The sequence below is a fragment of the Mesoplodon mirus genome (assembly GCF_964341445.2).
Source record: "Mesoplodon mirus genome assembly, chromosome: X".
NCBI classification, from domain to species: domain Eukaryota; kingdom Metazoa; phylum Chordata; class Mammalia; order Artiodactyla; family Ziphiidae; genus Mesoplodon; species Mesoplodon mirus.
In genome coordinates, this window is record NC_138981.1 from 141,293,019 (window position 1) to 141,365,107 (window position 72,089).

At 43.9% G+C, this 72,089-nt stretch overlaps 1 pseudogene across 1 annotated transcript; it reads right to left on the reverse strand.

Annotated features, from left to right (window-relative positions):
• Nucleotides 1–43,169: 43,169 nt before the first annotated feature.
• Nucleotides 43,170–46,096, reverse strand: LOC309796345 (dipeptidase 2-like; annotated as a pseudogene). Its single transcript has 6 exons — nt 46,076–46,096; nt 45,515–45,688; nt 45,063–45,147; nt 44,318–44,393; nt 43,528–43,663; nt 43,170–43,427 (listed from the first exon to the last, which is right to left on the reverse strand). The product of its transcript is annotated as a dipeptidase 2-like (transcript).
• Nucleotides 46,097–72,089: the final 25,993 nt, after the last annotated feature.

Here is a 72,089-nt window from a genome sequence, read left to right on the forward strand (position 1 = left end):
GGTATAACAAAGGGAACGTGAATAGGGACTTCAGTTAATAGTAAAGTATCAGTATTTGTTCATTATTTGTCATGATTCTGTAGAACATTAGACGGGAAAAATTAAATGTCAAACAAGAGAAACCTACTGTAACAAACTGGAAATGTAGAGGAAAAGGGGGATTTCTTTGTAAAAACACATGACCAAAAGGGACCCTAAATTAAGGAAAACACAAAAAGGCCAATTAATCACTGAGGAACCTCTTCCCCTACAGGTTATCCTATCAGTGTTCGAGGCTTTCCCTCTCCCGGGACAAGGAAGGAGCAGGGACAGAGCTGTCTGGCAGCTCCCCTAGTATATGACCCCACCCAGTGTCTTCACCTCCCCCAGCCACGCCTACCCAGTGAGGACACCTGAGGAAGGATCAGGGATTATAGACTCAGATGTATCAACCAGGAATTTTTCTTTTCCCAGCAAGTGGACACAATTACGGAAGTAAAATAAATTAGTATTTATTGTAAGGGTAGAAATACATTAATACTTGCAAGTGGCAAGTTGAAGAATGGGTTTGGGCCTGGCAGGTCCAGCGGCTCACACTGTCTCAGTGTGACCTTGCTTCTCTCCAAACCTTTGTCCCGCTCAGTGCCTTTGTGGGACCCCATTCACAGGCACAGGCTCTCTCCCTGCGCTTGGGCCAACAGTAGTTCTAGGCTGACAACCAATCACCATCCATTTTCCGAGAAAGAGTTTCTCCTTTTCATGGATTCCAAGCAAGTCATGGTTTTAAATGCCTTTGATCTGGCTTGCGTTGCACTCTCATCCTTGACCCATCACCAGAAGATGGAAAATGGGACAGGCTAGATGTGGGCTGTAAACACATCTTCGAGCTGAGTGAGACATGGCATCATCTTTCTGCAACTGTTTGGACTGGAAGCAGGTGAGATGTAATTCCCAAAGGAAAACTGAGACACTTGGGCCTGAGAACAGATGCTGGTTGGGGGAAAGCAACAGATTCTAAGTCAATGACAGCTCACTGCACAGCACAGAGTCTGACACAAAAGGAAGAAGGGGGTTCACTTGGGGTCAGGGGCTGCAGCTACTCATCCAGTGCTCTTACTGTCCCTCCCAAGACTGCAAGAAGTTCTTCCACTTGCTGAAAAGTCAGGATCATTGGTGGTGGTAAACTCAAGTCTCTTTCCTTGGGCATCAGGTCCTCACATCTCAGAGGCTGGCCCAGAACAGCCCATGTGCCCTCAGAAGACACACAGACCTCATTCCTGCCCCCTGAGAGGTGGGAGCCTGTGAGTTATGCCATCTCCCTGGCCATATTAATTGCCCATCCCTGAAAAACAATACTGCTCCTTTTGCAGTTTCTTCTCTCTCCTTTACTAAGAGGAAGAAACCAAATGCTAGGGTGGTAAGGAAACTCTTGTGCAATGAAGTAACGGGAGGCTCAAGAATTATTCCATGCCCTGGAACCCATAATTGGCAGGCTTCCAGAGGCCACATGGATGCATATGGCTCTCCAAGACAATGGCAGTGTCAGTGTATACCTCCCACTGGGAGGTCCTGTTGCTCCCATATCTTTGATTCTTAATGAATATGCATGTCAAAAGTTTCAAACGACTGAAAGGACAAAGGATTGCAGGGCCATGGTCTGCTGTATGGGTGTTGTGTCAGGGAAACACTCCAATGTTTAGAGGATTATTACTTCTCTTGGCAGCCTATGAGGCTGTGAGTGGGAGGCCTTTTTCTCAGCCACATGCATGTTGGTAGTTGAAACTTCTCAAAGGAATGTCTACACTGCCCAGGTAGCTCTTGAATTGCCCGGCATCATGGTCAGCTCCGTAACTGTACATGAGGGTCTGACAATGCCCAGGCTGGACTGAGCTAGAGGACCACAGATGCCTTCCTGGATAGTCAGAGGTCAAAGGCTGTCCTGCCTGAGACTTGATCATCTATTCATGCCCACTCAGATGGAACAAAGGGTGCCTCCAGTGCCAGGAGGGCCCCACCAGCCCTTAAGATGGCAGCATCTGGCGGCTGGCAGGTCACTGCACCCAGTCCTGTATAAATCCACACATGTCCACTGAGTGCCCTCCTGTCATGGCTGTGCTGGAACCTGGGGCTGCCCAGGCAGAGTAGGGCCAGCATCACTCTTCCCAGGTAGGAGGGCAGAAGGAAACCATGCATGACTTCGAACACCCTCCCCAACCCTTGACAGAGGTTGAGTTGGATAAGTAACAGTCCGAGACAAGAACAGACATTTTATTCTTCTCTCAGAGCCCAGGACTGGGGGAAGCAAGGCCAGAAAAACAGTTATTGCCCTCAGCTCCCTAATTCCTGTTTGACCCTGGGCAAGTCCTATCCATTCTGGAGGCTTCAGAGAGAAGGAGTGGGGAGGGCAATGAGGGCCAATTGTGCTGAAACCCAACTCTAACCTTCACCCTAAGAACCCTAACCTCTAACCGTAACCCCCTAATGACCCTAGCCCCAGACCCCTAGACCCTTGCCCCTGACTCCTAAACTCTAACCCCCGACCCTTTAACCACAACCCTCTACCAGGACTCTCCAACAATGACCCATAACCCTAAACCATGACCCCTGAACCCTCACACTGACTCAACCCCAGGCCTAAAGCCTGGCCTAGTGGGTACCGAGGGATGACTGTATGAACTCCCAAATAAACTAAGGAATTAAATCTTCCTGACCACGAATTTAGCAATGGTTTCTTAGATTTGACAGTAAAGCATAAGAAATGAAAGAAAAAAATAGATAAACTGGATTTCCTCAAAATTACAAACCTTTGTGCATCAAAAGAGGCTATCCAGAAAGTAAAAAAGACAGCCCACAGAATGGAAGACAATATTGGCACATTATATATCTGATAAGACTCTTTACCTAGAATATACCCAGGACTTTTCCAACTCATCAACAAAAAGACAAACAATAAAATTTTTGAAACAGACAAACGGCTGCATGGACTGCTCTCCAGGCAAGACATACAGACGGTCAACAAGGACATGGAAAGATGTCAAACATCAGTAGTCATGATGAAAATGCAAATTAAAGCCACAGTGTGATGCCCCTTCACACACACTAGAATAAAAATAAACTTTAAAATCAATTTTAAAATATATAAATAAAATAACAAATGTTGGCAACAATGCAGAGAAATTGGAACCCTTAAAAGTTATTTGTGGAGATGTACAATGGTGCAGTCTATCTGTACAAACCTTTAGCGTTTACTCAAAAATATAAAATTTAATTACCATGTGGTTCAACAACTCCACTCCTAGATATATACCAAAAAAATGGAAAACAGGCGTTCAAGCAAAAACTTGTACAGCAATTATTCATAGCAGCACTGTTCACAATAGCCCAGGGTAGAAAAGATTTAAATGTCCATCGGCAGGTAAACAGATAAGCAAAATAATGTAGATCCATAAGCTACATTATTGTGTCATATAAAGGAATAAAGTAAAATTATACAGCTGCTGTGGAAAACTGTATGGTGGCTCCTAAAAAACATTGAAAATGTGTGATCCCTTGATTCCACTCCAGGGTGTACACCCAGAATATTAGAAAGCAAGGACTGGAACAGACATTTGTACCCCATATTCACAGCAACGTTCTTCACAATATCCAAAAGGTGGAAGCAACACAACACATCCTTCAACAGATGAATGGATAAGTACAGTGTAGTATATACACAATGGAATATGACTCAACCTTTAAAACTAAGGTAATTCTCACACATGCTACAATGTGGATGAACCTTGAAGTCATTATGCTAAGTGAAACCAGCCAGACACAAAAAGGACAAATGTTCTATGATTCCACTAGTATGGGGTATCCAGATAAGTCAAACTCAAAAGACAAAGTAGAATAAGGTTGCCAGGGGTTGGGATGAGTTCGTGTTTAATGGTTACAGTTTCACATGGGGAAAATAAATCTCTGGAGATGGATGGTGAGGATATTTTTACAGCAATGTGAATGTAGTTAATGCCATAGAACTGTGTACTTACAAATGGTTTAAATGGGGCTTTCCTCATGGCACAGTGGTTAAGAATCCGCCTACCAATGCAGGGGACACGGGTTCAAGCACTGGTCCTGGAAGATCCCGCATGCTGCAGAACAACTAAGCCCGTGAGCCACAGCTACTGAGCCTTCGTGCCACAACTACTGAAATCTGTGCGCCTAGAGCCCGTGCTCCATAACAAGAGAAGCCACCACAATGAGAAGCCTGCACATGGCAACGAAGAGTAGCCCCGCTCGCCGCAACTAGAGAAAGCCTGCGTGCAGCAACAAAGACCCGACACAGCCAAAAAATGGAAAATAAAATAAAATAATTTTTAAAAAGCTGTTTAAAAATGGTTTAAATGGTAAAAGTTATGTGTTTTTAATCACAATGGGAAAAATGAATGAAATAATGATCAATGTTACAATGTGGATAAACACTGAAAACATCCTAAGTGAAAGAAGCCATACAGAAAAACCACCCAGATCATGCTCATCTTGTACACTTTAAACCCAGCAAGGTTTTTTTAAGTGAGGAAAAGCCCCAGTGATGGTTCCAAGAAAAGAAAACTGGATTCAAATGGAAAAATACATTTTCACAAAGCTGGGGCAGCTAGTGAAAGTTGAAGCAGGTCTGTAGATAGGATTATAATGTGGAAACTATAATTATTCCTCATTATGGGGTTATGTGCTGGTTCCCTGGGAGAGTGGCCCTCCCACTCTCCCAGGGTAAAACAAACTGGAGTATTTTGTGAATGTGGAAAACTTTATACTGCTATTTAAAGTTTTTTATACACATGAAATTTACTAGAAAATAAAGTACTTATCAAAACAGCCATGTCATACCACGCCAGAAATACAGACAGAGCTATAGGGACTTGCCTGGTGGCACAGTGGTTAAGAATCCAACTGCCAATGCAGAGGACATGGGTTCGAGTGCTGGTCCGGAAAGATAACACATGCTGCGGAGCAACTAAGCCCGTGCACCACAACTACTGAGCCTGTGCTCTAGAGCCCGTGAGCCACAACTACTGAAGCCCGACGCCTAGAGCCCATGCTCTGCAAGAAGAGAAGCCACTGCAATGAGAAGCCCACGCACTTCAACGAAGAGTAGCCCCAACTTTCTGCAACTACAGAAAGCCCACGTGCAATAACAAAGACCCAACACAGGCAAAAAAATCCTAATTAATTAAAAAAAATAAAGCTACAGAGCATACAGCACTTCCACTCCTGGGTGTATATCTCGGGATAAACATAAATCCATAGGACACAGGCACTTCAACTGTTAGTGCAGCCCTTCTGCAGGAGCCTCGACTTAGAAACAATATAAATGTCCTTGGAAGGAAAAAATGGATAAAGAAGATATGGTACTTATGTACAATGGAATATTACTCAGCCATGAAATCAATGAAATAAGGCCAGTTGCAGCAACTCAGGTGGACTTAGGTACAGTCATTCTAAGTGAGATAAGTCAGACACAAAAAGACACTTAGCATAAGATATCACTTATAGGTGGAATCTAAAAATGGCTACACATGAACTAAATTACAAAAGAGAGTCACACATTTAGAAAACAAACTTATGGCTGCTAAAGGGGAAAGGTGGGGTGGGGTGAGGCATAAACCAGAGGGTTGAAATTAGCACAGATAGGGTTCCAAAGACCAAATAGGTAATCGACAAGACCTACTCCATAGCTCAAAGAACTGGACTGGGCACACTGTAGTCACCATAAAAGAATATATACGACTGGTAAGAATCTGAAAAAGAATTTATGGATGTCTCTCTGTAAGTGAATCAAGTGGATGTGCAGCAGCATTGAAAATCAGCTATATCCCATTATAAAAATAAATTACAAAAAAAAAACAAGGAGAAACTGTTACAAAATTCGTTCAGGGGCTGTGATGAAACCTGCATTGACCCCATCTAGATCTACAGCTAAACGGGACAAGAGCAGAGGGCTCAATCTCTGTCTTTACGTTTACAGTCTAATGCGAGCTCAAGTCATTTTACCTCTGTTCATACACTGCTGATTATTTTCAACAAATCACAAAGATATCAGTGTTTTATATTTACTGTTTGGTGCTTGAGCTGGAGTAGCAGGCAGTGCCTTGAGTATATTAATCCTGGCTGAGCTATGCTAACCTGGAGCACTACGTGGGGATGCCCAAATCTTTAACGTAGTCATAACAGTCCCTGAACTTGTAATAATTTTCTTTATAGTTGTACCCATTATACTGCAGGGTGCAGAAACTGACTTGGGCCACTAATAACTGGGACACCTGAGGTAGCATTTCCCCAAATAAATCATGTCAACTTTTGGCTACTTCCCCCATCATTCTTACTCCTACTCATATCACCAACAGTAGAAGCTGGTTCTGGTAGAAGCGGAACTGTATATTCAGCTGTAGCCTGCAATCTGGCCCACGCAGGAGCCTCTGTCGACCTAACCATTTCCTCCTTACCTTTAGCAGGTGTCTCTTCAATTCTTCATGCTATTTCTTGTATTACTATAGTCTTTAATCCAAAACCAGCAGTCAAATCCCAATACCAAACACCATTATTTGTTTATTCTTCCCTAACTATAGCCATATTACTATAATTACCACTCTCACTCCGAGCAGCCAGAATTGCCACACTGTTAAGAGATAGAAATCTCAGCACTACATTCTTTGACCCTGCAGGAGGAAACCGAATCCTATAGCAACACCTATTTTGATTCTTTGGTCACCCTGAAGTGTGTATTCATGGCCTACCAGGGTTTGTTATAATTTCACATATCATTACATACGATTTAGGACAAAAACTGCCATCAGCTATTTGGGAATATTATGAGTCATGTCCACTGGCCTTTTAGGATTTCTCTTGTGGGCCCATCTTATATTTACCATAAGGATAGCTGTCGACTCAGTAGCATACTTTGCATCAGCTACCATAATTACCTCTATCCCTACAGGAGTAAAAGTATCTAGCTGATTAGAAACTCTTTATTTAATATTTTTTCATGGCTGCGTTGGGTCTTCGTTGCTGCGCACCAGCTTTCTCTCGTTGCGGTGAGTGGGAGCTACTCTTCGTCGCCATGCACAGGCTTCTCACGGCGGTGGCTTCTCTTGCTGCAGAGCACAGGCTCTAGGTGTGTGGCCTTCAGTAGTTGTGGCGCACGGGCTTCTTGCTCCGCGGCATGTGGAATCTTCCTGGACCGGGGATCAAACCCATTTCACCTGTATTGGCAGGCCAATTCTTTACCACTGCATCACCAGGGAAGTCCCTGATTAGCAACTCTTCACGGAGGTAATATTATATGAGCTCCCACTCTATTATGAGTTTTAGGCTTTATTTTCCTTTTTACAGTAGGTGGTTTGACAGGAATCATCTTAGCCAACTCATCCCTGGACATTGTCCTCCAGGATACATACTATGTAGTAGCACACTTCCATGACGTAGTGTCCATGGGAGCAGTCTTCACTATTATAGGAGGCTTCCTACACTGATTCACACTATTCTCAGGTTACACAGTTAACTCAGCAGTAGCAAAACTCACTTCACAGGTATATTTGTAGTAGTAAATATGACTTCCTGCAGCACTTTCTTGGCCTCTCAGGGAGGTTACTACATTCCTCTGAGGCACACACAACATGAAATATTTTGTCTTTAGGCTCATTCGTCTCAGTAGCAGCAGTAATGCTAATAATCTTCATACTGTGAAAACCATTTGTGTCCAAACGAGAAGTCTCAGCAGTGGAAACTGCAGCTCCTAACCTAGAATGGTTGCATGGATGCCCTCCGCCATATCTTATATTTGAAGATCCTACCTATGTAAATGTAAAATAAGGTAGGACTCAAGTCTTTTCAAGCAGTTTGAAGCCAACAGCATAACAATTATGTCTTTCTCAATAAATGAGATAGAAGTAAAAAGTGATGTGAAATTTTCAAAGTGCAATTATAGGCTAAAATAGTCTATATCACGAAGGCATATCAATTTCATCTAGGCTCTCAAGATACAACATCACCAATTATGGAAGAACTTTTACATTTTCATCACACATATTAATAGTGATTTTTAAAAGAAGTTCTCTAGTCCTCTATATTATTTCACTAATATTGACAACTAAACTAACTCATATATGTACAATAGATGCACAGGTAGAGAAAATTTGATCATTTTACCAGCCATTATTGTAATCTTAGCAGCTCTATCATCATTGTGAATCCTTTACATGATACATGAAATCAATAACTCTTCCCAAAGCATAAAAACTATGGGTCAGTAATGATACTGATGCTACACATACACAGATTATGAAGATTTAAATGTTGACTGCTCTGTAATCCCCACATCAGAGCTAAAACCAGGAGAATAGTGATTAATAGAAGTCAAAAACCTAGCAGTATAGAGATAGTCATTGAATATTAGTTTCATCTGAAATTGTTGTACACTCTTGAGCTGTTCCTTCTCAGGCCTAAAAAGAGCTGCTCTCCCAGGACGCCTAAATTAAAGAATCCTAATACCAACAGGACCAGGCCTATGTTGTGGACAATGATCAGTAGAGGTCGTTTTCCTGAGGTCAAAGACAGGACAGAGGGATATGGCTGAGATATGGGGTGAATCTGGAGCCCATGGGGATGCACCCTCTGAGCTCCGGGATTGGAATGGGGCCTCTGGGGTCCCAGGCCACCCACCACGCCCTCCCGAGCAGGATCTTGGCAACATTCCCTGTCAGTGATGAGGCAGCCCTAGCACTTGTCGTGCCCCAATGCTGTGTCCTATGTGGGTCCCATGCGCTTGGGCCCACACCCACACTCTGCAGGTCCATGCTGCAGGGTCCTTCGTGCCTCAGGAGTAGAGACCACACAGCAAGCAGTTTCCTCCCCAACCAGCAGGAGGAGGGTAGGAGAGCAGGGGCACCAGGGGAATCTCACTCAGACAACAACACCCCAGGGGTGCCAGCGGGGACACTGATGATGCAGATGAGGCACAGACCAAGAGACGGAACCAGAGGACCCAAAAGGCAGCTGGTCAGGTCCTGGCTCATCTGCACCCCGGACACCTTTGTCCCTCATACACCCCCTTCCTCATACACCCTCTCCTTAAATGCAGATTCTTCAGATGCAAACAGGCAGAGCTTCAGAATGAAAGTCAGCTCTTCCAAAGTGACCCATCAGCAAACGCTGCAGGATTCCACTCCAGTGGGTGCCCTGGAGTCCACAACTCAAGGACTGAAGTGGATATCGGTGCCAGGGGCAGTGGGAGGGAATGGGGAGTGAGACGTTCGTGATTGTGGAGTTTTGGTTTTGCAAGATGAAAAGTTCTAGGGATGGTGGTGATGGCTCCACGAGAAAGTGAATAGATCTGATGCCTCACAAACGTGCACTTAAAATGGTGATGATGGTAAAGGGTATGTGACATGTGTTTTATTTCACTTAAAATAAATTCTTAAAATAATGTCTTGTTAATTGAGATTCCATTGCGACTCCCCTTCATCACAAATGTCAGAGGCCCAGACACAGTACCCTACCATAGGGGCCATCATGGTACCCTCACAGAGCACGTGGGAGACCATTCTTGTGGGGGGGGCTAGTCTGTGCTCACCTGACCTCTGTCCAGGGGGACCCAGGCAGATTAGACATATGATATGTCATTAGATTAGACATATGATATGATATGTTATTAATATGATACCACCAAGCACTGTCACTCACCAGAACACAGAGAAGCAACCCACTCAAACATGCCTGACCTCACATGAATGTGAGAAGACTAAGAGAAGAAAAGGTACCACAGATTAATCAGGGCAACACCCTTAATGCAGAGGTTGGAAATCTCAAAGGGGAAAAGACACACTGCAGGCAAAGAGCACATATGGGGTCTCCACGTACATGTGATCCTGACCCATGCAGATGTGGTGAGACCCACACAGTCCCCACACCCTTTACCTGGGGTCGCACGTCCACACTCACCACGGTGACCCCACCTCCCTAGACCCTGCACCTAAAGTCACACGTTCTCTCTCAACAGGTGACCCCTCCTACCCAGACCCCTCCACCTGAGTCCCATGTCCACAATCCCAGGGTGAACCGCCCTCCCCAGACTCCCCCAACTGGGGCCACACGTGCACAGTCTCCAGGGTGACCTCACCTCCCCAGACCCTGCACCTGGGGTGACATGTCCCCTTGGTCAGGACACCATGGCTCTGCTGGTGGATCCCCTCATATGGAAACAAGCTGTGTTCCTGGGGCTTCCTGGGATGGGAAAAAGTGGCAGGTGGGTCTCCTCTCCCCACACTTGTACCAGAGAAGTCCTCTTTTCAGTTTGATTCTGTTGATTTTACCTGTTTTTAAAGCTTTCATGCTAAAGTTGAACACACTACTTGGTTCTGGCAGGCTCAGTCCTTTCTTGTCTCACATACTTGTTGAGATAATTCACAGGACAGCAGGGCTGAAAGCAGAGGGGCAGCTCTGGACGCTTCTGAGTAGGGACGGTAGACTGGAAGGAGAGCTCAGCAGCAGCCTCAGCTTTTACCCATCGGGCTTTTGCCCGATCTGCGTGCCCTGCAATCAATTCACCAGCTAAACCTGCCTCCCTACGCACCATGCACGTGCTGGTGAATTGGAATTATTGCCAGGTAGCCCTCCTGTGGATTCTCCACGAGCCCCAGGGAAGGTGAACCTTGCAGGGATTAAGACTAAGGCACCGACCATAGTACTGACCCTTGGGAGGACCAAGTAACCACACTCAGAAGAGAGGCTGTTACTTAGAGAAGCCCACCTCAGCTCCAGATGCCAGATATTTAAGCACTGACCTTCAGATGCAGGCATGGAGCTTCCCAGTCCTGAGGCCAGGCCGGGTTTCTACCCAGGTTCCCATAGTCCTAGCATACACAGAACATGGTCAGGCCTAAATCTTCTTATTATAGACAACACATGGTCAGCTCTAAACATAATCAGTAGACAGGACAGGCAGAAGTCTAAATCTACCGTGTAGACAGAACTTGATCATGTTTAAAGTAGCTTAGGGCTGATCTCATAGGAGGTACAGATCACACACAAGGGTCTCTCATCTTTGGACACCTGCATCAGGAAACTGAACAAAATCTTTGTCATTAAACATTTCAACAGGCAAAACCAAAATGTTACCAATATCTCTGGCCACCTGATGGTCAGGATCCACGGGTGAGCCACGAACTTCTGAGAGTGCAGCCCAGTCTGCTGCCAGGACAGCCAAGAAGTGGCCTGATTCCAGCCTCCCAGGCTTCCAGAAGGAGGTGGCCACACTGGAGGCCCAGGCAGGAGAGTCCTGCATGGTCCGGGCCGGGAGCTCCGGTCTGTCCATTCCGCTGGCCGATTACAGGCGGGGCTCTCAGTGCCACTGAGAGCCCTGCACTCAGGTCCTGCTTCCCTGCAGCACGTGCATGTGGTGCGTGTGTGTGTTTGTGTGTGTAGCGGGGGCGGTGGCTGACGGCTCCCATGGCCCCGGTCCCGGGCACCGCGCTGTCTTTGAGGGGAGTCATGGGGAGGGGGAGGGGCACAGAAGCCGTTGGAGAGGAGAACACACCACGGAGCTCCTTGCACACTGGCTCACCCCACCTGGTGACCCAGCTGCCCATCATGGGCCGCATGTCACCCCCCAGCCCCCACCCCCGAGGGCAGGGTGCCTGCTCTTTCAAAAGGACAAGGTCTCACATGGAGGAGACCCAGTGGGGATTGTCACGCCCCCACTCCTGATGCTGACTTTGGGAGAATGAACCCCCTTGACTGGGCGATGGGACCCTGTGAGGAAAGAGGTGGCGGCCCCATCCAAGTCGGGGCCTGGTTGAGAGATGGGAACACAGGAGCCAAGTGCAGAGCCTGGAGGCCAAGCCAACAGGAGGTGCACCCCCAGCCTTGGCCGGGCTCTCCAACTGTGACATTGTAGCTTCAGGGGACCTGGGGCAGGTGACTGAATGTAATGGGGGTCTAAACTGGACCCAGAATGGGGCTTAAAGAAGGTGTGAAGGATGTTACTGAGACAGTGACAGTCATTGGAAGACAGACCCTGTGTCAGGACATCCTGCTCCATCCATTTAAATCCCTGAGATCTGTGACCTTTACGTGGCTACGCAGGATTGTTAGAGCAGCTAACATATATATATATATATCTGCAAGTGGTTCCAGCAAACACACAGTTGTGCACACAGGCGGGCACAGCACACACACAAACATATGCAGGTGCACAGCACAAATATATTCACACACTAGCATATGAACACACATGCACGCATATGCCCATGCACACACTAACGTGAGCAAGTGCACACTAACTAACGTGTGCAAGTGCACATACCTATGCACATGCACAGCATAGGTATGCAAACAGGCACATGCACACGCATGTACATAGCGCACACACAGGGGATAAAGTGAATCCATAAAGTGAGTCCGTAAAGCATTAAGTCCTGAACACAAGTGAAGCTGACATGTATTTTTCCCTTTTCTTAGCTTTGATGTTTTTCCCAATAAAAAGTTTAAGGAAAAAGTTAATGGCAAATGACTTTTGATTCATAGGACTTTCTGACATTATTCCACAAATATTATGACAGGAGAAATGAATGTAGATAGTACATGTGTCCACTAATGGATGAATGGAGAAGAAAAACATGGTCCATCAATACAAGGGAATGTTATTCAGCCTAAAAGGGAAGGCAATTCTGACACAGGCTGCAGCAGGGATGAACCTTGAGGGCATTAATGCTCAGTGATGTAAGCTAGACACAAAGAAACAAACAGTGCTTGATCCATTCATACAAGGCCCCTAGAGCAGTCGAAAACATAGAGAAGGAAAGTAGGATGGTGACTGCCATGGGCTGAGGGAGGGACAATGGGGACTGAGTGTTTAATGGGGACTGTTTCAATTTTGCAAGATGAAAAATTCTGGAGGATGATGGCGGTCAGGTTTGCACAACAGTGCGAATTACGTCTGGACCGTGAAATGTGCACTTAAAAATGGTTAAGATAGTAAAGTTTATGTTTTGTGTATTGGACCACAATTTTTAAAACTTTTTTTAAAAAACAACAGGAAGTAGTCCATGAATAACACAAGATGCACAACTTCACTAACAACCGAGGGATTAAAACCGTAAGAAAACTACTGTGCACACACCTACCAGAATGGCAGACATGAAGAAACGGTATCAAATATCAGCAGGATGTGGAGCAATGGAAAGCCTGGTGTGCAGCGGGGGGTGCAACCACTTCTGAAGCAATCGGGCCTCAGAGAGTGAAGTCCGTGCACACAGACCCACAGTGTTCCTCCCAGCTGAACACAACCCCCCCAAGCCCTGCACCAGGACACACGGACATGAACTCTGCAGCCACAGGAGCCAAACCTGAAAGAACCTGAAGGCCATCACAAGCGGATGCAGAAATGAACCATGCACGCTCCTATGAAGGAATATTCCACAGCAATGGAGTACATTTTGTTTAAAGGTAGTAAAACTATAAAAAAAAATTTTTTAAAAAAACTATATTCACAAGATGAAAGAATCTATAATTCTGGCACCTAAGGATTGTCGAATGCTCCTAAAAATAGACTGTTGTGGAAACGTTTATTATAAGGAAATTGACATGTTCTCTAGGAAGGACGGGGTGAATGGGCCTGCTACATTTTCTACATTGAAGACATATACAGGTTTGGATTCTACTTCTGTTAAATCAAGTGGGGCTTCATTGGATTTCTGCTACTGCGGAGATAATCAAATTCTGGGTAGGGGTCAGGAGAAAACTAGTCATAGGTGTTCTTGTGTAATAATTACCGTTGAAAGTGTAAATGATCCATTTATCAGTATGACTGATAATAGAATAACTGCTACATTACTTCATACGAGATTGTGTGTGCTACTGTCCCTAGGGCTCCGGTGAGTGAGTATTTTGAATGTGAAGCTCATCCAGATCTGAGAATGGGATAAAAGGCTAGGTGTGATATGGCTAATATAAATAATATGCCAACATTTATATTAATTAGTGGATAAGATATGGGAAGAGGAATTCATGTTGTGAGAGCCAGGGTTAAGGCTAGCATTGGGGCAATAATATATAAATTGATGATGTTGATGGACATAGTGGTTCTTCAATAAGTAATTTGTATGCCTCAGCAATGGTTTGTAATCATCCACGGGGGCTGATGATTGTTGGCCCTTTCTGGATTTTTATATAGCCTAGGATTTTCCATTTAATTAATATGAGGAATGCTATGGTGAATTAAATTGGGTAATTTGTGAAAGAATGTTGATTATAAACATATTCTTAGGAAGAGGACTTGAACCAGTGCAGATAAAGGTTTCAGTTTTACATAATTACCGGGCTCTGCCACCTTAACAAACACGGTTCTACAGTAGGGTATGTATAAATTAATTGAGTGTAGATTATATCATCATTTAGTTTCCAGACATTTTGTAAAGTAAGCCGCAATGCTCTTGTCCTTTCATACTGGAAGAAATCTGCAATAGACAGAAAGCAACCAGGATGACTCCAGTCTGAACTCAGATCACGTGAGACTTTAATCGTTGAACAATTAAAAGCAGTTATACCATTGAAATGTCATGATCCAGCATCAAGGTCATAAACCATATTGCCGCTATGAACTCCAGAATACAATTACACTGTTATCCCTAGTAAAACTTGTTCCGTTGATCAGTGTTTTAGAAGAACAGGTGATAAAGCATTTTGACTAGCTGGTCTAAATTTTGATCACTCAGAGGTGGTTGATTCTCCAAAAAATAAATGGCACACGGGCCCAAGGCACATCGGCTTCAGTAGTTGTGGCACACAGGCTCAGTAGTTGTAGCCCACTGGCTTAGTTGCTCTGTGGCAAGTGGGATCTTCCCAGACCAGGGATCGAACCCATGTCCCCTGCATTGGCAGGAGAATTCTTAACCACTTCATCACCAGGGAAGTCCCAGAATCGCAGTCTCCCTTTTAGTACACCTTAAGCCCAAAGAATCCATGGAAAATTGTTACAGAAAATAAGACAATAAAATATTGTAAGGACTGTAACAGAAGCATATAGTACACAGTTCATATAGACACAGCCCAAGCAGTTACAAAGTATATTAAAAGGGAGGCTGTAATTTTATTTTATTATTTTTATTATTTTTTAACATCTTTATTGGAGTATAATTCCTTTACAATGATGTGTTATTTTCTGCTTTATAACAAAGTGAGTCAGTTATACATAAGCATATGTTCCCATATTTCTTCCCTCTTGCATCTCCCTCCCTCCCACCCTCCCTCTCCCACCCCTCTAGGTGGTCACAAAGCACCGAGCTGCTCTCCCTGTGCTATGCGGCTGAGGGAGGTCGCAATGTTAAAAGAATAAGATAAATTATACCCACAAACTCCCAATCATTCCTGAAACATTGCAATCTGGAACCCTATTGTAGGAAGCAGAAGATTCCAGGAGACATTCTACAAATGAAGGACTCTAAAGCCTGTGGTTGGATAAGGAATTCTGGAAGGAAGGTATCCTCACCAGAGGAGAGCAGGTTCCTATACTTGTCTAACATCACATACCTGGACAGTTCCCACTGATCTTGGTCCAGGCATTGCCTGTCCTCTTGAGAGAAAACTATGGCCATATCCTGGAATGTCAGCAGTCCCTGAAATTAAAAGTACACATACCGTGTGGCCACGGGAAGAGTTCATAATGTGACCCAAGAAGAAAAGAGCAAGTTAAGAGAACTGGTTTTAATTTAGAAGAGTGTCTTCAATTACCCACTAATATATATATATATATATATATATATATATATATATATATATATATATATATATATATATGTATATATATATATATATTTTACAGAGTAAGTTTCTCTATCTTATTTCTAACTACAAGAGAAGAGTGTGGCATGTGATCCACAAAACCAGTATAGAGACTATACTTATCTGGAAAAGAAATGACAAAATGATGGTTTCAACACAGGCATATGCATTTTTGAGTGTTTTATTTATATCAACTTGGATAAAATGTGTGTATTTCTCAGACAGAAAAGACGTGTCGAGGTAGAAATGTACCTTTCAACTATTCATGGGTACACAAGTACACTGGGGAGATTGTAAAAGTTCAGATTGTGATTCAGTAGGTCCGGTGGGCCTGAGTTCTATTTTTTTAACTAGTGATGCCACAGTCTCTGATTCATTGACGACAATTGTGAAGAGCAGAGACATAATTAGAAAGGTAAAAATTCATATTTAATTTTGAACTTAAAGTGTTTTATGGATTTTACACCTTTAATAGGATAGTAAGCACAGCAGCAACAATCATTTGTGAATATTTACTCTCGACCGTGTATCTTTCTAACTTTGTAGTGTAGGACTCCAGGAAAAATGCCTGGGCTGCGGTCACAGTGGGCGGGGCCCTCAGGCCGGGCCGCCCCTCCAGGACCCCCGACCGGCCCTGAGCTCCTGGCGGCTCCCTCCCCCACCGGCGTCCCCGTCCCTCCCAGAAGGCCTCGGGGCAGAGCGGTCCCACCCCCTGCGCCCAGAACGGAGCTCGCGTTTCCTCAGAGCTGGAACTCCCGGCTCGGGGTCTCTTCCCCCGGCCTTCACGGAACTGCCCCAGAGCCCGAGGGGAGGGCGGCCTCACTGACGCTGCCGGCTCTGGAGGGGCCCCGGCGGCCGAAGCCGCGACAGTCGTGTGGACGGCGGGCCGGGTAAGTGGGCGCCGACCCTCCGCCTGGTCCGGTGCCCGGGCGGCAGGGCAAGACCAGCTTCTGAGGGGCTGCCACCCGCCGCTGCTGTGCAGAAAGGGCGGCCCCCAGCGTCTGGTCCCGGGAACTTCGGTCCCTCCTCTCGCCCCTGCCCTCGGCCTGGCTCTCGGGGCCTGGGGGGCGTGGGGAGGGGGTCGGCCTGAGCGTCCTGAGGGGAAACGGGGCAAGCGAGGCGCAGGGCGCGGGGGCAGCGTCAGCGCCCCTCCCCCCGACTGCGGGGAAAGCGGCTAAAAACTCCTCCCGAGGCTCGCAGGCCCCTTATTCAGCAGAATCCCTCTGTGCTCCTTCCTCCCTGAGCTCAACTACCGTGGGGAGGGGACAGGGCAGGGCACTGGCGCAGGTGATGGGGACCATCAACAGGTGATTGTTAACTAAGGAAAACCGGCTCTCCCAGCGTGAGGAATGTAGCGCTTTTCTTTTTTTTGCGAAGATGCCAGAGTCTGGGCTCAGTGAATTCCTTCCTTTCATATGCACCTCAGCGCTCTGGGGCCTGCATTCTGTATTTTCATAGCCTGATATCCTCAGGGCCCGCGGCTCACACTGGAGGGCTGCAAGGGCTGATGACTGTGACATCCTTTGTTTACTGAGATGGCAAGAAATATTCCATTTCTCACAGGCTTGAGGGGCACAGAGTGGAAAGGGTAGGAGAATCTCACTCAGCATGTACTTTGGTTTACATGTAGATACTATTTACACTTAACTGTGCTACTAGAGGTTCTCAAGTGTAATCAACTTGTACTACTGCCCTCTATGTATTAATTTCACGAATATCATAAGATAAATGCCTATAGAATTGACTTAATCCATTTAAATAGGATAATGGTTTTTAAAGGAAACATAATAGAAATATAACAACAAATCCCTTACCACTAAAGGCTGGGTCTGGAACAACCTAAATAAATGTTCCATTGTTAAAATATTGAAAGATGTATTCAATAGAAATATCAACAAAAATGACAAACAATGAGGGCAGCAGAATGTTGAAAGGTTCTATCTTTATCATCAAAGTGGCAGAACATCATGTATTAGTAGGCACTGGGGGCAGAAGATGCCTGATTTTATACCTTTGTCATATTTGTACAGTTGTTTCAACAAGTAACTTAAAGACAAAATGGAAAAAAAGGAGGTTTGTGCCTGAGATCATGTTGATGTGAAACCAGGGATGGCCACCTTGTCCCAGGTGAGTTAAGTTTACCTGGCAGGTAGACCGCAGAGCTCCTGAGAAGCAAGGGTTGGAATCTTTCTGCTGGGTGCCCCTTAGGTTCTGTGACTTGACTGATTGTGAGTCATGTTTCGGGAAAGACCTGATCACAGGAAAAGGGTGGGGAAGAGTGATTTGGGGAGCAGCTAACAACATTCATCACGGCTCATGGCTTGAATGAATTTTAAAGAAACAGGAAAACAAATGCTTCTCATGGAATCAGAGAATGTGAGGGCTGGACAATCCTAGAAAATGAGGAACACCTGTCCCATTTTCCAGATGAGAAAACAGAGGCCCAGCAAGGTGAAATCCCTCATCCAAGTTGCACCCGTCTCTCCTCCCCACTACATGGTTCATGAAAGCAGGACTTCTCCTGTCGTGATCACTGCTGAACCCCAAAAAGGACCAGGCATCTAGCCGCTGCTCCAAAAATTTTGGTTGACTGTAGGAACAATGCTATTTCTTTCTTTCTCACTCTTATTCAGGATTGTGCCAAGAACTCCCCAGGTTGCAAAGTAATTCGATAAATGTAAATATTAATTGAGTTTTGTTGTGATGAGGACTTAGGCTTTGGAGGTAACAGACTTGGTTCAGATCTTGGTTCTGCCACTCAATAGCTGTTTGGCTTTGGGAAAATTACTAAACCTCTCTGAGCTTATTTCCTCCTTTGTAAACTGGGGATAAATGTATCTGAGCCAGCAGAGCACCTGCATGAGAGATGTGCACTAAATATTGGTCTTTCTCACTCTCCCATGCTATCTGTGTTCTTCCCAGAGAAGTTGTACAGAAGGATATAGTACTTTTTAAAATTAATTAATTAATTAATTAATTTTTGACTGCGTTGGGTCTTGGTTGCTGTGCGCGGGCTTTCTCCAGTTGCGGCGAGCGGGGGCTACTCTTTGTTGTGGTGCGCGGGCTTCTCATTGCGGTGGCTTCTCTTGCTGCACTTGTTGTGGAACACCGGCCTAGGCACACGGGCTTCAGTAGTTGTGGCCTGCAGGTTCACTAGTTGTGGCGCATGGGCATAGCTGCTCCGCAGCCTGTGAGATCTTCCCTGACCAGGGCTTGGACCCGTGTCCCCTGCATTGGCAGGCATATTCTTAACAACTGCGCCACCAGGGAAGTCCTATATAGTACTTTATAAAGAGGGGTTTTAGTTGATTTCAGATAGTGTACATGTTGCTTGTAGAAAAGATTTTTCCACTATAGAGACATTAACATGCACTACCACTACAAATTCAGTATTCTATGGGTTAGATATTATCAGTAAATTTATAAGTAATTGGGCAAAGGCCAAAGCACTAGGTGCTGGGGAGTAAGAAGACTCAAATCTGGGGTGCCCCCCACCCCAATTTCAAGAGCAGGGTGTATTTTTCAAATCCATATTTCATCTGGTCTTTGTTTCTCATCCATCCTCTGTGTGTGCCTTTCTCAAGAAGGCTCGGATCCTCCGCTTTCACACCCTCCCGGCTGGCTGTGCCCCAGCTCCCGTCCTGGAACCTCTGCACGCATGGGTGTGCCTGCTCTCCCTGGGCCTCACCAGCTTTGCCAGGGAGCTGCTGTATCGTGCACTGCTAGCTGTACCCCAGAGTGCCTAGACCCTTCTGGTACATGAAGTACACCCTCATCACCATGAGTGCACGCCCATCCCCTTACCTTATATCCTGCCTCTAAGGCAGGCTTGGGGGTGACTAGTGTGCATTCAGCTATGTGAGGTGCTGGGATCAAAGTGAAGTTCCCAACTTTTGAAGTTGCAGGCTTGAGGGGCACACAGTGATTTAAAGTCGGGTCACCTGACTTAAAGGGGAGGCTGATTGCTTTAAAGCCAGGGCAGCTGACTTAAACCCTGTGTCCCTCCGCTGCAGGACGAGACCAACTTTGGCGGTGCTCGGGTTCGCTCCAAGCCAGCACTGCTGTGCAGGAAGAGCTTCCAGTAGCACCTTAGTGCAGGGGGACTTGTTCCATTGTCCTGCCGCTGCCTTCAGAGAGGGACCACCTGCTCTTCTGCAGGAGAATCAGGGAGGGGGAAGTGCAGAGTCCCGGCTGGAGTTGCGGCACCCCTTGTCGGATGGCAGGGAAGGGGGGACGGGGCTATGTGGAGTCCTGGGGCCGGACTCACCAGGTCGACTCAGCCTCTCAGCCTCCTAACCTCACCCCACACACCCCACAAGAGTCTCCAATAATATGTAATTGTGTCTTAGGTTCTCGGGCTTCAAACTCATACCCAGGCTCCCAGGTCCCTTGATTCAGCCAATTCCTCTGTGCTCTTTCTTCTATTAGATACAGTCCCAGAGGGAGGGGCTGGGGGATGGGACTGGAGGGACCCTAGCAGCACTGGCCTAGGCTGACTAAAGAGAACCGGGGCCTGCGCTATCACACATGTGTGAGGACCCTTAAGGCGCAATCAAGGGGGCCAGTTAGAGGCAGTCCTTGCTGCCTCAAGTGAGTATGGATCACCGTCGGTTGGGGAGCACGCTGACCCCTGAGAAGTACTGTTAGGAGGATGTGTTCCTCCCTCGGCTTCAAGGCCGTGGGTGGGCTTCAGGGCTCCATTTCCCCTCCAGGCCTCCAGGGCCGACTGCACACCAGCGGCCTTGCAGACCTGGCTTCCTGTCCCAGAACTTGCCAGGCTCCAGGAAGAATCCAGACTGCAGAGATGGTGCTTGAGCGCTCCAGCTTAAGAAGTGCTGTCCCTGGGGACCAAACAGTGGAGGGAGGAAGGGTGGAGGGAGGAAGGGTGAAGGGATTAGGGGGGTTGGGTTGGGAGGGGTGACTGCCCTGGGAGACGTTGAGAGAGAAATATCGCCCCCCACACCCCCTGCCCCCTGCAACTGACTGACCCACTAATGCCATAGGATCTCAGGCCCTTTTAGTCAGAGATGCCTCTGTTTCTTTACTCCTGCGTTCAAAACTATGCAAAACCAACTCTTCATCCTCTTGCTGCCTGGCCAGGACTTGTAAAGCACTATTCTTTTGGGGCACTCGTTCCCTAAACTGCAGTTTGGAGCTGTCCCAGCTATTTAAAGGTGTTCTCCTTAAACTGAGACTAAATCCTACTCTTTTGGAAAAATGCCCTGCACTTCCGAGGAGAGAGATCATGTTTTCTGCCCATTCCTTCCTTCTACTTCCCTCTGAAGAAGCCCTGTGCTCAAAGAGCTTGGTGACTTATTTTTTGCTTGATGTCAAAAAGAAACCTTCCCCATGCACCGCAAAAATCTTTCCTGGAGCATAGGTGTTTCAAAACCATGACCGTGTTTCGCAGTTAGTATACCCTGGGTAGACTGCCTAGCTCTCCCTCCAAGAGCCAGAGGTGAGCATAATCAACTTATTTGATTGGATGCCCTTCAAGTTTAGGAAGGTCCCATTCTTATGCCCCAGCAGATAAGACAGGGCCCTGGATGGCTGTGGCTGTGATTGGATAACTTCTGATGATTTTATTTCCCTTACTGAGCTGCTGCTTCTAGGTTAAATTCATTTTATTACCTGTCCTTTTTTTTTTTTTTTTGCGGTACGCGGGCCTCTCACTGTTTTGGTCTCTTCCGTTGCAGAGCACAGGCTCTGGATGCGCAGCCTCAGCGGCCATGGCTCACGGGCCTAGCCGCTCTGCGGCATGTGGGATCCTCCCATACCGGGGCACGGCCCGTGTCCCCCGCATTGCAGGCGAACTCTCAACCACCGCACCACCAGAGAAGCCCTACCTGTCCATTTTTAAAGAAAGACTGAAAAAGTCACTGTAATAGGTCAGGAGTCTGAAATCAGGGTTAGTCAAAGGTACTCACAGGGAGGAAGGTGGATAAACATAGGTGTGTAAAATAGGAGGGTTGGCAAGTACAGCCAGGACAACCGGGTTCACCGTGTGTACTAATAAAGGCCAGAATCTCCTCATTTATCTCTGGTGGGAAGTTCTGATGGTTTCACAGGATCAAACTCAAATCATATTCAAACTAGGGGGCTTCCCAGAAGGCACTGAAGCACCGGCAGAGCCCACCTGCACTCCCACCTTGGCACTCCAGGATCAGAGTTGGGTTTGGAGATGGGGTTGCTGTAACCCCAAGGAGGTGAGCAGAGAGGAGGAGTTGATTACCGGTCTCCTCTGACTCTCTGGCTGAAATTGCCTGGCTTCACAGTGGGGGCAGAGTTTTGCTTTGAGCAACTTATGGGGCACTTCCAGACTGGTGGGGTTGCCCAGTGGCCCGACAGTCTGACAGGCTGGCTGCGGTGTGACTGCCCTTTGTTTCCTCAGAATCTGTTCATCAGGAGGTGCATGGTTGCAGAAGCCCATTCACCGCCCCCCACCAAGGGTGATGACACCTTCCCTGGCTGTACCCTATGATCACCAGGTACTTGAAATGAATGCAAGGTTTTTGACTTCAAGGAAGAGCTCACATAACCCCTTCTGCCTCATAATGTGTGGGATTTACTATAATGGAAGGACATTATAAAGAACAGGTAGAAAACTCACCTGTTGGTCTCCATGTAGGAGTTTATTTTGCATGAATCTCTCCTACATGAGTAGATAGCAGAGGTTCATTTTTGTTCCCGTGTGTGTAGTTGTGGCAGAGGATGTAGGTATGGTGATTTAAAGCCCTCAAAGAAATATTCTCAGAATTCTCAAGACTTCTCTTGATTGGAACCAAAAGAGACCTGGAAAAGGAGGAAAAGCAAAGGAGGATGGAGAACGAATGGCTGTTTCTCAGTAAATTCACCTTCCTGGTTGATTTTTCTCTCTTCTCATTTCTTTTAACTTCTATGCATGTCTAATGGAATGATGTAGAAAGGCTGATTTTTATGCTTTAAAAGATTTTACATCACAAAGAAACTAGAAGTGGCTAACAGAACTTATTCACATCAGTGTTACATAGAGACTTTGATATTAAATTTGTATACTAAAATGGGTTAATCCAAATTTTCTCTTTCTTTTTGAGTGAATATTTGTAACATATTTTTGTAGATAATAATTTATCCTAGATATACAAAATTGTGAGAATGGGTACCATTTTTCACCACTTAAATGATTTCTTTTAAATGAATAGATCGTACACTTTAAAGGCCAGTGTTGTGTCTTACATGTTGTTTTTTTAATTCCTTGATTTCCAAAACTTGTGTTTATTTAATTGATTTCTATCTAATAATCTGTCTCCCCTTTATTGTTTCTTACCTTTTATTTTATTGATCTATAGTTAATTTACATTATTATATTAGTTTCAGAGGTACAACGTAGTGATTCATAAATGTTTAGGTTCTTCTCCATGTATAGTGGCTCTATTCCCCATGCTATACAGAACGTCACTGTAGATTATTGATTTTATACATAGTGGATTATGCCTAAGAATCTCCTACCACTATTTTGCTGCTCCACCCTGTCTCTCCCTGCTGGTAACCACTAGTCTGTTCTTTAATCTGTGAGTCTGTTTCGTTGTTGTTGATGTTGTATTCAATTTTTAGATGCCACGTGTAAGTGATAATGTACCAGGCTTGTTCTCTGTGCAGCTTATTTTACTAAGCATAATACCGTCCAAGTCCATCCATGTTCTTGCAAATGGCAAAATTTCATATTTTGCTGAAGTCATCAAAAATAATCTTTTTTTATCCCCTAACCTATTGATGAACACTTAGTTTGACTCTATATCTTGGCTATGGCAAATAACACTGTTATGAACATTGGTGTGCAGTTATTTATTTTTTTTAAATAGTGTTTTTGGTTTCTTCTGATATACCCAAGAGGGAAATTGCTGGATATTATGGTAGTTCTATTTTTAGTTTTTTGTGGAACCTCCATTCTTCTTTCCACAGTAGCTGCACTACTTCACATTCACATCAAGAGTTTACAAGAGTTTCCCTTTCTCCACATCCTCACTAACCTTGGTTATTTGTGACCTTTTTGATGACAGCCATTCTGACAAGACTGAGGTGATATATCTCATAGTTTTGATTTGCATTTTATTGCCGATTAGCTATGTTTAGCATCTTTGTGCATTCTGGCTGTCTATCTGTATTTTTTCCTTGGAAAAATGTCTATTTAGGTCTTCTCATTTAAAAAAATATTTTGGGTGTTGTTCTGATATGGAGTTGTATGTGCTGTTTCTGTAGTTTAGATATGAACCCTTGCTTGGTCATCTTTTTGGTGTTAACCTCTTATCATGTGCAAATATTGTCTCTCCTTCAGCAGGTTGTCTTTTCATTTTGTCTTTGGTTTCCTTTGCTATGCAAAATCTTTTAAGTATAGTGAAGTCCCATTTGTTTATTTTTGCTTTTGTTTCATTTGCCTTAGTAGACTGAACCCAAAACCGTTGCTATCATTTATGGTGAAGAATGTTCTGTATTTTCCTCTCGGGGTTTTTATGGTCCTACATTTAGGTCTTTATTCAGTTTTGCATTTATTTTATATACGGTGTGGTAAAATACTCCAATTTTATTCTTTTCCATGTAGCTGACCAGTTTTCCCAGTACCACTTATTGAAGAGACAGTTTTTTCTCCATATTGCCTGCTGTGTCATAAATCAATTAAATATACGTGTGTGGGCTTATTTCTGGGATCTCTGTTCTATTCCAGTGATCTTTGTGTCTGTTTTTGCTCTGGTCCGATTCTCTTTGATTACTGTCGCTTTGCAGTATAATCTGAAGTCAAGGTGTGTGATGCCTCCAGCTCTGTTCTTTCTCAAGATTGTTTGGCTATTTGGGGTCTTTGTGTTTCTATACAAATTTTTAAATTACTTTTTCAAGTTCTGTGAAAATGCTTTGGTATTCTGATAGGGATTGCATTAAATCTGTAGATTGTCTTTGGCAGTATGTTTATTTTAACAGTATTAATTCTTCCAGTCCATGCACCTGCTATATTTTCCCATCTTTTTCTGTTGCCTTCAACTTCTTTCACCAATGGCTGATAGATTTCTGAGTACATGTCTTTTACGTGCTTAGGTGTGTTTGTTCCTAGGTATCTTATTCTTTTTGGTGTGATTGCATATGGTATTGTTTTCTTAATTTTTTTCTTTCTGACAGCTTTGAGTTTTGTTTTTTTCTTCGTTTTCTAATTCCTTCAGGTGTAATGTTAGGTTGTTTATTTGATATTTTTCTTGTTTCCTAAGAATAAGCTTGTGTCACTATAACTTCCCCCTGTGAACTGCGTTGGCTGTGTCCCATAGATTTTGGATCACTGTGTGTTCATTTTCATTTCTCTTGGGTATTTTTAGAATCCCTCTTTAATTTCTTCAGTGTTCCTTTCTTCCCCTTTTATTCCCTTCACCTGTGATGTGAGGACTATCTTTAATATTATGTTTGGATTTCTTTCAGGTGTGTGTGTGTGTGTGTGTGTGTGTGTGTGTGTGTGATTATTTAAGTTGCTGAGCTTTTAATTTCACATGGACACTAACAACCCTGCATTGTTACTCTGCTCCCCCACAGTTACTGAATTTGACCTTATATTTTACATCTACTTGTTTTGTGTGTCCCTTAAATTCTTATTGTGAATATAGATGATTTTATTACTGTTTTCTTTCATCCTTCCTATTAGCTGTGTACATGGTTGATTTACTGCCTTTGTTGAATATTTGCCTTATCCAATGAGGTTTTTCCTTTAGTAAGCTTCCTTTCCTAATTTTTATGTTTCAGTCGTGGCCTTTTCTTTTTCACTGAGAAAAGCCCCTTTAAGATTTCTCATAAAGCTGATTTGGCGATGCTGAGCTCTTTTAGTTTTGCTTCTCTGTAAAACTTTAGATCTCACCGTCAAATCTGAAGGAGAGCCTTGCTGGGTAGAGTATGTTTGGTTATAGGCTTTTCCCTTTCATGACTTTAAATATACCATGCCACTCCCTTCTGGCATGCAGAGGTTATCCTGAAAAGTCAGCTGATAACTTAATGCAAGTTCCCATGTTTGTAACTTGTTGCTTTTCCTTTGCTCCTTTTAATAGTGTCTTGTTATCTTTATTTTTTTGCCATTTTAATTACAATGAGTCTTGGTGTGGTCCTCTTTGGGTTGATCCTGTTTTGGCCTTACTGTGTTTACTGGACTTGGATGTCTGTTTTCTTTCCCAGGTTATGGAAGTTTTCAGCTCTTATGTCTTCAGGTATGTGCTACACTGCTTTCTCTTTCCTTTTTGCTTCTGGGACCAGTATAATGCAAGTATTAGTACACCTGATGTTGTTTCACAAGTCTGTTCAACTTTCCTGATTTCATTTTAATCTATTGTTTTACCGTTCATCTTCAGTGATTGCCAGTACTCTGTCCTTCAGTTTTCTGATTCATTCCTCTGTATCATTTAGTCTACAGTAGTTTCCTTTTAGTGTATTTTTCATTTCAGTTATTGTATTCCTCATCTCTGTTTTGTTGTTCTTTAATGGTCTAACTCTTTTTTAAAAAATTCTAACTTCTTGCTCTGGTCGTCCATTCTTCTCCGGAGTTCTTTGATCATCTTTACAGTCATTACCTTGAACTATTTTTGAGGCGATTGGCTATCTCCACTTCACTTAGATCTTCTTCTGAGCTCTTATCTTGTTCCTTCATTTGGATCGTGTTTCTGTGTCACCTCATTTTTCTTAACTTGCTGTTTTTATTGCTAGGTATGTAGTAGGTTCGTTACATTTCCTGACCTTCGAGAAGTGGCCTTTTGTAGGAGAGGTCCTATGTGTCCCAGCAGCCCACTGTCCCCTGGTCACTAGAACTATATGTTCTAGGTGTACCCCCTATGTGGGCTACTTGGACTCTTCTGTTGTGGTGGGCTGACTACTTTGGGTGGTCTGGTAGGCTTGGCTGCCCCCAGACTGCTTGTTTGACAGACTCTGGCTCGTATGGAAGCTGTCTGTGCTGCTTGGTGAGGCTAAATCATAAGGCAGCTGGCTGCACATCTCTGGGGGACACCAAATCTAGTGCTGGTTCACTTATGGGTAGAATTGCAGTCCAGATGATATCAGGGCTAGTGCCCAGTCACTGGTCCTGGGGCGATGCTGGCTACTGGGAGGAAGACACAGGTCCTGAGTTCTGGCTGCAGGGCCGAGGAGTCTCAGAGTTGGTGTTGGATCACTGTTCCTGACACAGCTATCTGCAGGGTCTGGGGTATCCCTAATCTTGTGTTGTCATTCTGATGGGCAGGGTCAAGACCCAGGTGAGTCCATGGCTGCTTCTGGCCTGCAAGTGAGTGTTCCGGTCATACAGGCTGCTGGGCTGTGGTATTCCTGGAGCTGGTGTGTGCCTGTTGGTGTATGAGGCTGATCCCACTGCTAGAGCAGGCTTGCTGTTGGGTAGGTCCAAGCTCCATCCAGCCCCTGTGCAGTAATCACCTGCCAACGGTGAGACTGATTCCAAGGCCAGAGCAGGCTCACTTGTCAGAGGGGCCAGGGACTCTGGGACTGGTGCCTCTCCACTTAGGTGTGGAGGCTGGTCCTGGGGCTTTTGGTGGCTGGGCCCATGTCCAGTGGCAGCTGTGCATTGAGAGGGTCTGAAGGCAGCCTGTTCGCTGGTGGATGGGGCTATGCCCCTGCTCAGTTAGTTGCTTGTCCTGCAGCATCCTATTATTTGTGTGTATAGTCTGGTGGAAATGGGTAGGGCTAGGCCCTGAGGCTAAAAATATAGAGGGAGGATTCTGAAATTATGCTTGCTGGTACCAGTGGCCACGAGGTAGAAGGAGCTCCCCCAAATGGCTGCTGCCAGTGTCTATGTCCCTGAGGCTGTGGTGTAGTTGCCTCTGGACTCTCTGGGAGACTCTCCAAGATCAGGAGGCAGGTGTGACCCAGGATCTGTTCAAATGACTGCTTCTGTTCTGATTCTCGGGTCATGTGTGATTTTGTGAGCATTTTTTTTTTTTTGCGGTATGCGGGCCTCTCACTGCTGTGGCATCTCCCGTTGTGGAGCACAGGCTCCGGACGCACAGGCTCAACGGCCATGGCTCACGGGCCCAGCCACCCCGCGGTATGATGGATCCTCTCGGACCAGGGCACGAACCCATGTCCCCTGCATCAGCAGGTGGACTCTCAACCACTGTGCCACCAGGGAAGCCCTGTGAGCATCTTTTAAGTGTGGAATCTCTATTTCCCACAACCCTCTGGCTCTCTGGAAAATAAGCACTACTGGTCTTCAAAGCCCAACTTTCCAGGAACCCTTCTTTCCAGCACAGGGTCCCTGGGCTTGGGAGCCTGATGTTGGGTTCATACCCCTTGCCACCTGGGAGCACCTCAGAAATTGTAATTATTCTCCCATTTGTGGGCCACCCACCTGGGGGTATGGGTCTTGACTCTGTTGAGATTTTGTCCTTCCTTCCTGTCTTGCCGAGGTGCCTTCCTTATATCTTTAGCTCTAAAACATCTTTTATGGTAGGTCCCAGCCTTTTTCATCAACTGCTGTTCTGGAAACAGCTGTGACTTTGGTGTGCCCATGAGAGGCATCCAGCTCTGGGTCTTTGAATGCTACCATCTTGGACAATCTCTCCACTTCATTCTTAAATCATATTATTTAATTTTTCTTAGTATCTTATTTGACTAGCAACAGTTTGAAATTTATTATCACTCATGTTTACTTCTGTTTTAAAAAAATTGAATAGTGCATTCATTCATTTTGAAATGAAGGTAGTGACCTGTGAATTTCCATACCTCAAAAATCGAGGAGAGGACAAAAGCCTTTTCTACCTGTGTTACCCTCAAACTCTGCACCCCACACCAGCCTGGGGATTAAGCTCTTGCACCCACGCTCACCTTCTTTTTTTGGACTGTTAACCATCGCTGCATCTGTATATGTGTTGACAAAGTGAACTCTAGTCTTTCCAGTTTTTGTGTTTTGTTTTTTGGATTAGGGAAGAGTCCTACTATGAATGTACATTTACTAGTCTGCTGAAGTTCATATTAAACCTGTCAAGCACATTACCAGAATTGGAATTGCTTGTATATACACTTTGATAAATTTTAGAGACAATGGTAGAACAGAATAAATTGTGTTTCAAATCCCACAATATTCTCACACCATGAAAACCCCTCCCTTTTTAATATATTTGTGTGTAGTTTATCTTTATGCCCATACTATATTTCCCAGAGATGGCTAAGTGTTACGTTTCTTGCTAGCACATTTACGGTATTGTTCAAAGTCAGGCGTTTAGTGATTTAACATGATCATATTTCCATGAACTTGCAAGTACAAGATCTTCTCTCACACTGTCTTTTACTCCCTGCTTTTTTATCTTGCCCTCCTAATTCTCAGTCCTGGTCTTTCTTTATGTTCTTCATCAACCTGGATAGGTTATACTATTTTCTCCCTTATCCAAGACCAATAGAATAGAATAGAACACCCAGAAATAAACCCTGATATGTGGCCAAATGGTTTTTGACAAGTTGTCAAGTCTTTTCAAAGTAGAAAGGATAGTATTTTCAACAAATGATGCTGAGAAGTCTTGTTGTCAACATGCAAAAGAAGGAAGATGGACCCTTACCTAACATCATATGCAAAAATTAATGAAAACATATCAAAAAACTAAATATAAGACCTAATAAAACAAAAAGTCTTAGAAGAAGACACAGGACAAGAGCTTCATGACATTGTATTTGGCAGTGATTTCCTCAATATGAAACGAAGGAACAACAAAAGTACAGCTAACAAAAAATAAACAATTTGCAGTACATAATTTTAAAACAATGTGTATCAAAGGAATGTAAACAGAATAAAATGGCAACCCACAAGATGGGAGAAAATATTTGAAAGCCATCTATCTGACAAGAGATTTCTATTCAGAATATACAGAGAACTACAACTCAACAAGAAGCAAACACCCTGATTCAAAAATGGATAAAAGACTTGAATAGATGGTTCCTCAAAACGATGTACAAATGACTAAGCACTTGAATAGATGCCCCATATCACTAAATGCATGTTTATATATTTGTGTGCGTGCATTCACACACAAGCACACACACACATACACAAGCAGAAAACAAGTATTGGTGAGGATGTGAGGGAGTTGGAAGCATTGTGCTCTGTCAGTGGGAATGTAGAATGATAGAGCTGCTTTGCAAAAGAGTATGGCAATTTTTCAGATATTGAAAAATAGAATTACTACATGATCCAGGAATTTTACTATGAGGTATACCCAAAGGAATTGAAATCAGCGTCTTAAAGTAATATTTGTACTCCAGTGTTTAGAGCAGTAATCATCACAGTAGCTAAAATATGAAAGCAACCTAAGTGTTCATCCACTAGTTCCTGGATAAGCAAAGTGTGGTATACCCATATAATACAATATTATTCAGTGTTAAGAAGGAAAAGATCTAGGAATATGCTACAACATGGATGAATCCTGAGGAAATTTAGCTACCAAATATGCCATTTTTGTGACTTTTAGTGAGTCATAACAATGCAACTACTTATTTCAATTATATGGGGTACTTAGTGTAGTCAAAACCATAGAAATTGGGAGAGTAATGATGCTTTTCAGGTGGCTGTGGAACAGAAAGGAAAGTTATGTTTAAAGGATATAGAGTTACAGTTTTTTTTTTTTTTTTTTTTTTATTTATTTATTTATGGCTGTGTTGGGTCTTCGTTTCTGCGCGAGGGCTTTCTCTAGTTGTGGCAAGTGGGGGCCACTCTTCATCGCGGTGCGCAGGCCTCTCACTATCGTGGCCTTAGAGTTACAGTTTTAAAACGTAGAAAAGAATTAGAAGGATAAATGGCGATGTTGATCGCCCAATAATATGAATGTATTTAATATCACTGAACGGTGCACTGTATAATAATTAATATGTTATATTTTATGTTATTTGATTTTACCAACATACAAAATTGGGAAAGAATGTAATATCAGGAAAGGGAGTGGACCTGGGATAGAGCAGAGAGTAATCAGAAGGGTGAGACACTGCATATGTTGAAGAAGAGCTGAGAGTCTTCATTGGACAGAAGAGACTTTATAAAAAAGAACAAAATTACTCTGAGGGTGTATTAAATAGATATCTGTGGGTGTACTGCTATCTCCCCTGGGTTATCTTAAAGAGTCTTTGCTAAAGTCCATACAGCTTGTTGAGGCTTTTTTAAAAACTGGATTCCCTAGGAGATAATTAGAGGGTGGTACTTAAGTCTATGTCTAGGTTGACAGATTTTGCAGGGAAGACGAACCTGAGAACAGTGGAGGTCCTGAGAGTGTAAGTACATGGAAATTGGAAAAAAAAATAATAAAGGGAATTAGGAAAACTTTTGACTCCGAAGGTCATGTATTACTGAGTCAGACCTGAGGTTTCTAAGGAGTTATATACACAGTTGCTATTTGGATTGCTTGTTGATGAAGATCAGTTGAAAAACTAGAGTCGTTTCCAAGTGTAAGTAAGATATAATGGGAGGATGGAGGTGAAAAGTAGGGAGGCCCAGAGAAAAGTGGGAAGGTCATATTGGGCCAAGATTGTGGTAACATCCAGCAGAACGGATGGTAGGGCAGACTATGGATTCATCTTTTTTATTGCGGCTCCCCACCTCATCCTTAATAATTCTTTGGGAATATTTCATTGCTCTGTGACGCAGGTACAGAATACGAGTGAGGAGACTACACCCTCAGTGTCCAGCTGTCTGAATCCTCAGTGTGCTTCAAATGATGGAGAACTATTGCTTCTTTATGAGAAGAGTTAGTACCTCGTAGCTAAGCTTTAGCTGGAGCTTATGCAAGATTGATTCCACTTTATATATACTGTTGGCATGGAGGTTCCTCCTCCTCTTTTCTTGACCGTTATGAAATGAATCTATATTTCTCAATGTTTGTGTATATCAGATAAATACATTAAGTAAAGGAATCTTATATATTGCTCCCGGCATAGTTTGCTCTTTCTTGTTTCTCTTTTACCTTTCCTAAATTAGCACAGGGAGAGACCGTGCAATGTTCTAATCAGGAGAGATTAGAACATCATATTTCTAGAGAGGTTGGTGGGACAGAGCAGGGGTCCCAGTGAGAATCAAAGCTTCTGTTTCTACTTGGAAGTGTACCTGTATAGAGTAGAGGGCTCCAGGAAATATCCTAGAATATTGCAATGTCCCTGCGGGAGATCATTAAGAGAGGCAGGATCTGGTACCAGATCAGTGTACTATGACATGTTTGTCAGTCATCTGATGTGAGATTCTCAGAGCCAATCCCATATGGTAAGGCTGAGGGCAGAGAGATGAAGAACCTGTGAAAGCCTTTGATTGAATGTTAAAGATGAAGGTCTGATTTTGGGGAGAATTTTCTTACCTGACTGAATGTCACCCTTCTGTGGGGATGAGATTCTGTGCTTTTCTTCTCTTGATGACCACTGACTGAAAATCATTAGAGGATCACGTCTAGACAGCATTCTTTATTTACTTTCTTAAAGAAGAAAACATAGAAAACATTTTTATCCACTTTCAAATTGAGGATCAAGGGGAATGACATCAGTGAAAATGTCAGAGTAGGGAGCTCTAGCTTGTGTCCATCACCAGAAACACTGACATACGTGGTAAAACCTGTCAGAATGATCTTATCAGCACATGTAAGTTTTCTTTTCGCCCTGTAGATTTATCTTTCACTGAAACTTAACTTACTACAGGATGTGGAGAATAAACAGGGAAGTAGAAACTGTATTTCCTGATGAGAGAATCATTAAGTCACATTAGCTGTTCTGAGCTATGTCTTACTCACCGTGACTGTAATTAAAACAAACAAACAAAACACTTTTTTTGTAAGTCAGTTCTGACATTTCCTCGTTAAATACAAGGTAACAGATACAGATTTAGATCTACCAGAATTGAGCAAAATGTTGATTGTACCTGTGCTGAATATATGAGCATGACCTGCTACAAATCTTCATTATATTTATTGCCACAACTGACAAATTCCCTTTTGCCACTCCTGATATGTTGCATGTAAGGAATGCATAGGACACTAACCCCAGTTGGTCACAGATAAACTCTGCCACATGGATTACTGCATGTTTTCCTGCTGGAAAACCACACATTCTCGAGTATCATGGCTGCAGAGTATGTGGGCTCTTCTTTTTTCTGGATAAAGGTTAGATAATCACCTAATTTTATGAGAAATATATAAATTGTATTTGCATATTCTTCAGGGTTTTATTTATCCATTCTCTTTTAAGTCCTAAGTGCAAATATTAAAGTGATTTCCAAGAGGGTGGTAAATAAGACAGCTACGGTTATGCTCCAAAATTATCACTAAAGCATAATACAATTGTAAAGGCATTAATGTGTGATTAATATGTAGATACTTATGTAAATGCAATTTTAGTAATGCTTTGTGGAGAGTCTCAGAATCTAGGTATTTAAAAAAAAGAATAAGGAGTTCTTGAAACTCTCAGGGAATTATATAGAAGTCTTTGTGTCTATAAATATCTATCTGGAATAATGCATTTTCTCAGAAATAAACTAGGCATAAAATTGTAGGAAAAAACTTCATGAAATGAAAGAGCATGTGAGATGGACATACAAGAAAAGGAATATTCTCAGAGAATAATGAACAGTGTGAAGTTCAGCAGAAGTGTAATACAGATTCAAAGAGTAAAACTTTGGAGAGCCTAATTATGAGTTCCTCATATTGCATCTTTGGAGAGATGGTAGTCATTTGAAATATGATGTTATAAGATGACGTTAACATACTTAAATACTTTCATTTAGAAATGACCACTTAGAACCAGAGTAAATGAAAGAGAGCACAAAATTATGTTTCTGTTGATTTTTGAAGATCTCAGGTGAGTGCTGATAATTTAAATATATATGATGTTGGGCTTCCCTGGTGGTGCAGTCGTTGAGAGTCTGCCTGCCAATGCAGGGGACACGGGTTCGTGCCCCGGTCCAGGAAGATCCCACATGCCACGAAGTAGCTAGGCCCATGAGCCATGGCCGCTGAGCCTGCACGTCCAGAGCCTATGCTCCACAATGGGAGAACCCACAACAGTGATAGGCCCGCGTACTGCAAAAAACAAAACAAAACAAAACAAAACATGATGTCTTTCACTGCAAAATAAAGGAGCTGTTACGGTGGAGGATTCCTGGACTGAATGTCAATATTATGACAATAGTATGAGTGTGTTTTTTGTTTGGTAATTACAATCATTGTTGCTTTTTTTGTGGTCATCCATTTACAATGTTTGGTGTCAGTTGATTTTTCTCTTGTAAAACTAAAATGCAGTCTGTGTGTGTGGAAAAAAGAAAACATGCATGATGTCTTGATAAAGTTGTATGTAATTTGAAATCTGGAAAAAAGCATTTATTTTCTATAATGCTAGGATGCTAATTGGACATTTTTGCAAGAAAGAGATTTCAGGATGCAAATCTCGTGTCTCTAAGGTGGGAAGCCAGTTCATGGCGGAACATTCTATTAAACTTGTGTGAGTGCAGAAATATTTCTTTGGAAGGAAGAGGTCACGAATCCCTTTTTAACCGTTAGTGGTTTATAGTATACCAAATGAGCAAAATGGGTATTTCTGAATTTTAGAAAAAAAAATAATATATTTTTTTCTGCATTTATATTATGCAGCTGATGTAGAATATCAAAAATTCTTTATTTTGAAAACCAGTGTAATCTATTTGACATAATTCATATATATTGAACCTGTGGTACACACACACAATTAAACTTACATTCAAAAAATTTTTTCACTTAAGAAATATTTTCTACTCTAGTTGATTTACAACGTTGTGGTATTTTAAAATACATGTTTATTAGAGTATAATTGCTTTATAACACTGTATTAGTTTCTGCTTTACAACAAAGTGAATCACCTATATGTATACATATATCCCCATATCCCCCCGTCTTGAGGCTCCCTCCCAGACTCCCTATCCCACCCCTGTGGGGGACATAAAGCACTGAGCTGATCTCCCTGTGCTATGCAGCAGCTTACCACTAGCTCTTTTACATTCGGTAGTGTATATACGTCAGTGCTACTCTCTCACTACGTCCCTGTCTCCCCTTCCGCCCTGTGTCCTGAAGTCCGTTCTCTGCATCTGTGTCTTTATTCCTGCCCTGTCACTAGGTTCGTCAGTACCATTTTTCTGAATTCCATATATATGTGTTCACGTACGGTATTTGTTTTTCTCTTTCTGACGTACTTCACTCTGTATGACAGACTCTAGGTCCAACCACCTCACTACAAATAATTCCATTTTGTTCCATTTTATGGCTGAGTAATACTCCATTGTATATATAGGCCACATCTTCTTTCTATATTCATCTGTCGATGGACATTTAGGTTGCTTCTATGTCCTGGCTATTGTAAATAGTGCTACAGTGAACATTGTGGTACATGTATCTTTTTGAATTATGGTTTTCTTGGGGTATATGCCCAGTAGTGGGATTGCTGGGTCATATGGTAGTTCTATTTTTAGCTTTTAAGGAACCTCCATATTGTTCTCCATAGTGGCTGTATCAGTTTACATTCCCACCAACAGTGCAGGAGGGTTCCCTTTTCTCCACACCCTCTGCAGCCTTTATACATTGTTGTATTTCTGCTGTGAAGCAAAGTGATTCAGTTATATATATATATATATATATATATATACATATATATTCGTTTCCATTATGGCTTATCAGAGGATATTGAATATAGTTTCCTCTGCTGTACAGTAGATCTCTGTGGCTTGTCCATCCTATGGAGAATAGTTTGCTTCTGCTATTCCAAAACTCCCAATCTTTCCATCACTCTCTCCTTGGCAACCACAGCTCTGTTTTCTATATCTGTGTGTTTGTTTCTGTTTTGCTGACATGTTCATTTGGGTCCTGTTTTCGATTCCACATGTAAGTGATATTATATGGTATTTGTCTTTCTCTTTCTGACTTACTTCACTTAGTATCATTATCTCTATGTCCATCCATGTTGCTGCAAATGGCATTATTTCATTCTTTTTTATGTCTGAGTAATATTGCGCGCGCTCGATGGAGAAATGATCCACGTGGGCGCGCCAATTCCTCCAGCCGCACGAAGCAAGTGGCGCGGGCTCCCAAGAGCCCAGCATGAGGTGTGCCCGCTGGTTCAACTCCGGTCGCCATGCTGAAATCAGCAGTGGCCCAGGTCACACCAGCACTGGCGGGGGGCTCCGCTGCCCGCTCTACCGCTTCTCCTGCCGCCGCTGTAGAGCCCGCGGGGTGCGCACCATGGGCAGGGGCTCATTGGGACCGTGGACTGTCAGGTCCCGGCGAGGTGCCAGAAGCAACCGAGCCACGAGCGACCACAGCCGCAGCCGCCGTGCCAGAGCCATACTCCCCTTGTTGCGGGAGAGGCGCACGACAGTGACGTCACGGGTGTGCCAAGGCCTTGCAGACGATGGTGGCGTGGCTCAGTAAGGCCCGCGGCATCGGCGAACTGTGTGGAAGGAGCGGGATCTGTAGAGCTCAGCAGCGGCGAGATCTGTAGGTCTGAACAGGGGGTGGTGACTCCAGACCCCGGCCAACCTTGGGGAAGGGTGCGCGATGGAGGCAGGACCAGGGTCCGGCGATACGCGGCGATGGGGCCCTGGCATTACGAACCAGGAGGGCGGAGGGCTTCTGGCGATCTGATGTCTGATCCCTGCCATGCTCTTTTGTCATCCTCATGGCTCCTGTCATGGCTCGGCCAGTTCGGGTCTCCCCCTGTGACTTAATGAGGGTGTGGCGATGTTTTCCCAGATGTGGTCCCCGTGTAAGGTCTTTTAATGCAAGTATTTATTGAGAGTCTGAGTGAATGGTCAGGCCTGGGGGCCGAGACCAGGAGTCCGGAGTCGTAGGTCCAGGCTCACCCTTCCCTTAGAGCTCTGCAGAGAGCTGAGGGCCCCAAGGGCAAGCTGATGGCCTTCAGCGTATCTTCTCTTCAGTCAAGAGAACTCATCTCTTGGTGCTTTTTCCCCTTTCTTTTCAGCTGAGGTTCATTCTCCCCTCCCCTGTCACCCTTTCCAGCTTCTCATCCTGAAGCCACTGCTTTCTTGGGTAGTTCACCTCCACCGCCTTTCCAGTCAGATACCTCAATTACGTAAAGAGCAGCGAGGAGGGTCCTGCTACAGGTTTGTGGCTTGTCTCACAAAGCCAGGGTCAGGCAGAATATTTTACTTGAATTCAGTTGTTCAGGTTGCCAAAAAGCCTTACACTGCTGGTACTTCTTGAACGGATCCCGAAAATGGGTGTCCGATCATTTCTGTAATTTCCAGTGCCTGGGGTAGGAGATAAGGTAAACGTGGATTAACCACCTGGGAGGTGGTTACTTTCATTAGATACTGTTCTAGAGATAAATACTATTAAATTTCAAATAGCATTTTGATACACGATAGACTTTCTGGAGAGTTACCTGTTAAGCCAGCAGAGGAGAGAGGTTTGAGTACTCATGGGTGAACAGAGTCATTGGATAGAGCAATGGCTCTTGAGTGAGGGTGATTTTGCCCTCACCCTTCCTCCAGGATGTTTGACAATGGCTGGAGACATTTTTCTTTGTCACATCCGGGGTGTGGGGGTGTGTGGTGCTGCAGGCATCTAGTGGGTAGAGGCCAGGATGCTACTACATATCGTACAAGGCATAGGACAGCCCTCCCCACCACCCCAAAAGAATTATCTGGCCCAAAATGTCAATAGTGTGCTATGGAGAAACCTTGGATAGAGGCTGAGGACTGAAGAGAGGCTGAGGTTGGCACATGTACTCTCACTTCAGGTAGTCAGTCACATTTGCCAGACTCTTGTGTGGCCCTGCCCCTTTCCCAGAATCTGTAGCAGGCACACTGATGCCATTGCTTGTCATGTCCTTGGGGTGAGAAAACCATGGGGGCTCCTCAAAGTCATAAACACAGGAAGGAGTGATTTAGGAGGGTGACGTGGGAGAAGAGAGCTTTAGGAAGAACAAAATTGTCCTCATGTGTTTGAGAAATGTGCCAGATGGAAAAGAGATGAGGTGTGCCATGGGGTGTACCATTGCAGAAATCAGACTGGGACTGATGCGTGACAGGGAGTCAGATTCTGAATTTGATATAGACTGCTGTAGCAACTAGAAAGGCCTAGATCTGTCTAGAGAGTGCTGGGTTTTCTCTCACTGCTAAGTTCATGTATAGGCTGATGACCAGTGATGGGTGATATGATAGAGGGGAGTTGATATAAAGGATGCTCTAAGATACTGTGATTCTACACTACTTTTACGATTCTTTCCCAGAACTCAGAGCTCCTCGTTCGTTAGCTGAAGAGCTCCTTGGATGTCTGCTCTGACATGTTTCATCCATTTACATGTGCCACTCATCTTTCAGGTACAAAAGAAAGAATCGCTTTGCACAAAGCCAGAAGGGATACACTGAAAGAATGATCAGAAAAGAATAATACATAGGTATGTATTTGCATTGGCTTTCTCCAAATATTTGAGATAGGGTAGCTGGTTAGTGGCTGCTTTCTCGTGCTCGAGCCCTTACAACGTGATCACCTCAGAATGTCATAGGGATTGGAGCCTGTCTGAGCCTGTCTGTCTCTGCCCGTGGCCCCTAGTTTCTTCTTGTCATTGCTTTAGGTACTGCATAAGGCCCTTCTCTTTTCCTCCCGCTCACAACAGACATTGAGTAACCTCTGGTTGTGACTGAGATGCATATTTCACAGTATAGTACTTTAGAAATGAGAAAGGTTTACTTATTGTGGAAACAAATGTAGGCCCCTGGGAGTGTTAGTGTCACTTGGTAATGTTTTTCCCAGGACTGCCATGGTAACTGACGTTGCCTGGTTACTCCCTAAGTTTTGAAAAGAATTCTTCCTTGGATCTAAGGTGATAATGGTACATTCCTTCCTTCATTTATTCATTCAGTAAATATTTTCTGAGCACCATGTATGTGCCAGGTACTTTTCATATGGACAGTGAATGAAACAGACAAAATTCTTGCCCTAGTGAACTGTATATTCTGATTTAGTTGGCTTGGGGTGAGGCCTGGCCATTGGTAGTTTTAAAAATCTCTCCAGATGATTCTAATGTACAGCTAGGTTTGAGAATCACAGTTATAAATGAAGCACTTTGGGAATTGCAAAGGCATTGCCGAAATAAAAAGTGGCTATTGGTATTCCTTCGCTATTCCTGCATTCTCCTGCCTGCATCAGGACTGTTGTACAAGTGCCGATCATTTTCTTTTCAGCCCTTTTCACTGTTGGCCTAGACCCTTTACCCCTCTTTCTAACCTCACACCCTACCTCCTTCTGGTCTTTCAACCTCCAGTCCATCATCTGTTTGGGATTTATCCTAAACTTGGTGGGAAGCCATTGCAGGGTATAAACAGAGAAGTGGTGTTAGCAGAGATGCCTTTTTCAGACACCATACTGGCTATTGTAAGAGAATGGATAGGAGGGGGCAGGAGAAGATTTGGGGAGACTCATTAGGAGACTGGCTTTGTGCACAGTGGTGGCCTTGGAGATGGAGTAAAGCAGGCGGGCTAGAGTGATATTTGGAAGGTTAGTGATGGCTTGGAGGCGAATAGGAGTAAGTGATGAATTGGATGTGGGGAATGTGGGTTAAGGATGTGTAATTGGGTAAATGGAGGTGCTACTTACTGAAATGGGAAAAATGTTCTCCCCACATATTGGCCTGATAAACACCTTCTCACCCTTTAGACCTGGAATCAGAGATCATTTCTTTTTTATTTTAATATATTTTATTTTATTTCATTTTTATTTGGGCTGTGATGCCAGCTTGCAGGATCTTAGTTCCCCAACCAGGGATTGAACCCAGGCCCCCTGAACTGGAGGCACAGGTTCCTAACCCCTGGACCACTGGGGAATTCCCAGCAGAGATTTTTTCATTGTTTTTTTAAATATAAGTTTTAATTAATTAATTAATTAATTTTTTGTCGTGTTGGGTCTTCATTGCCCCGCATGGGCTTTCTGTCATTGCGGTGAGCAGGGACTACTCTTCGTTGTGGTGCACAGGCTCTGTGCGTGCAGGCTTCAGAAGTTGTGGCGCATGGGCTCAGTGGTGGTGGCTCGTGGGCTTAGTTACTCCGAGGCATGTGGGTTCTTCCTGGACCAGGGAGCAAACCCGTGTCCCCTGCATTGGCAGGCGGATTCTTGTTTTTGTTTTTGTTTTGTTTTGTTTTAAACATATTTATTGGAGTATAATTGCTTTACAATGGTGTGTTAGTTTCTGCTGTATAACAAAGTGAATCAGCTACATGCATATGTATATCCCCATATCCCCTCCCTCTGGCATCTCCCTCCCACCCTCCTGATCCCACCCCTCTAGGTGGTCACAAGGCACTGAACTGATCTCCCTGTGCTATGCAGCTGCTTCCCACTAGCTAGCTATTTTACATTTGGTATTGTATATGTCAGTGCTACTCTCTTACTTCATCGCAGCTTACCCTTCCCCCTCCCCGTGTCCTCAAGTCCATTCTCTATGTCTGCATCTTTATTCCTGTCCTGCCCCTAGGTTCATCAGAACCATTTTATTTTTTTAGATTCCATATATATGTGTTAGCGTACGGTATTTGTTTTTCTCTTTCTGACTTTCTTCACTCTGTATGACAGACTCTAGGTCTATCCACCTCACTACAAGTAACCCAATTTTGTTTCTTTTTATAGCTGAGTAATATTCCATTGTATATATGTGCCACATCTTCTTTATCCATTCGTCTGTCGATGGACACTTAGGTTGCTTCCACATCCTGGATATTGTAAATAGTGCTGGCACACGGATTCTGAACCGCTGCACCACCAGGGAAGTCCCCAGAGATTATTTATTAAGGGAGGCCCTCCTCAACCCCCATCAGTCTCTTCCTTGCTGAGCTAGACTCCCACAGCCTTACATAACTGCTCCTTCATAGCACCATGCACACTTTTAATTTCACACATATTTGTAAGTTCCCTTTCTAAAACCCTCTGTTCTATTGAACCTTTTCCTCCTGCCTCATCATTTTATCTCTAGTGCCTACCAGTGCTTTGCATATCTTAGGGGCTCAGTAAGTGTCTGTTGAATAAATAATTGGAGACAGAGGACAAGGCTTAGGAGGGGAGGTCAAGGCTTTGTTTTCTACATGTGGAGTAGGAGAAGCCCTTAACACATCCGAGTGGGGATGTGTTTTGAGCAGTTGGTATGAGGTTGGGATGCCTTTGGAGATGATCATGGCCAATATTTTAAACCATGGGAGTGAATAAATTTGTGAGGGAGGATGTGTGAAATTAGAAGGGAAGAGGGCCCACGGCTGAGGAGCAACCTCACCATGTGAGGGGAGGAGGTGAAACCAGCAAAAGAGACTGAAAAACAGGGGTAGAGAGAAAAACTGGGAGAGTGTGTGGTCAACGAACCCAGGGAGGAGAGAGATCAAGCAAGACGGGAGGCTCCACCACACCGTGTGCTGCTAGCAGAACAAGATTGAGGACGGGTCAGTGTCTCGTAGATTGAGCCACTTCGAGGTAATTGGTGACTTTAATCAGAGCAATTTTGGGAGAGTGGCAGAGGTGGGGGGAGGCCAGGCCGGAGTAGGCTGAGGAGTAAAAAGTTAGTACCTCTGAGAAGAGCATCCTTGGCAAGCTTTGTGGTTTTTAGAGGGGACCATGTTTGCTTAGAATAAATAAATTAACAGTTATCTCTGGGCCATGGAATTTTGATTTTCTTCATTTTACTCCTGTTGCTCTACCTTCAAAATATTTTTAGAGTGTGACCACTTCTCACCACCTCCCCTACTATCTCTCCATCCTGAGCCACCATCATCTCTGACATGGGTGACTGAAGAGCCTTCTAACTGATCTGCCTGTGTCTACCGTGGCCCCCACAGTCTGTTTTTCATACAGCAGTCACCGTGATCATGGGGAATGCGATCAGTCATGCCACTCCTCTCCTTAAAACCCTTCACTGGCTCCTATCGTGAAGAGCTAACAAAGACTGCAGAGCGTCCTACAAGGCCATTCGGGGTCTGACCACTGTGTCCTATCTGCTTACTGCTCCCCATCCATTGTGTATCTGACTTCCGTTACCCTCTTCTCCTTTCTGTGCTGCAAACACAGCGGGCTCCTTCGTGTTCTTCTAACACACCAGACAAGCTCCTGCCCCAGGGTCTTTACACTGGCCCTTTCCTCTCCTGTGCACTCGTCCACTAGACTAACTCAAATCTCTGCTCAGATGTCATCTTCTCATTGAAGCTTATCTGGGCTTCTCTATTTAAAATTTTAACCTATGGGGCTGAGGTCGGGGGGGAATGGGTGAGGGTGGTCAGAGGATACAAACTTCCAGTTACAAGACAAATACATTCTGGGATGTAAGGTACAGCATGGCAACTATGGTTAACAATACTGTATTGTATCTTTTTTCTTTTTTCATTTTATTTATTTATTTATTTGTTTATTTTTGGCCGTGTTGGGTCTTCATTGCTGCGCGTGGGCTCCCTCTAGTTGCGGTGAGCGGGGGCTCCTCCTCGTTGCGGTGCACAGGCTTCTCATTGTGGTGGCTTCTCTTGTTGCGGAGCACCGGCTCTAGGCGCGTGGGCTTCAGTAGTTGCGGCACGTGTCCTCAGTAGTTGTGGCACACGGGCTCTAGAGCGCGGGCTCAGTAGTTGTGGCGCACGGGCATAGTTGCTCCTCAGCATGTTGGATCTTCTTGGAGCAGGGCTCGAGCCCATGTCCCCGGCATTGGCAGGTGGATTCTTTACCACTGCGCCCCCAGGGAAGCCCTACCTCTCATTATTAACTCAATGTATTTACTCACTTTTGGCTATAATTAGTGCAGTTGCTATTATCATTAATGAACTGGGGGAAGATCGGGTGGTTGTCTAAGTAGCCTGAACCGACTAGAGAGGAAGTCCATGAGGAATAGGAGAGGAGGTGTGCCCACATCCAGAGCAGTCTAGCCATTGGAGGTCCATGGCTCATTAAGTAGCCTGAGATTCTGGGCTCTGTCCAAATAGGTACAAAGATCATTTGTGATCTAGGCATGTTCTCTTCTTGGGCATCTGAACCAGAATTCCCTGAAAGATCCCCAGGTGGCACTCAGTGGGTCAGGATGTGGATGGAGGTGAGCTACACAGAGGGAACCGAGTAAGGTCCACCCTCCCGCAGCCAGAGCCACCCACTGTCTTCTTCCAGTGCTGAGACAAGCCACCTGGGTTTCCTCAGGCCACTGCCAACAGGTCTTCCTTGAGTATCCAGTGTCTAAACTGCAGGGTCCCCCACCAAACCCCAGTATTGGGAGCCTGCACCACAGACCCCAGCACGGAGACGGACACTCATGCTGATTCCATTTCTAAAACATTTATTTTCAGGAAATATTTGTGCTCGTATGCAAGGAAACTTTGTGGGTATCTGTGGCTGCCAAAGTGACATCTGACAGGATTAACTGGATCACCAGAGCCAAACAATAAGGACTGGGAAGGCGGCAATAACTGTGAGGCCTGGGCCCATGTGGGGGCAAGATTTTGAGAATGATCACTTAGGTGACAAAATGGGATTCCCACGAACCTCAGCTCTGGTTAGTTTCTGGTCTGGAGCCAGATCCTCTCTCTGATGCAGACTTGGGAGGACGGAGCGGCAAGAGCTGCCCAGCTGCTCATCTGGGAACTCATCCTCCAAGCGACTCTGTCCCTCGTTCTCCTCCCGTACCTGGAGGCGGCAGTCAGTGGGCAGCACTTCTCACAGCACCCCCACGTACACCTGCTCAGACCACCTGCTCAGAGCTACTCTTCTGCCCAGCCCAGCATACCTGCTCCACCTGTCTGAAGACCCACCGCACGTTTCCTCGAAGCACACCCCAGAGCTCTTCCTCACTCCAGCCACGCCCCAGCACCTCCTCTATCAGTACCGGGTATATGGACACGTCCTCCAGCGCCTGTGGGAACCTGTGTGGCCGCCAGCCAGCCAGCTCTTGGGCCTCAGACCTGTTCCCTGGTCCTGAGTCAGAACCAAAGCCCTATGTGTCCAGGGTCCACTGAACCCCAGCCCTGGTCAGATATGGAGAATGGAGACTTGGAGAGAGTAAATGATTCACTCCTGCTCTTCATCCTTCAGAGGAAGACCCCAAAAGCACCTCGACTATTCATCAAAAGTCATTGAGTTGTACTGTTAAGATCTATGCCTTTCACTGAATGCACTTTTTGCCTCCATTTGTAAAGAGGAGAAAAGCTTTTTAAGAACTGGGTTGAACCCCCGGAATGCACAGACCCAACTACAGGCAGAGAAGATGGTCAGCCCAGCCCAGACCTTACTAAGAGTCTGCTCAGAGGCCGTGGGTCTGGTCTGCTGGCACTGGATGGGTGCAGATGCTGGGCAGATGAGCTCTGTATGGTGTTTTAGACAAATCTGATGACCTAGAGTAGGGTCAAACAGACAGGAGAGCCCAGGAAGCAGACCCTGGGAGAGGGGAGATACCAGTTGGGCCATCACACCTGAGGCTATGGTCAAGGCCATGAGGGCCATAGTGTGGTGGGCACGGTGGCTGTGAAAGCCCCACTGCTGCCCAGCCAGCCCGAGACAAGCCACAGGGAAGCACCCACCGGCCAGCCCCATCATAATCTCCGCCAATCCCAATGAACTTGCATCCAGTGACTGCCCTGATGTGGTCGAAGTGATCTGAAGAATGGAAAGTCAGCAGTGTGGGGCTTCCAGGGCAGGGGTGGGGGTGATGACTGGCCTCTGTTGATTCCCCTTTTTGCAGCCTGTAGGCCAAACAGGCCGGTTCCTTCATGGCCTGGCACCGAGAGCACCAACTAGAGGGCCCTGAGGTTTGATCTGAAGTGATCCCAGCTGGCTCTAGAACTGGACTTCAGATTTGGAGTGGACCCCAGAGCCCCCTCTTTGGGCCATTTCTCACCCAAGATTCACCCTGCCTCCCAGTCTCCTTGAGAACCTGTGGGGGCTCCTTTCCCCGGGTGTGGAGGATGAGAGAGGAACAAGAGTACAACTGATGAAGACCCCAGAGACCTAAGGAGCTGTCCAGTCCCTTGGCCAGAGGTAGGGGCAGTGCGCTTTAGGAGCCCCTGCAGAGGCACAGATGGGCAGCACCTGGGCTCTGTGTCTGACAGCCTCCCTGATACCCATCATTATCGCAGTTTTGATTCCATGGCTCCAGCTCCACATGGCACCAAGGTGCTGTGTACCATCCATTATTGGCATTTTGGGAGCTGTACCTATTGCCAACAGGTGGGCCAAACCACTGGGGCTCTTTTGAAGTCCTCCCCAAATTTGGATCCAGCTTCAGCTCCAAATCAGAGTTTTCAGAGAGCCCAGGATGAGGCTCACCTGCCCCAGTAGACATGTTGGCTAACGGGTTGCACTGCAGCACCCGCACAGACAAGGACACCATCACGATGCCACTGTTCTTCTTGTGCAGGGGCGGACCGGTGGACAGTCAGCTTGGCCCCCAGCACAGCCACCTGCCTGTTCACTCTCTCGGCCCCTGTGAGGAAGGTGTTCAGCCCTGGCTTTGAGGTCAGAGTCATCTCTTCTCTGGGTTTGTGTGAATGGAGGAGCCACAGCCCTGGTCTGGGTAGTGTCTTGGCCCTGGGTTTCCCAGTTTGGAAGAGTATCTTACCACCTAGGGCTCAAGAGTTCAGGGGCTGTGGACCATGGGTTTTGGGGGCAGAAGATATTTAACCTGGGGTTTGGGGAAATTGAGGGAGAAGAGGCTCAGGTTCAAGGGCCCCTGGTTTGAACCTCTTGCTTTAGGGATTAGGGCCAGGGCAGTCTCTCACGAGAAGCTGCAGGATATCTTCAGAAACATTCTGAGTGTTCTTGCACACCCCCCGGGCCACTGAGTGGGAGAAGATGACAGGTGCCTGTGACACTTCTAGGGCTCGCCGTGCCACAGCATGAAAGACATGGGACAAATCCACCATCATGCCCAGGCGGTTCATTTCTGCCACCACCTTTTACAGGGACAGGATGGGGAGAGGGCATCAGGGCTGCATTTATCTTGTGTGCATTTATCTGTAGGGAACAGGCGGGGCTGTACATTCCTGTGGGGCAGGGTATGGAACCCGGGTACTTACCTTGCCAAGCCGGTGAGCCAACTGACATTGCTGTAGAAGGGGTGGATACCCTTTGCTGTGCTCTGTGCCCTGCAGGATGGCCAGGAGGCAGTCTGACTGGTGGCCATGACTTGGCTACAAGAGCCTAGAAAGAGGTTCTTTTGAACCGTCTACACCTGCGACTCCCTGGTGCAAGAGGAGGGACCCAAACTGGGCTGTGCCTGGCAGTAGGAGGGCCCATCTGGGGACTCAGTCTTGACTATATTCAGGAAAAAAAATGCATACGCCCTTTTTGGTCAACTGCATCGTTGTCGAAGTTCTGTCTCTTTTCACTTGCTTGAAAGGCGACTCCAATCTACCTCTTGAAAACTGTTTCCTGCAATTCTGCCTTGCTCTCAAATCCTTTTCGTTGCCTTACCTCAATATATTTTTGGAGGATTGTTATCATGTATAACCCTGCAAGTTTGTCAATTGCAGTGCCCCTGAGCTCCATTTTTTAAGTCCCTTTTTTGGGCACTGGCCACAAAACCCCAGGATTGCTTCAGGCCCTATTCTTGTTCCGGGGTGCAGGCTAAGACTTTGGTTAGTTCTTCTTCCTGCTTGGAAATTAGAGTGACATGTGCCTGTCCAAACACCTAGGGCTGGTCTTTCATTGGTTCCCCCTCTTCCCGTTCATCCTCCAGACAAATTTCTAACTGTACAAAACAGGAGGTTAAAGCTGCTGATTCTTCAAGTGGGGAGCTTGTTAGAAAAGAGGCTGGAGGGGTGAACCTGATTACCAGGAGATGAGGAGATGAGGTGCCTTTTCCAAACTCTTCCCGGTCAAACGGTGTACCATCCTCTGGGTGTCAGGCATGTTTTAGCTGTAGGTAGAGTCCCTTTCACGTAAGGAGAACACCAGGGATTTTTCCAAATCAGTGTCTGCCCGAACCCCACACTGGGAAATTTTTAAGCTACGGGTACACGTATGTTCATTAAGGGCCTTAGGCAGTAGTCAGAGTCTGAGCTTTAGTTGATTGAAATCCTCAGGGTCAGAAGCGCTCACCATCGGCCTCCCTTAGGTTACATTTTATCTGTCATTGATACATGATGTAGATATAGATATGTATTCTTTTTCAGATTATTTCCCCTTCTAGGTTATTACAGAATATTGAATGTTGTTCCCTGTGTTATACAGAAGTTCCTTGTTGATGATGTATTTTATACATAGCAGTGTGTGTGTTAATCCCAAACTGTTCATTTATCCCTCCTCCCACGTTTCCCATTTGGTAATAATACGGTATAAGGTTTTATACTTCTCGGAAATGGGGGAGCTGAAAGAGAGGTCTCATTTTCAGTGGAAAAGCATTCAAAACAAGATTGAAGCTTCAGCCAAGATTATTAGATGTCCATCCTTGGAGAGATATCACGTCATTTCTCTAATATTGACCTGACAAATAAGACGAACCCCTCTACTGAACTTGCTTATAGTAAAGTGATGGAAATATCAAATGGAAGTCTTAGAAACATCTTATTTTACCTGAGCCTTATACACTGCTCTGTTTTCCTTACAGTTTGGCTCACACATCTGTTCACTGAAGTTACAATGTTCTCAATTTCTGTTACTGATCCTCCAGAGTGGGCCCCAACAAGGGTCCCCCTGCCCAGTGTCGTTGAAGCCAAAAGAACGAGACTGAGTTTGGTTCAGAAGCAGAGGAAACTTTATATTTTGATCAGAGAATGGAGAGGTGAGAGCGTGCGCTCCCCCACGGGCTGTGGGCAGGGCTGCTGTGTAGGGATCCCAGCAGCGTCAGCGGGAAGGAGGGGGCGGAGCTCTCGAGGGCCGGGTTGGCTGGAGCTCAGGCTCTATGTCGCGGAGTCGGCAGGGGCCCCATGAGCTGAGGGGTCGGCCCAACCATTCTGCACTAGGAAATCGGGACTGAAGTGCCGGGTGTGGGACCTCTGCATGTGGAACCCTAGGAGCACGTGAAATTAGACAAGGCACAAAGGAAAAAAAGGTTAGATTTTATTTTGTTGCCCAGATTCTCTTTTTATCTCCCAGGACTTTTTAATGGGCTTTGCTGGTGACAAACCCCTCCCCTGCCTTTTGTCCCGTTCCTCATTCTTGGGGTGCTGAGGGTGCAGACCCCTCTTCTGTAACTGCTTCGTGCTGAGTTGGGAGTCCTCATACCCAGGGTGGAGGGGCAGAACTTCTCCGCAGCAGCCTCCAGGTGAGGTTGATTGTCCGCAGGCCTCCTGCCTCACTGCTCGTCCGCCTGAGCACCAGCACTGGAAGTGTTATAGATTCTAATGACCTTTAAGGGTCCAAGAAAGAGATGCGCAGAGACGCTGGGGGGGCAGGTTTCACCCTGCCCCACATTTGTTCGGCCACCTTAGGCTGACGGTTTCTGCCAGCCTAGATGCTCTGACCAGTAGTCTGCGCTTTCTTCAATTAGGCCCCTGAATTAACGTACAAACAGCACCAGGTGTGAGAGCCCTGCCTGCTCAACTCCCAGACAGTCCAGGGTCGGTGGTGATCCGGGACCATGACGGCCACTGAGTCAACGGCCTTTTGAAGTAGCCAGGAGTATAGCCAGTCTTACTGGCTGCTGTCACCACAGTGTCTGTAGGCTTTTCTATGGTGCCAGCATTATCTATGGTTCCCCTGCCCAACTTATTAGCTGCCCTCTGGGTGCAGTAAGTCCTGCAAGCAGTAGTCTGCTCTTTCGGGGCACACTCTTCTTGTTTTCTGAGAGAATCTCCAGGTCAAGTGATGGTCACACGAGTCGTCATGGGGGCCCGTTGCCCCCATTTGTCTCTCTGGAGGTTGGCGGTGGAGGGCCTCCTCACTCGAGGTCACTGTGCCCACGGAGCGACCCCTGCAACTTCAGGGCATGGTGGGCGGTTAGGATCACCACGTGGGGTCCTTTTCCATTAGGAGGGAGCTGGCCTTGTGGGCTGCTGATTTCCAGGTTTTTAGATACCCCAGTATCCTGGGCGGATGGGGCGGCAGGCCAAGACCTTGGTGAACATAGTTTATCATACCTGAAGGGCATTCTTGCGTTGCTCCATTTCAAGTGGTCCCAGTTTTTGCACTAATGCTCCAAGGGCGATTCACCTTTGACCGGGAATGTAAAGGTCAAAGGGTTTAGGTAAATTAGGGAGTTCCAGGGCAAGGGTCTGAATTGACTGCTCTTTCCATTCTTGAAAGCCTGCTTCTGGATTCTATTCAAAAGGATCATCATCTTTTTGTGTCAGTGTTTCATATAGAGGCCCAGCTATTAGACTGTAGTTAGGGATCCAGATGCAGCAAACCTTGTCCTCCCCAGGAACCCCTAAGATGTCTTCTAGTTTCAGAAGGGGTAAGGCTGAAAATGGCTTCTTCCATTTCCTGGGATGGGCTTCTCCGACCTTCTGTGAGAATGAAGCCCAGGCAGGTCGCCTTAGTCTGTGATATTTGAGCCTTTTTCTTGGACACCGTGTATCCTTTATTGGCTAGGTGGTTCAGAGGCGTCCTTAGTAGGGCTGGCGATCAAAATGTCGCCTGCATATTGAAGGAGGGTTCCCTTTACCAGAGGTAGAACTTTTAGGTCTTTAGCTAACGTTTCCCCAAAGATGGTGTGGGAATTTTTGAACCCTTGGGGAGGACGGCCCAGCAGTATTGTTTTTGCTGTATGTTGAGTCCTGCAACGGGGCTCGTGGTCAGGCCAATCCCAGGATATGGAGCTCACCTGGGCAGTTTCCCTCCCCTCCCCGCAGCCCATGGGGCTCTCGTGGTCAGGCCCCTCCCAGGATATGGAGTTCACCTGGGCAGGTCCCCCGTAGCCAACGGGACTCTCGTGGTCACGCCCCTCCCAGGATATGGAGCTCACCTGGGCAGGTGCCCAGCAGCACATGGGGCTCTTGTGGTCACGCCCCTCCCAGGATATGGGGCTCACCTGGGCAGGTCCCCAGCAGCCCACGGGGCTCTCGTGGTCAGGTCCCTCCCAGGGTATGGAGCTCACCTGTGCAGCTACCCAGCAGCCCACTGGGCTCTCATTGTCAGGCCCCTCCCAGGATATGGAGCTCCCCTGGGCAGGCACCCGGCAGGGCTGGGCACACAGGAACCGTGCACATAGCCCACCTTGCAGAGAACCCCCAGCTCCCCTGTCGCTCACAGCTGACACAGAGCACCTCAGAGCAGGACCTGAACTAACAGACAGCAGCTCCGACAGGTCTGTGACCCTGGGTATCACTCTGTGTGGCCTCCCTCCGCCTGGTCTTCCAGAGACTTCCACTGCAGCCGGGGCACCAGGCCTCTGTCTCCACCCACCACCCCTCCTCTCCCTGACTCCTGGGTTCCTCTCATTAGGAGAGGGTCTTCTTGAAGTTATCTCCCACTCATGGGCCAGATAAAGTGAATAGAAAACAAGCCGGAGCTGCAGCCCTTTGTCTCTCCTGACTCTCAGGAGCCCACACCTGTTCTGTGTACGTGGCCGGTGCAGCAAGGTCCGTTTTCTGCAAATGTGAGCCTCTGAGGGGTGAGGATTGGCTGACCTGGGCAGCCTGACCCGGCCTGCCAGCCCTCCCCAGGTGTGCCTGGGTTGAGTTCAATATAAACACCGTTCCAGGCAGCCAAAGAGCCCCTGCAGCTGTGCCTGACGCCATATTCTGTGACCTGTCAGCAGTCTCGGGGCTGGGCTGGTGGGAGGGAGGGAGGGAGGGAGGGGCCACGGCTTTGTGGGTGGCCCAGTGTGAGTGGGGCTCTGCTGGACTTTCTGCAGGAGTTGCCAGGCTGCCACCTGCTGAAGAAGAGGATGTGTCACCCATACCTCCCGCTGGAATTTCTCCCCAGGCAGAGGTGAGGAAGGAAAAAAGCAGTGGGGGCTGGGACAGGAGGGGTATCTCAGGCAGGGAAATGGAAATTTTCCAGAAGAGCGCCCAGGGCCAGGACCACCCTGGCTGGCCTACAGGCACCAAGTCGGCCTGCGTGCTCTCGCTGGTGTGGCTCCACGGCCCTTCCTCTAGGCTTTCAAGTCATTGCACACATTCATGTGTTCTACCTGGGAAGGTTGGGAACGGTTCAGCAGCAGCTGGCCTGGGGCTCAGCTCACGTTTACTCACAGATGCCTCGGCACGGTCCCCCAGCTTTGCAATGAGGACACTCCTTGCCAGGGTGGGGGGGCACTGCTGGCTGCATGGGAGACTATTCCCCACCTGTGACCAACTTCAGAATTGTTTACCTGTGGAGCAAGTGCCCTGATAGGGTTTTCCTCTATGACCGGTGGGTTCTGTTTTTTCTCTTTTATCTTTTTTTTCTTTTTTGGCTCAAGGTAGGTTTTATTTCTCTTTTTGTATTTATAGATATAAGCATGGAACTAATTCATTCATATAAATATGTTTGTGGGAAGGAAAGCACTTTTTTCTGTTTTTTAAAAAAATATTTATTATTTTAATTTTTTATTTAATTTTATTTTTTATACAGGTTCTTATTGGTTATGTATTTTATACATATAAATGTATATATGTCAATCCCAGTCTCCCAATTCATCCCACCACTAACACCCTGCCACTTAACCACCTTGGTGTCCATACATTTGTTCTCTACATTTGTGTCTCTATTTCTGCCTTGCAGACTGGTTCATCTGTACCATTTTTCTAGATTCCACATATATGCATTAATATACGATATTTGCTTTTCTCTTTTTGACTTACTTCACTCTGTATGCCAGTCTCTAGATCTATCCATGTCTCTACACATGACCCAATTTCATTCCTTTATATGGCTGAGTAATATTCCATTTTATATATGTACCACATCTTTTCCATTCGTCTGTCTATGTGCTTCCACAGGTGATTCCATGACCTGGCTATTGTAAATAGTGTTGCAATGAACATTGTGGTGAATGTGTCTTTTTGAATTATGGTTTTCTCTGGGTATATGCCCAGTAGTGGGATTTCTGGGTCATATGGTAGTTCTATTTTTAGTTTCTTAAGGAACCTCCATAGTGACTGTATCAATTTACATTCCCACCAATAGCAGAAGAAGGTTCCTTTTCTCCACACCCTCTCCAGCATTTGTGGTTTGTAGATTTTCTGATGATGCCCATTCTAACAGGTGTGAGGTAATACCTCATTGTGGTTCTGGTTTATATTTCTCTAATAATTAGTGATGTAGAGCAGCTTTTCATGTGCTTCTTGGCCATCTGTATGTCTTCTTGGGACAAGTGTCTATTTAGGTCATCTGCCCATTTTTGGATTGAGTTGTTTGTTTTTTTACTGTCGAGCTCCATGAGCTGTTTATATATATTGGAGATTAATCCTTTGTCCGCTGATTCATTTGCAAATATTTTCTCCAATTCTGAGGGTTGTCTTTTCATCTTGTTTGTAGATTCCTTTGCTTTGAAAAAGCTTTTAAGTTTCATTTGGTCCCATTTGTTTATTTTTGTTTTTTATTCCATTACTCTAGGAGGTGGATCAAAAAAGATCTTGCTGTGATTTATGTCAGAGTGTTCTTCCTATGTTTTCCTCTAAGAGTTTCATCTAGTCCAGTCTTACATTTCAGTCTCTAATCCATTTTGAGTTCATTTTTGTGTATGATGTTAGGGAGTGTTCTAATTTCATTCTTTTACATGTAGTGTCCATTTTTTCCATCACCACTTACTGAAGAGACTGTCTTTTCTCCATTGTATATCCTTGCCTCCTTTGACATAGATCAGTGGACCATAGGTGTGTAGGTTTATCTCTGTGCTTTCTTTTTTTTCTTCTTTTACATCTTTATTGGAGTATAATAGCTTTACAGTTGTGTGTTAGCTTCTGCTGTATAAAAATGTGAATCAGCTATACGTATACATATAACACCATATCCCCTCTGTCTTGCACCTCCCTCTCACCCCCTTATCCCACTCCTTTAGGTGGCCACAAAGCACCGAGCTGATCTCCCTGTGCTATGTGGCTGCTTCCCAGTAGCTATCGATTTTACATTTGGTACTGTATATATGTCCATGCCACTCTCTCACTTTGTCCCAACTTATCCTTCCCCCTCCCCATATCCTCAAGTCCTTTCTCTACATCTGTGTCCTTAATCCTTTCCTGCCCCTAGGTTCTTCATAAACTTTTTTTTTTAGATTCCATATATATGTGTTAGCATATGGTATTTCTTTTTCTCTTTCTGACTTACTTCACTCTGTAGGACAGAGTCTAGATCTATCCACCTCAGTATAAATAACTCAATTTCATTTATTTTTATGGCTGAGTAATATTCCATTGTATATATGTGCCACATATTCTTTATCCATTTATCTGTCGATGGACACTTAGGTTGCTTCCATGTCCTGGCGATTGTAAATAGAGCTACAATGAACATTGTGGTACATGACTCTTTTTGAATTATGGTTTTCTCAGGGTAAATGTCCAGTAGTGGGATTGCTTGGTCGTATGGTAGTTCTATTTTTAGTTTTTAAGGAACCTCCATACTGTTCTCCCTAGCGGCTATATCAATTTCTATTCACAGCAACAGTGCAAGAGGGTTCCCTTTTCTCCAATAAATGTCTCACCAGTATTTATTGTCTGTAGATTTTTTTGATGATGGCCATTCTGACTGGTGTGAGGTCATACCTCACTGTAGTTTTGATTTGCGTTTCTCTAATGATTAGTGATGTTCAGCATCCTTTCATGTGTTTGTTGGAAACCTGTATATCTTCTTTGGAGAAATGACTCTTTAGGTCTTCTGCCCATTTTTTGATTGGGTTGTTTGTTTTTGTGATATTGAGCTACATGAGCTGCTTTTTGGAGATTAATCCTTTGCCGTTTGCTTAATTTGAAAATATTTTCTCCCATTCTGATGTTTGTCTTTTCGACTTGTTTATGTTTTCCTTTGCTGTGCAAAAGATTTTAAGTTTCATTAGGTCCCATAATTTAATATTTTCTTCTTTCCATTTCTCTTGGAGGTGGGTCAAAAAGGATCTTTCTGTGATTAATGTCATAGAATGTTCTGCTTATGTTTTCCTCTAAGAGTTTTACAGTGTCTGGTCTTACATTTAGGTCTCTAATCCATTTAGAGTTTATTTTTGTGTATGGTGTTAGGGAGTGTTCTATTTCATTCTTTTACATGTAGCTGTCCAGTTTTCCCAACACCACTTACTAAAGACACTGTCTTTTCTCCATTGTATACCCTTGTCTCCTTTGTCATAGATTAGTTAACCATAGGTATGTGGTTTTATCTCTGTGCCTTCTATCCTGTTCTATTGATCTATATTTCTGTTTTTGTGTCAGTACCATATTGTCCTGATTACTGTAGCTTTGTAGTATAGTCTGAAGTCTTGAAGTCTCATCCCTCCAGCTCTTTTTTTTTCTCTCAAGACTGCTTTGGCTATCTGGGGTCTTTTGTGTCTCCCTACAAATTTTAAGATTTTTTGTTTGAGTTCTGTAGAAGATGCCACCAGTAATTTGATAGGGATTGCATTGAATCTGTAGATTGCTTTGGGTAGCATAGTCATTTCCACAGTATTGATTCTTCTAATCCAAGAGCACAGTATATGTCTCCATCTGTTTATATCATCTTTGATTTCTTTCATCAGTGTCTTATAGTTTTCTGAGTACAGGTCTTTTACTTCCTTTGGTAGGTTTATTCCTAGGTATTTTATTCTTTTTGTTGCAGTGGTAATGGGATTGTTTCCTTAATTTATCTTTCTCTTCCAGGTTGTCCATTTCATTGGCATAGAGCTGCTTGTAGTAGTCTCTTAGGATGATTTGTATTTCTGTGGTGTCTGTTGTGACTTCTCCTTTTTCATTTCTAATTTTATTGATTTGAGTCCTCTCCCTCTTTTTCTTGAGTCTGGCTAAAGGTTTATCATTTTTGTTTATCTTCTCAAAGAAGCAGCTTTTAGTTTTATTGATCTTTACTATTGTTTTCTTTGTTTCTATTTCATTTATTTCTGCTCTGATCTTTATGATTTCTTTCCTTCTACTTTGGTTTTGTTCTTCTTTCTCTAGTTCCTCTAGGTGTAAGTTTAGATTGTTTATTTGAGATTTTTCTTGTTTCTTGAGGTAGGCATGTACTGCTATAAATTTCCCTCTTAGAACTGCTTTTGCTACATCCCATAGGTTTTGGATCATCGTGTATTTGTTGCCATTTGTCTCTAGGTAGTGTTTGATTTTCTCTTTTATTTCTTCAGTGATCTCTTGGTTATTTAGTATTGTATTGTTTAGCCTCCATGTGTTTGTGTTTTTTTGTTTTTTTTTTTTTACCTGTAATTGATTTCTAATCTCATAGCATTGTGGGCAGAACAGATGCTTGATATGATTTCAGTTTTCTTAAATTTACTGAGGCTTTATATGTGACCAAAGATGTGATCTATCCTGGAGAATGTTCCGTGTGCAGTTGAGAAGAACGTGTAATCTGCTGTTTTTGAATGGAATGTCCTATAAATATTAATTAAATCTATCTGGTCTGTTGTGTCATTTAAAGCTTGTGTTTCCTTATTGATTTTCTGTCTGGATGATCTCCATTGGTGTAAGTGAGGTGTTAAAGTCCCCTGCTGTTATTGTGTTACTGTTGATTTCCTCTTTTACAGCTGTTAGCAGTTGCCTTATATATTGAGGTGCTCCTATGTTGGGTACATACATATTTATACTTGTTATATCTTCTTCTTGGATTGATCCCTTGATCATTAGGTAGTGTCCTTCTTTGTCTCTTGTAACATTCTTTAGTTTAAAGTCTATGTTATCTGATATGAGTATTGCTACTCCAGCTTTCATTTGATTTTCTTTTGCATGGAATATATTTTTCCATCCCCTCACTTTCAGTCTGTATGTGTCCCTAGGTCTGAAATGGGTCTCTTGTAGACAGCATATATATGAGTCTTGTTTTTGTATCCATTCAGCGAGCCTGTGTCTTTTGGTTGGAGCATTTAATCCATTCACATTTAAGGTAATTATCGATATGTATGTTCCTGTTACTATTTTCTTCACTGTTATGAGTTTGTCTTGGTGGGTCCTTTTCTTCTCTTGTGTTTCCCACTTAGAGAAGTTCCTTTAGCATTTGTTATAGAGCTGGTTTCATGGTGCTGAATTCTCTTAGCTTTTGCTTGTCTGTAAAACTTTTGATTTCTCCATGAAATCTGAATGAGATCCTTGCTGGGTGGAGTAATCTTGGTTGCAGGTTCTTCCCTTTTATCACTTTAAATTTATCATGCCACTCCCTTCTAGCTTGTAGATTTTCTGTGGAGAAATCAGCTGTTAACCTTACGGGAGTTCTCTTGTATGTGATTTGTCATTTTTCCTTGTTGCTTTCAATAATTTTTCTTTGTCTTTAATTTTTGTCAGTTTTATTACTATGTGTCTTGGCATTTTTCTCCTTTGGTTTATCCTGCCTGGGACTCTCTGAGCTTCCTGGACTTGGGTTTCTATTTCTTTTCCAATACTAGGGAAGTTTTCGACTATAATCTCTTCAGATATTTTCTTGAGTCCTTTCTCTCCCTATTCTCCATCTGGAACCCCTATAATGCGAATGTTGTTGTGTTTAATGTTGTCCCAGAGGTCTCTTAGTGTGTCTTTCTCTTTATTTTCATTCTTTTTCTTTATTCTGTTCCACAGCAGTGATTTCCACCTTTCTGTCTTCCAGGTCACTTATCCGTTCTTCTGCCACAGTTATTCTGCTACTGATTCCTTCTAGTGTATTTTTCATTTCAGTTATTGTATTGTTCATCTCTGTTTGTTTGTTCTTTAATTCTTCTAGGTGTTTGTTCCTTAATTCTTCTAAGTCTTTGTTAAGCATTTCTTGCATCTTCTCGACCTTGCCTCCGTTCTTTTTCCAAGGTCTTGCATCATCTTCACTATCATTATTCCGAATTCTTTTTCTGGAAGGTTGCCTATCCCCACCTCATTTCGTTGTTTTTCTGGGGTTTTATCTTGTTCCTTGATCTGGTATTTCATTTTGTCTATTTTCTGTGAATGTGGTTTTCCTTCCACAGGCTGCCGAATTGTTGTTCTTCTTGATTCTGCTGTCTGCTCTCTGGTGGATGAGTCTATCTTAGAGGCTTGTGCCAGCTTCCTGATGGGATGGGCTGGTGGTGGGTTGAGCTGGGTGTTTCTCTGGTGTACAGAGCTTTAATCTGTTTGTCTGCGGATTAAATAAAAGTATAATAAAAAGTTTACTCTGCTTGTCTGCGGATGCATGTGGCTGGGTTCCCTCCCTGTTGGTTGTTTGGCCTGAGGCCACCCAGCACTGGAGCCTTGGTGTAGCTCTTGGTGTAGCTAAAGGCGGACTTTGGGAGGGCTCACGCCAAGGCGTATTTCCCCAAAATTCTGCTGCCAGTGTCGTTGTCCCCATGGTGAGCCACAGCCTCTCCCCGCCTCTGAAGGAGACCCTCTAAAACTAGCAAGTAGGTCCGGTCATTTGTCTGTGGGGTCACTGCTCTTTCCCCTGGGTCCTGGTGTGCACACTACTTTGTGTGTGCCCTCCAAGAGTGGAGTCTCTGTTGAGACTGTGAGTCTCTGAGTGCAGTTGAGACTCTGAGACTCTGAATGGAGTCACACAGACTCTGCGTTCTTTGACACTTCAGTGCTTTGTGGTTCTAGATATCCTATAGGAGACAGTCCACAGCAGGTGAAGCTATTGCTGTCAGTAGAGGTGGTGAAGCCAAAGATCTGCAGTTGTGACTAGAGGTGCCGATGTACATACAGGACAAAATCATCTCGTGTGAATGTAGTTCAGGCACGTTTAAGATGAATGCAGTCATGTTAATGCCTAACATCTTCTATCTTGTGCCCCCTGTCAGGGACCCCATCCTCAGTTCCTGAGGCTCCTGTAAGTCATGTACAGGGGAATGGAGAGTGGGCTCTGTCCAGTGTGAGCCCTGAGTTACCCTGTGTGTATCTTAGGATACATTGTATTTCTGTGGTGGCTGTTGTAACATCATCTCTTTCACTTCTGATTTATTTGGGCCGTCTCTTTTTAACAAAACATACTACTGTTGTCTTTTATACTTTACAGAAGTTTAATAAGTGTTTGATCTACTACCCTTACTCTATGTATACTTTTTGCAGTGAGATTTTTACTTTTGTTTGTTTTCTTGTTACCAGCAATAATTAGTGACACTTCTTTTAAGCTACCTTCAACATTGCTTATAAACCTGCTTTATTAGTGATGACAGAGCTTTAATGGAAGTCGTATTCTGGTTGTAAATTAGAATGCAGTGTGCCAGCAAAAAGCCCCCTAAGTTTATGTCTCATTGCTTCTTGTTCTTTTTTACATTTATTTTTTTTTTATTTTTTATCACAGCAAATTGGATTACAATGTTTTGAGTATTCTCAGTGTGCAAGATGTGGTTCTTTTACACATATACATATATCTATTCTTCTTCAGATCCTTTTCCCATGTAGGTTATGACACAATGTTGAGTAGTGTTCTCTTGGTATTCCATATGTCTTTGGTGATTATGTATTTCAAATGTGTTTCTATATCTGTGTTAACCCCAATATCCTAATGCATCCGATCCTCACACCTTTCCATTTGGTGAACCATAAGTTTGTTTAATGAATCTGTGATTGCCTTTCTCTGTGGAAATATCTTCATTAATATCAATTTTTAGCTAACACATATAAGTTATATAATTGGATGTGTGTCTTTTACTGTCTGACTTAGAACAATTTGCCTGATTACCTCTAGACTCATCTATGGTGCTTCAAATGGCATTGTTTCATTTTTTCCCCTAGCTAGTATTCCATCTGTACATGTAACAGTTCTTCTTTGTCCACTCACGTCTTGACAGCCATTTTGGTTGCCTCCATGTCTTGGCTATTTTAATACTGCTGCAATGTACATTTGTCTGCCTGTTTCTTTCCAATTCTGTCTTCTTATGTTATAGGCCCAGGAGTGGTCCTCCTGTATCATATGGTAGCTCGATGTTTACCTTGTAAAGGCACCTCCATCCTGTTCTCATTAGTGGCTCTTTCCAGGTTACGTCCCACTTAAAGTTGAGGGTATGCGTTTCCCAACAACCCCGTCAGCATTTATTGTTTGTAGATTTCTTGCGGATGGATATAATGACTGGTGTGAGCTGACACCTCTTAGTGGTTGAATTTGCATGTGTCTCATAATCCGTTGAAATTGAGCTTTAAGTCATGTCCTTTTTATTTTTCGAACTGATTACAGCTTAGTTCTTCAAAGTGTTTTCTTAAAGTATGAGTCATATTTTGAAATTTTTTGGCCATTACCTTCCTCAAGACATTTTGAGGGCAGGATTTATTTACACCCCTGCAGTACTTCTTCACATGAAGTGACCATGAGCACAGGCTTTAAAGCTGCTTTTGCAGGTAACAACCAGAGGGTGGAAGTCTTTCTACGTTCCCCATGCTGTTACTAGGGAAACAGACCTGCGTGCCAGTGGTGTTCCTCGGTTATAAATTAGAGAGGAATGTGCCCGGAAAAACCCCCAAAAGCTTATGTCTCCTTACTTATGTTTGTTTTTAAATTTAATTTATATTTTTTATTGGAGTAATATTCCATTGTGTACACGGACCACTTCTTCTTGGTGCATTCCTCTGTTGATGGACATTTTCGTTGTTTCCAAGTGTTGGCTATTGTAAATATTGCTGGAGTGCAGGCTTCCCAGCTTGTGAGATTTTGATTCTCATTTTCTCAGGTGATAGGCCCAGGAGTGGGTATGATTGATTGACTGGTAGCTCAATGTTTCCCTTTTCAAAGCACCTCCATTGTGTTTTCATTAGTGGCTCTTACCACGTCCCCCTTAGAACGGAGGGTACGCACTTCTCCACAATCGCTTCAGCATTTATTGCTTGCAGCATTTTTGCTAATGGCGATTCTGACTGCTGTGAGCTGATAGTTTTTTTGTAATTTGGGTTTGAATGTCTTTAAAAATTCCTAATTTCCTAATTTTCCCACACCTTTTTTTTTCTGTTAAAAAATATATATATTGTGAGTCCAATATACCTCTTGAAATTGTCTTCTTGGAAGGTTGCGCTCTTTTGAATTTTCTGTTCGATTTCGACCCCAGGATTTTTTTGGTGGGTAGGTGTCATTACAGGACTGCAAGTTTGGTGAATATTTAGTGACCATTTGAAGTGGGTTTAAAACTGCTGTTGTGTGAAATGGCGACAAGGAGGCAGCATTTCTCCATTCCCCCATCGGGGTACTAGGGCAGCAGAGCCTTTCTGGAAGTCCTGTTCCTAGGTTGTAAATTAGAATGGAATGTGCCAGGAGAAACCCCCATAAGTTTATGTCTCATTACTTCTTGTTGGTTGTTTTAATTTTGGTAATCGGGGTAATGATTAGAATATTGTTTGTCCTAGGTGTACACAATCTGGTTCATTTGTACATTTTATACGTCTATTCATGTACAGCTCGTCTTCCCATGTAAAATATTACAGAGTCTTCCGTAGACCTCCCTTGCTATGTGGTCGGTCTTTTTGATATATGTATATAATATGTATTGGTATACGTACCACTAATGATAATTTATCCATTCCACCCACCTTTCCTTTTCGATAAGGATAGTTTGATCCTACCTCTGTGAGTGTCTTTCTCTGTGGAAATATGTTCATTTGGGTCAGTTATTAGATAACGCCTATAGGTAATATCATAGGATATAGGTCTTTTGCTTTGCAACTTACCTCATGTTCCGTGATTATCTCTAGGCTCATCTATGGTGCCTCAAAGAGCAGTATTTCGTTGTTGTCCATGGCGAATATTCCATTGTGTACATGGATGACTTCTTTATTCATTCACCTGTTGATGGACATTTTGGTTGCTTCACCGTGTTGGCTATTGTGAATAAGGCCGCAGTGCAGCTGTTGCAGCCTGTGTCTTCCCGATTCTGGACTTCTCAGGTGAGAGGCCTAGCGGTGGGCCTGCTGCATGGAATGGTAGCTCAATTTTTACTTTTCTAATGCAGCTCCTTTCTCTTCTCATTAGTGGCTGTTACCACTTTACATCTCACCAGCAGCTAGAGGGTACACAGTTCTCTAAAAGTACTTTAGTATTTATTGTTTGTAGGCTTTTTGTTCATCGTCAGGTGACAGGTGTGAATTGTAAACACTTTGTAGATTAGATTTGCATGAATCTAATAATTCCTGAGGTTGAGCTTTTATTCATTTTCCTTTTTTTTGTAAAGAGAGTGAGTCAAACTTACCTCTCCATACTATCTTCTTGAAACATTTGCGTGTTTTGAATTTTTTTGTCCATTCCCTACCTCAGCACAATTTTTTTAGGGCAGGTGTCCTTTACAGCGCTGAGTCCTTGTGAATGTTAAGTGACCATTAGCTGTGGGCTTAAAGCCACACTTTCGGGAAACGGCTACAAGACGGCAGCATTTCTACATTTCCAACTTGGTTTTTGGGCAGTAGAGCCTTCCTGGAAATCGTGTTAGTAGGCTCCAAATTAGAGTGGAATGTGCCAGGGAAAGCCCCCAAGAGCTTATATCTCCTTACTTCTTGTTTGTTTTTTTAAATTTATTTTTTATTAATTATCAGAGCAAATTTGATAAAAAATATTTTGTTTCTCCTAGGTGTACAGAATCTGGTTCATTATATCAATGTATCTGTCTCTTCATTTTTGGATCCTTTCCCATGTAGGTTATTACAGAGTGTTGAGTAGACCTTTCTTGGTATTCCATAGGTATTTTGTGATTAAATATTTCATATGTGTTAGTACATGTCTCTTAACCCCCATATCCTAATTCATCCATTCCTTACAACTTTCCATTTGGTTAAACGTAATGTTGTTTTCTTAATCCATGCTTTTCCTTCTCTTGGAAATAAGTTCATGGGTATCAATTTTTAGGTGACACCTATAAGTGATGTCATAGGAAATCTGTCTTTCAATTTTTTTCATACTTCAAGTTGGGTGATGATCTTTAGGTCCTCCTATGGTTGTGCAAGCGGCCCAGTTTTATTCTTTTCCATGGCTAATATTCCATTCTGTACATGGACCTCTTCTTCCTTGTACATTTTTCTCTTGATGGACATTTTGGTTTCTTCCAAGTCTGGGCTATATTAAATGTTCCTGCCGTGCAGGATTGCCAGCCTGTGTCTTTTCCATTCTGCTCTGCTCAGGTGATAGGCGCATCAAAGGACCTACCAGACCACATGGTCGCTCAATTTTTACCCTGAAATGCACCTCCGTTATGTTCTCACTACTGGCTGTTATCAGTTTACATCCCCCCAGCAGCTAGAGGGTACACAGTTCTCTGAATCCCCTTCAGCATTTATTCTTTGTAGACTTTTTGCTGAAGGTCATACTGACGGCTGTAAGGTGAACATTTCTGTAGATTGGATTTGCATGGCTTTATTAATTGCTGATGTTGAGCATTTTTCAATTCCCTTTTATTTTAAAGAAAAAAAAGAAAAAACAATATGTGCATAAAATATGCCTCTTTAGATTGTCTTCTGCAATGTTGAAGTCTTTTGAATTTTCTGGGCGATTTACGACCCCAGTATTCTTTTTGATGGCAGGTGTCATTTACAGGCCTGCAATTATTTTGAATATTAAGTGAACATTAGCGATGTTGTGTGAAACTGCCAGAAGGCGGCAGCTCTTCTGCTTACCAAATCCGGTTACTAGGGCAACAAAGCCATAATGGAAGTTGTGTTGTAAATTGTCAATTAGAATGGAGGAGTGTGGGCTTCCCTGGGAGCGCAGTGGTTGAGAATCTGCCTGCTAATGCAGGGGACACGGGTTCGAGCCCTGGTCTGGGATGATCCCACATGCCGTGGAGCAACTAGGTCCGTGAGCCACAACTATTGAGCCTGCGCATCTGGAGCCTGTGCTCCGCAACAAGAGAGGCCGCGATAGTGAGAGGCCTGCGCACTGTGATGAAGAGGGGCCCCCACTTGCCACAACTAGAGAAAGCCCTCCCACAGAAACGAAGACCCAACACAGCAAAAATAAATAAATTAATTAATAAACTCCTACCCCCAACATCTAAGAAAAAAACCAGAATGGAAATGTTAAAAAAAAAGAATGGAGGAGAATTTCTGCTTTTCACAAGCTTTTAACTAGGGAAACAGACTATCTTGCAGTGGTATTTCTCGGTTATGAATTAGAGTGGAATGTGCCTGGATAAATCCCCAAAAGCTGATGTTTCTTTACTTTTGTTTGTTTTCTAGATTGAGTTTTTATTTTTTTATTGGAGTCATATTCCATTGTGTACATGGACCACTTCTTCTTTGTGCATTCCTCTGTTGATGGACATTTTTGTAGCTTCCAAGTTTTGGCTATGATAAATATTGCTGGAGTGCTAGCCTGTATTTTTTTGTTTCTGGTACGTAGGCCAATCACTGCCATGGCAACTCCCATCGCAGAGCACAGGCTGTGGACGCACAGGCCCAGCAGCCAGAGCTCACGAGATCAGCCGCTCCACGGCATGTGTGATTTCCCTGAACCGGGGCATGAACCCGTGTCCCATGCTTTGGCGGCGGACTCTCAACCACTGCGCCACCACTGAAGTCCAGCCTGTGTCTTTTTGATTCTCATCCTCTCAGGCGATAGGCCTAGCAGTGGGTGTGCTTGATTGAATGGTAGCTCAGTATTTACCTTTTCAAGGCACCCCCTTTGTGTTTTCCTTACTGGCTCTTACCAGGTCCCACATTGAACCAAGGCTAGGCATTTCTCCACAACCCCTCCAGCATTTATTGTTTGCAGAATTTTTGCTGATGGTCATTCTGACTTGTGTGAGCTGATAGGATTTTTGTAATTTGGATATGCATGTCTTTAATTATTTCTAAGGTTAATTTTTCCAAACCTTTTTAAATTTCTGTTAAAGAACAAATGAAAAAAACGGAGAATACAATTAACCTCTTGAAACTGTCTTTTTGAAAGGTTGCCCTCAAAATTGAATTTTTTGGTCAATATTCGCTCCCAGGATTGTTTTTGAGGGCAGGTGTCATTCACAGGCCTGTAATGAGTATGAATATTTAGTGACCATTAGCACTGGGTTTAAAGCTGCTGTTGTGGTAACCGGCCACTAGGGGGCAGTATTTCTCCCTTCACAAATCTGGTTACTAAGGCAGCAGAGGTGTTCTGGAATCCCTGTTCCTAGGTTGTAAATTAAAATGGAATGTGCCAGGAAAATCCCCCACAAGTTTATGTTACATTATTTCTTGTTTGTTGTTTTAGTTTTTTAATAGGGGTAATGATTAGAATATTGTTTGTCCTAGGTGTACACGATCTGGTTCATTTGTGCATAACATATATATATATATATATATATATTCATGCACAGATCCACTTCCCATGTAAATTATTGCAGGGTGTTCCATAGACCTCCCTTACTATACGGTCGGTCTTTTGATATATGTATTTATTAGGTATTTGTACACGTATGGTAACCCTAATCTCTAATTCTTCCATTCCCCCCACCTTTCCTTTTAGACAAGCATAGTTTGTTTTCTAAGTGTGTGAGTGTCTTTCTCTGTGCAAATAAGTTCATTTGTGTCAGTTGTTCGATAACGCCTATAAGTGATATCATAGGATATGTCTTTTGCTTTCCGACTTACCTCATGTTCTGTGATTATCTCTAGGCTCAACTATGGTGCCTCAAAGAGCAGTGTTTCATTGTTTTTCATGGCTAATATTCTATTGTGTACATGAACCACTTCTTCTTTTTCAACTGATATGGTGATGGACATTTTGGTTGCTTCCGTGTCTTGGCTATTGTGAAAATTCCTGCAGTGCAGCTGTTGAAGCCTGTGCCTTCTCGACTCTGGACTTGTCAGGTGAGAGTCTCAGTGGTGGGCCTGCTGAACGGAATGGTGGCTCAATTTTTACTTTTAAACGCAGCTCCTTTCTATTCTCATTATTGGCTGTCACCACTTTACATCTCACCAGCAGCTAGAGGGTACACAGTTCTCTAAAACCCCTTCAGCATGTAATGTTTGTAGACTTTTAGTTGATGGTAGTTGACATGTGTGAGTTGAAACCTTTTTGGAGGTTAGATCTGCATGAGTGTAATAATTACTGATGTGGAGCTTTTATCCATTTTCCTCTTTTTTGAAAGTGAGTGAGTAAAACTTAGCCCTCCATACAATCTCCTTGAAAAATTTGTGAGTTTTGAAACTTTTTGGCCATTCCCTACCTCCGCACAATTTTTTAGGGCAGGTGTCCTTTACAGCCCTGAATCCTTGTGAATGTTAAGTGACCATTAGCTGTGGGTTTAAAGCCGCTCTTGTGGGAAACGGCCACGAGGTGGCAGCATTTCTTCATGTCCAACTCTGGGTTTTTGGGCAACAGAGCTTTCCTGGCAATCGTGTTAGTAAGCTGCGAATTAGAGTGGAATGTGCCAGCGCAAACACCCAAGGGCTTATATCTCCTAAATTGTTGTTTGTTATTTAAATTTAATTTTTTAAATTATCAGAGCAAATTTGATCAAAATGTAGATTCTCCTAGGTGTACAGTTTCTGGTTCATCCTATCAGTGTATCTGTCTATTCCTCTTTGGATCCTTTCCCGTGTATGTTATTATAGAGTGTTGAGTAGACCGCTCTTCGTATTCCCTAGGTATTTTGTGATTATATATTTCCTATGTATTAGTATATGTCTGTTAACCCCCATATCCTAATTCATACAATCCTTACACCTTTCCATTTGGTTAAACATAATTTGGTTTTCTGAATCTATGTGTGTCTTTCTCTTGGAGATTATTTCATGAGTATCAATTTTTAGGTAACACCTATAAGTGACGTCATAGGATGTCGGCCTTTCGGTTGCTTTCTTACTTCAAGTTGGGTGATTATCTCTTGGTCCTTCTATGGTGGTGCCAACGGCACAGTTCTGTGCTTTTTCATGGCTAATATTCCATTGTGTACATGGGCGACTTCTTCTTGGTGCATTTTTCTGTTGATGGACATTTTGGTTTCTTCCAGGTCCTGGCTATGGTACATTTTGCTGCAGTGCGGGATTGCCCGCCTGTGTCTTTTTGATTCTGGTCTACACCAGTGATAGTCCCATGAGTGGGCCTACCACATCACATGGTAGCTCCATTATTACCCTTAAACGCACCTCCATTCTGCTCTCACTACTGGCTCTTACCAGGTTACATCCCACCGGCAGCTAAAGGGTACGCAGTTCTCTAAAACCCCTTCAGCCTTTATTGTTTGTAGACATTTTTTACTGATGATCATTCTGACGGCTGTGAGGTGAACGTTTGTGTACACTGGATTTGCATGGCTTTATTAATTCCTGCTGTTCAGCCTTTTTCCATTCCCGTTTTTTTAAGAAAAAAGAAATAAAGAAAAAGAAACAGAAGACAAATGTGCATAAATTATGCCTCTTGAAACTGTCGGTTTGAAATATCGACACCTTTTGAATTTTTTGGTCGACATACGACCCCAGGATTGGTTTTCCGGGCAGGTGTGATTTACAGGCCTGCAATTATTTTGAATATCAACTGACCATTGATGCTGGGATGAAAGCTGCTGTTGTGTGAAACGCCCACAAGGTGGCAGCAGTTCTGCTTTACCAAATCTGGTGACTAGGGCAACAGAGCCTCAATGGAAGTCGTGTTCTAGGTTGTAATTTAGAATGGAATGTGCCAGGAAAAAGCCCCTTAAGTAGATGTCTCCCTACTTCTTGTTCATTTTTTTAAATTTAATTTTTATGTTTACCACAGCAAGTTTGATTACAAAGTTTGGCTTGTTCTAGGTGTGCAAGATGTGGTTCTTTGACACATACACATATGTCTTTTCTTCCTGGAATCCTTTTCCCATGTACGTTATGACAGAACGTTGAGTAGTCTTCTCTTGGTATTCCGTAGGTCTTTGGTGATTATATATTTCCCCTGTGTTTGTATACGTCTGTTAACCCTGATATGCTAATGTATCCAATCCTCACAAATTTCCATTGGGGAACCATAATAAGTTTGTTTAATGAATCTGTGGTTGGCCTTCTCTGTGGAAATATCTTCACTGGTATGAATTTATAGGTAATACCTATAAGTGATATCATAGGATATGTGTCTTTTCTCTTTCTGACATACTACAAGTTGTGTGATTACCTCTAGACTCATCTACGGTGCTGCAAATGGCATCATGTCCTTTATTTCCTTGGCTAATACTCTGTCTGTACATGTACCAGTTCTTCTTTGTCCACTCATCTGTTGATGGACTTTTTGGTTGCTTCCATGACTTGGCTATTGTAATGCTGCGGCAATGCACATTTGCCTGCCTGTGTCTTTCCAATTCTGTCTTCTTAGGTTATAGGCCCAGGAGTGGGCCTGCTGGATCATATGGTAGCAAAATGTTTACCTTGTAAAGGCACCTCCATTCTGTTCTCATTAGTGGCTCTTACCAGGTCACGTCCCACTTAACGTTGAGGGTATGCACTTCTGCACAACACCTTCAGCATTTATTGTTTGTAGTTTTTTTGCTGAGGTTTATTCTGACTAGTGTGAGCTGGTCCATGTTTGTGGTTGGATTTGCCTGCGTCTCATAATCCATTGAAATTGAGCTTTCTGGCATGTCCTTTTTGTCTTCAAGCTGTGCGTACAGCTTACCTCTTCAAACTGTTTTCTTGAAGTATGTGTGACATTTAGAAAGATTTTGGCCATTACGCCCCTCAAGACGTTTTGAGGGCAGGTTTCATTTACAGCCCTCCAGTACTGGTGCATATGAAGTGACCCTTAGCACAGTTTTTAAAGCTGCTGTTGCAGGTCACGGACAGAGGGTGGCAGCATTTCTGCTTTTCCCAAACTTTTAACTAGGGAAACAGACTACCTTGCAGTGGTATTCCTCGGTTATAAATTAGAGTGGAATGTGCCTGGATAAACCCCGAAAAGCTGATGTTTCTTTACTTATGTTTGTTTTCTACATTGAATTTATATTTTTTTATTGGAGTCATATTCCATTGTGTACATGGACCACTTTTTCTTTGTGCATTCCTCTGTTGATGGACATTTTCATAGCTTCCAAGTGTTGGCTATGATAAATATTGCTGGAGTGTAGGATTGCCAGTCTGTGTTTTTTTTTTTTATTTTTTGCGGTACGTGGGCCACTCACTGCCATGGCTACTCCCATTGCAGAGCACAGGCTGTGGACGCACAGGCCCAGCAGCCATAGCTCACGGGACCAGCCGCTCCGCGGCGTGTGTGATTTTCCCGAACCAGGGCATGAACCCGTGTCCCCTTCTTCGGTGGAAGACCGTCAACCACTGTGCCACTAGTGAAGTCCAGCCTGTGTCTTTTTGATTCTCATCCTCTCAGTCGATAGGCCCAGCAGTGGGCATGCTTGATTGAATGGTAGCTCAGTATTTACCTTTTCAAGGCACCTCCTTTGTGTTTTCCTTACTGGCTCTTACCATGTCCCACATTGAACCAAGGCTAGGCATTTCTCCACAACCCCTTCAGCATTTATTGTTTGCAGAATTTTTGCTGATGGCCATTCTGACTGGTGTGAGCTGATAGGACTTTTGTAATTTGGATTTGCATGTCTTTAATTCTTTCTAAGGTTCATTTTCCCACACCTTTTAAAATTTCTGTTAAAGAAAAAATGAAAAAAATGGAGAATACAATTAACGTCCTGAAATTGTCTTCTTGAAAGGTTGCCCTCAAAATTGATGTTTTGGTCAATATTCGCCCCCAGGACTGTTTTTGAGGGCAGGTGTCATTCACAGGCCTGTAATGAGTGTGAATATTTAGTGACCATTAGCACTGCGTTTAAAGCTGCTGTTGTGGTAAACGGCCACTAGGCGGCAGCATTTCTCCATTCCCAAATCTGGTTACTAGGGCAGCAGAGCCCTTCTGGAATCCCTGTTCCTAAGTTGTAAATTGAAATGGAATGTGCCAGGAGAAACCCCCATAAGTTTATGTTACATTATTTCCTGTTTGTTGTTTTAGTTTTTTTTTAATTGGGGTAATGATTAGAATATTGTTTGTGCTAGGTGTAGACAATCTGGTTCATTTGTGCATAACATATATCTATCTATCTATATCTATATCTATATCTATATATATTCATCTACAGATCCACTTCCCATGTAAATTATGGCAGAGTGTTCCATAGACCTCCCTTACTATACGGTCGGTCTTTTGATATATGTATTTATTAGGTATTTGTACACGTATGGTAACCCTAATCTCTAATTTTTCCATTCCCCCCACCTTTCCTTTTAGACAAGCATAGTTTGTTTTCTAAGTGTGTGAGTGTCTTTCTCTGTGCAAATAAGTTCATTTGTGTCAGTTGTTCGATAACGCCTATAAGTGATATCATAGGATATGTCTTTTGCTTTCCGACTTACCTCATGTTCTGTGATTATCTCTAGGCTCAACTATGGTGCCTCAAAGAGCAGTGTTTCATTGTTTTTCATGGCTAATATTCTATTGTGTACATGAACCACTTCTTCTTTTTCAACTGATATGGTGATGGACATTTTGGTTGCTTCCGTGTCTTGGCTATTGTGAAAATTCCTGCAGTGCAGCTGTTGAAGCCTGTGCCTTCTCGACTCTGGACTTGTCAGGTGAGAGTCTCAGCGGTGGGCCTGCTGAACGGAATGGTGGCTCAATTTTTACTTTTAAACGCAGCTCCTTTCTATTCTCATTATTGGCTGTCACCACTTTACATCTCACCAGCAGCTAGAGGGTACACAGTTCTCTAAAACCCCTTCAGCATGTAATGTTTGTAGACTTTTAGTTGATGGTAGTTGACATGTGTGAGTTGAAACCTTTTTGGAGGTTAGATCTGCATGAGTGTAATAATTACTGATGTGGAGCTTTTATCCATTTTCCTCTTTTTTGAAAGTGAGTGAGTAAAACTTAGCCCTCCATACAATCTCCTTGAAAAATTTGAGAGTTTTGAAACTTTTTGGCCATTCCCTACCTCCGCACAATTTTTTAGGGCAGGTGTCCTTTACAGCCCTGAATCCTTGTGAATGTTAAGTGACCATTAGCTGTGGGTTTAAAGCCGCTCTTGTGGGAAACGGCCACGAGGCGGCAGCCTTTCTTCATTTCCAACTCTGGGTTTTTGGGCCACAGAGCTTTCCTGGCAATCGTGTTAGTAAGCTGCGAATTAGAGTGGAATGTGCCAGCGCAAACACCCAAGGGCTTATATCTCCTAAATTGTTGTTTGTTATTTAAATTTAATTTTTTAAATTATCAGAGCAAATTTGATCAAAATGTAGATTCTCCTAGGTGTACAGTTTCTGGTTCATCCTATCAGTGTATCTGTCTATTCCTGTTTGGATCCTTTCCCGTGTATGTTATTATAGAGTGTTGAGTAGACCGCTCTTCGTATTCCCTAGGTATTTTGTGATTATATATTTCCTATGTATTAGTATATGTCTGTTAACCCCCATATCCTAATTCATACAATCCTTACACCTTTCCATTTGGTTAAACATAATTTGGTGTTCTGAATTTATGTGTGTCCTTCTCTTGGGGATTATTTCATGAGTATCAATTTTTAGGTAACACCTATAAGTGACGTCATAGGATGTCGGCCTTTCGGTTGCTTTCTTACTTCAAGTTGGGTGATTATCTCTTGGTCCTTCTATGGTGGTGCCAACGGCACAGTTCTGTGCTTTTTCATGGCTAATATTCCATTGTGTACATGGGCGACTTCTTCTTGGTGCATTTTTCTGTTGATGGACATTTTGGTTTCTTCCAGGTCCTGGCTATGGTACATTTTGCTGCAGTGCGGGATTGCCCGCCTGTGTCTTTTTGATTCTGGTCTACACCAGTGATAGTCCCATGAGTGGGCCTACCACATCACATGGTAGCTCCATTATTACCCTTAAACGCACCTCCATTCTGCTCTCACTACTGGCTCTTACCAGGTTACATCCCACCGGCAGCTAAAGGGTACGCAGTTCTCTAAAACCCCTTCAGCCTTTATTGTTTGTGGACATTTTTTACTGATGATCATTCTGACGGCTGTGAGGTGAACGTTTGTGTACACTGGATTTGCATGGCTTTATTAATTCCTGCTGTTCAGCCTTTTTCCATTCCCGTTTTTTTAAGAAAAAAGAAATAAAGAAAAAGAAACAGAAGACAAATGTGCATAAATTATGCCTCTTGAAACTGTCGGTTTGAAATATGGACGCCTTTTGAATTTTTTGGTCGACATACGACCCCAGGATTGGTTTTCCGGGCAGGTGTGATTTACAGGCCTGCAAGTATTTTGAATATCAACTGACCATTGATGCTGGGATGAAAGCTGCTGTTGTGTGAAACGCCCACAAGGTGGCAGCAGTTCTACTTTACCAAATCTGGTGACTAGGGCAACAGAGCCTCAATGGAAGTCGTGTTCTAGGTTGTAATTTAGAATGGAATGTGCCAGGAAAAAGCCCCTTAAGTAGATGTCTCCCTACTTCTTGTTCATTTTTTTAAATTTAATTTTTATGTTTACCACAGCAAGTTTGATTACAAAGTTTGGCTTGTTCTAGGTGTGCAAGATGTGGTTCTTTGACACATACACATATGTCTTTTCTTCCTGGAATCCTTTTCCCATGTACGTTATGACAGAACGTTGAGTAGTCTTCTCTTGGTATTCCGTAGGTCTTTGGTGATTATATATTTCCCCTGTGTTTGTATACGTCTGTTAACCCTGATATGCTAATGTATCCAATCCTCACAAATTTCCATTGGGGAACCATAAGTTTGTTTAATGAATCTGTGGTTGGCCTTCTCTGTGGAAATATCTTCACTGGTATGAATTTATAGGTAATACCTATAAGTGATATCATAGGATATGTGTCTTTTCTCTTTCTGACATACTACAAGTTGTGTGATTACCTCTAGACTCATCTACGGTGCTGCAAATGGCATCGTGTCCTTTATTTCCTTGTCTAATACTCTATCTGTACATGTACCAGTTCTTCTTTGTCCACTCATCTGTTGATGGACTTTTTGGTTGCTTCCATGACTTGGCTATTGTAATGCTGCGGCAATGCACATTTGCCTGCCTGTGTCTTTCCAATTCTGTCTTCTTAGGTTATAGGCCCAGGAGTGGGCCTGCTGGATCATATGGTAGCAAAATGTTTACCTTGTAAAGGCACCTCCATTCTGTTCTCATTAGTGGTTCTTACCAGGTCACGTCCCACTTAACGTTGAGGGTATGCACTTCTGCACAACACCTTCAGCATTTATTGTTTGTAGTTTTTTTGCTGAGGTTTATTCTGACTAGTGTGAGCTGGTCCATGTTTGTGGTTGGATTTGCCTGCGTCTCATAATCCATTGAAATTGAGCTTTCTGGCATGTCCTTTTTGTCTTCAAGCTGTGCGTACAGCTTACCTCTTCAAACTGTTTTCTTGAAGTATGTGTGACATTTAGAAAGATTTTGGCCATTACGCCCCTCAAGACGTTTTGAGGGCAGGTTTCATTTACAGCCCTCCAGTA